General features: G+C 37.9%; 2 protein-coding genes and 1 pseudogene across 19 annotated transcripts; 1 reads left to right on the top strand and 2 right to left on the bottom strand.

Moving 5' to 3' along the window:
• Positions 1-12,234: 12,234 nt before the first annotated feature.
• On the top strand, positions 12,235-12,830 carry LOC118906645 (annotated as a pseudogene).
• Positions 12,831-15,926: 3,096 nt separating this feature from the next.
• Positions 15,927-21,016, bottom strand: SNRPE (small nuclear ribonucleoprotein polypeptide E). Its single transcript, XM_036833161.1, has 5 exons — positions 20,891-21,016; positions 20,366-20,392; positions 19,350-19,412; positions 18,326-18,404; positions 15,927-16,136 (listed from the first exon to the last, which is right to left on the bottom strand). The coding sequence occupies exons 1-5, from the start codon at positions 20,942-20,944 to the stop codon at positions 16,081-16,083; spliced, it is 279 nt and encodes a 92-aa protein (XP_036689056.1). The 5' UTR covers positions 20,945-21,016; the 3' UTR covers positions 15,927-16,080.
• An 8,811-nt stretch (positions 21,017-29,827) lies between these two features.
• ZC3H11A (zinc finger CCCH-type containing 11A) lies at positions 29,828-70,867 on the bottom strand. Of its 18 annotated transcripts, none has more exons than XM_036842037.1 (19): positions 70,432-70,663; positions 64,549-64,602; positions 63,144-63,203; positions 58,643-58,841; positions 57,288-57,407; positions 50,810-50,933; positions 48,738-48,941; positions 48,499-48,615; positions 48,160-48,240; positions 46,828-46,938; positions 45,977-46,039; positions 44,519-44,617; positions 41,754-41,822; positions 35,251-35,757; positions 34,663-34,742; positions 33,439-33,769; positions 32,668-32,840; positions 32,240-32,307; positions 29,828-31,819 (listed from the first exon to the last, which is right to left on the bottom strand). In XM_036842037.1, the coding sequence occupies exons 4-19, from the start codon at positions 58,694-58,696 to the stop codon at positions 31,561-31,563; spliced, it is 2,460 nt and encodes an 819-aa protein (XP_036697932.1). In that variant the 5' UTR covers positions 58,697-58,841; positions 63,144-63,203; positions 64,549-64,602; positions 70,432-70,663; the 3' UTR covers positions 29,828-31,560. The 18 variants fall into 18 exon arrangements, 14 of the variants coding, with proteins under 14 accessions (XP_036697932.1, XP_036697935.1, XP_036697925.1 ...); XM_036842040.1 differs by having other exon boundaries at positions 70,451-70,663; XM_036842030.1 differs by lacking the exon at positions 70,432-70,663 and adding an exon at positions 69,733-70,422.
• Between the last annotated feature and the right edge of the window lie 1,222 nt (positions 70,868-72,089).

Raw genomic sequence — 72,089 nt, 5'->3', positions numbered from 1 at the left:
CACACACACACACAAAGGAATACAGTTCAGCCATAAAAAATAATAAAATTTTGCCATAGGCAACATGGATGGACTTGGAGAGAATTATGCTAAGTGAAATAAGTCAGACACAGAAAGATAAATACTGTATATTACTTACATGTAGAATCTAAAATGTAAAGCCGACTAGTGAATATAACAAAAAAGAAACAGACTCACAGATACAGAGAACAAACTAGTTACCAGTGGTGAGAGGGAAGAGGGGAGGGACAGGATAGAGGTAGGGGATTAAGAGGTACAAGCTATTATGTATCAAATAAATAAGTTACAATATATATTGTACAGCACAAGGAATACGGCCAATATTTTTTAATAACTATAAATGGAGTATAACCTTTAAAAATTGTGAATCACTGTGCTGTGCACCTGAAACTTATATAATATTGTAAGCCAATATACCTCAATTTAAAAAAATGTGAAAGCCTTTCCTCTAAGATCAGGTATAAGGCAAGGATGTCAACCTTCCTCACTTTTATTCAACTTAGTACTGGTAGTTCTAACTAGAGCAATTAGACAAGAAAGAGAAATAAAAGGCATCTAATATGGAAAAGAAGAAGTAAAATTATCATCGTTTACAGATACGATCTTTGATAGAGAAAACCCTAGTCTACAAAAAATTGTGACACTAAAATGTTAATTCAGCAAAGTAACAGAATATAAAGTCAACATACAAAAATCAGTTATATTTCTATCACTAATAATCACCACTAATAAACAATCTGAAAAGGAAATTACAAAAACAATTCCATTTACAATAACATCAAAAAGTATAAAACACTTAGGAATGAACTTATCTAAGGAGTTGAAACACTTGTACAATGAAAACTACAAATCATTGCTGAGAGAAATTAAAGAAGACATTAAAAAATGGAAATATCCCATGCTCATTTATTGGAAGACTTAGTATTGTCAGTACTACCCCACAGATGTCAAGACTACCCAAAGTGATCTATAGATTCCTAATAAATGTAATGTATTTCTTATCAAAATCCTGATTTTTTTTTCAGGAATAGAAAAAAAACCCAAAACCCATCCTAAAACCAGGGACTCTGAATAATAACCAAAACAATCTTGAAAAGGAAGAACAAAGATGAAAGACTCACTTTCTGATTTCAAAACTTACTGCAAAGCTCCAAATAGTGTGGTACTGGAATAAAGACAGATATATAGACCAATAGAATAGAGAGAGCCCAGAAATAAATCTTCACATGGTGAAATTATTTTTGATGAGGGTGCCACAACCATGCAATACAGAAAGGACAGTCTTCAAAAAGTAGTGCTGGGAAAACTGGATATTCACATGCAAAAGAAAATGAAGCTAAACCCTATCCAATACCATATACAATGAATCAAAGACTTAAATGTAGGACCTAAAACCATAAAACTCAGGAAAAAACACAGAATTAAAGCTACACAACACTGAATTTGGCAATAATTTCCTGGATATGACATGAAAGACACAGGCAACAAAAGAAAAAAATAGGCAAACTGGACTTCGTGAAAATTTAAACATTCTCTGCATTGAAAGACACCATCCAGAGTAAAAAGGCAACCCACAGAATGGGAGAAAATATTTGCCAATCATATATGTGATAAGGGATTAATATCTAGAATATATAGAGAATCCCTAAAACTCAAAAAGCAATTTGATTAAAAAATGGGCAAACACTTGAATAGATATTTCTCCAAAGATACACAAATGACAAATAAGCAAATGAAAAGATGCTAAGCATCAATAATCATTAGGGAAATGTAAATCAAAACCACAATGTCAATTAATGTAAATTATTGCAGTATTGTAAGATAGAAAATTCATATAATCATTAATGAAAGAAAGCACTCTATAAAATTTAACATACATCCAGGATAAAAAGAAGGAAAAAGTATTGTACACTTACAATTTTGTTAAAGGGTAGATATCATGTTAAATGTATTTTCCACAATAAACATTTTAAAAAGAAAAAAAATAAAACCACAATAAGATACCACCTCACACCCATTAGGATGGCTACTATCAAAAAAACAAAACAACAGATGTTGGCGAGGATGTGGAGAATCTGCAACTGTTGCATGCTGTTGGTGAGAATGTAAAATGGTAGGGTTGCTGTGAAAAACAATATGGTGGTTCCTCAAAAAATCAAAGACAGATTTACCATATGCCCCAGCAATTTCACTTCTGAGGATATATACTCAAAAGAATTGAAATCAGGGTCTCCAAGAGATATATGTACACCCATGTTCAGAACTTTATTTACAATAGCTAAAACACGGAAGCAACCCAAGTGTCTGTTGATGGCTGAATGGATAAGCAAAATGTGAGATATATATATACACAATGGAATGTTCTTTAGCCTTTAAGGAAAGAAATTTTAACATATACTACAACATGGATAAACCTTGAGGACATTATGCTAAGTGAAATAGCCAGTTATAAAAAGACAAATACTGTATGATTCCACTTAAATGAGGTACTTAAATCATAGAGACAAAAAGTAGAATTGTGATTGCCAGGGGTTGGTGGCAGGGTGGGGGAGATGAGAGGATTGTGGGAATTATGAGCATAGGGTTTTAGTTTAACAAGATGAAAAGAAGAGCTATGAAGATGGATGGTGATATTAAATACTGACCTGTACACTTAAAAAATGGTTAATATAGAAAATTTATATGTATTTTACACAATAAAAAATTTTTTTAAAACCAATCAAGAGGTATTGAAACCTCAAATACTAACCTCTGGAAAAAGAACAGTAGAGATCCACAGCCAAATTTTTGAAAATTTCCTTGCAATAGCCTGTCTTCAACAAGTCTATACAATTTCTTCACCTTCTTTTCTCTAGGGAAAGTTATAAGATCCCCAAACCCCAGGGTATGTATTTTCCAGGTTTCTTCCTCTTTCTGACCTACTTTTGTAATATATAATAAATATATATATAAATATATTTATATAGGTAAATATATATATTTACCTATATAAATGCTGGTAGTTTTCAAATACACAAACCCACTCATGGAAATATACCTCATGAAGTGCAAAAGAGGTGCAAAAGGATGTTCACTGTGGCATAATTTATAGTAATGAAAAAGCTGAAACTACATAAAAAAATGTTTCATAGATTATGATTTGTCAACTCAGTGGAATGTTATGCACAAAGCCTGAAGGACAGCAGGAAACAGTTATTACAAGGAACCATGATTATGGGTAATAATTTAAAAATCCTTGAATGCCGTATCAAACTGTTTTTAACAATGTAATCTATAGAAAAAGGAACCCTCTAGAGTTGAAACAAGGTATAAAGACTGTAGCAGAAAGTACCTTTTCTTTTCTTTAGCTGTCTGAAGGAAATTAAGAAAAGGAGAAAAGGAAATGCCCTTATTGACCTTCCCTCCAGCCTTTCCTGCTGCTAACTCCTTGACACTCAACACTAGCCAACACTTTAAAAGGGAGCCTATACAGAAATGGATTCAGCACTCAGGTTTCCTCTAAGAGGAGGTGGGAAGGTTACGTATGAAAAGATCTCAAGCTGAAGCCAGGAAAAGATCCACCTGGTAAAAAAAAAAAAAACAAACCCTCACGTCTCTTAAAAAAAAAAATGACCTGAAAAATTATTTCCAATCCAAAAGTTAAAAACTGATAAGACAGAAAAGATGGGACTTCCCAACCAGATATTCAGGTAGGTATTTGTGAATCTTGTTACTGACTATCAAAAGCAAAGATAGCAACAACGTACTGAGGAATTTATAACACGTCTAAAAGTATGACAAGGGCTTCCCTGGTGGCACAGTGGTTGACACTCTGCCTGCTAATGCAGGGGACACGGGTTCGAGCCCTGGTCTGGGAAGATCCCACATGCCGCGGAGCAACTAGGCCCGTGAGCCAGAATTACTAAGCCTGCGCGTCTGGAGCCTGTGCTCCGCAACAAGAGAGGCCACGATAAGAAGAGGCCCGCGCACCGCGATGAAGAGTGGCCCCCGCTCACCGCAGCTAGAGAAAGCCCTCGCACAGAAACGAAGACCCAACACAGCCACAAATAAATAAATTAAAAAAAAAAAAAAAAAAAAAGTATGACAAAAGAGTATGAACAATGTGAGGAATAAGGTTCCTCACCATACATGAAGCAGTAAAATACTATTGAAGGTAAACTATAATAAGTCAAATATGTATATTGTAATCCCTAGGGGAATCATGTAAAAAACTTTTTAAATGAGGTATAGCTAACAAGCCAATAGACAAATAAAATGGAATCATAATAAAAACAATCCAAAAGACAGAAAAATAGATAAAAAGAAGAAATGGGACTAATAAAAAACAAGAAGATGGATTCAAGAACTGTGAAGTATCTGAAATTTTACCCTACTTGCAAGCTAACAGGTTGGCCTGTCACAGTTTCATGGATGCTGGCAGAAGACATGAGACATTTGAGTTACAGAAGGGCAGCTTATTATTCCTAACAATGGAAATACCCAGAGTATCAGTTTTTGTTTTTTCTACCAGTTCCCCAAATCTCAATTAGCACAGAGCAATGCAACTAGGGCCACATGACACTGACATATAGTGCTTTGTTGTAGCAGAAAAACCCTGAACTTGGAGAACTAAATTTTTTATGTGGGCAGTAAGCATGCCTGCTCCTTGCTCTAGAAAGATACTATCTTCCAAGGCTGTTTGCTAAATAAACATCCTTGAAAAAGACAGTCAGAAACAAAGGGCAGGCAGTACCTTGCTTGCAAGACACACAGAAATGCAAAAGACTTATGAAGCTCTGTCTCCCACTAGATGGCAGATTTATTTTTAAGTTTTTTGGGGTTTTTTTTATTTTTAAATTTTTTATTTTATTCTTTTTGGCCGTGCCATGAGGCATGCAGGATCTTAGTTCCCCGACCAGGGATTGAACCCATGCCCTCTGCATTGGGAGTGTGGAGTCTTAACCACTGGACCACCAGGGAAGTCCCTAGAACACACATATTTTATAAGTGCATGTGGAATAGTCACCAAGACAGATCATGTGGGCTATCAAACAAACTTAACAAACTTAAAATAACTAAAATCATATAAAGTATATTATCTGTACACACAGAATTACACTAGAAATCAATAACAGAAAAATAACTGGAAAATCCCCAAATATTTGGAAAGTGAACAACACACTTCTAAATAACTCATGTATCAAAGAGGAATTTAAAAAGGAAACTGAAAAGATTTTGAGCTTAATAAAAATAAAAATGCAATATATCAAAATTTCTGAGACGATGAAATGCTTATATTAAAAATGTAACCAATATTTTTATATCAATAACCTAAACTTCCACCTTAAAAAACTAGAAAATATCAAATTAAACCCAAAAGCAAGCAGACAAAAGAAAATAATTAAAAGCAGAAATTGATGAAATTGAAAATAGTAAAACATTACAGAAAAATTAATGAAATGAAAACCTGTTTCTTTAAGAAGTTCAATAAAAATGATAAATTTCTGACCAAGGAAAAAACTTCGACACAAATTACCAATATTAGGAATTAAAGAAAAGGTATCTCTACTGATCATACCAATATTAGGAATTAAAGAAAAGGTATCTCTACTGATCATACAGGCATTAAAATAAGAAATATTATGAACAACTTTATGCCAGTTTGATAGTTTACATAAAATGGACAAATTCCTTTATAAAAAGTTTCCTCTCAAAACTCACTCAATAAATGTAGATAACCTGAATAGTCCTAGATCTATTAAAGTAATTGAATTAGTAGTAAAAACCTTCTATCATAAAAACAAGCTGTAGAGATAGGTGAACTTAGGGGACAATAAGTTATTGGTTTTGAATACAGAGGAGTCCTAGGAGTCCTGGGGGATAAGGCTGAAGTCCTGAGAGATAGATAGACTGTAGAAAGCATTGAAAGTCAGGCTAAGGACTTCAACTTCCATTATACAGATGATGTCTTTCTTTTTCATGGTGTGCCCCAGACCACCCTCTGCATTTATGCCAGTTAATCTTTTTTTTTTTCTTTTTTTTATTGGAGTACAGTTGATTTACAATGCTGTGTTAGTTTCTGCTGTACAGCAAAGTATGTCAGTTATACATATATCAGTACATATATCCACTCTTTTTTAGATTCTATTCCCATATAGGTCGTTACAGAGTATTGAATAGAGTTCCCTACGCTATACAGTAGGTTCTTATTAGTTATCTATTTTATACATAGTAGTGTGTATATGTCAATCCCAATCTCCAAATTTATCCCTCCCTCCCCTTTCCCCCTTGGTAACCATAAGTTTGTTTTCTACATCTGTGACTCAGTTTGTTTTGTAAATAGGTTCATTTGCAGAATTTTTTTAGATGCCACATATAAGCAGTATCATATGATATAGGATATCACTGTCATGCTGTCATTGTCATATTGTCTTTGTCTGACTTACTTCACTCAATATGACAATCTCTAGGTCCATCCATGTCACTGCAAATGGCATTATTTTGTTCTTTTTTATTATGCCAGTTGACCTTTAGTATTTATATAGTGCCTTGTACTATTTTCTCTGTTGATTATATGTGTAACAGTGCCCTAAGCAAGTTTGTAAATTCCTTAGGAAAGGTCACATGATAAAGATTTCCAAATTGGGGGCAAAGCTACAGAAACCTTCCAGGTCAGGTGGCTTCATAGGTAAAAATATACCAAACATTTAAGGACGTAATGATATGAATCCCATACAACTCTTCCAGAAAATAAAAGATGAGGAAACACTTCCCAACTTTTTGAAACTATTACCCTGATGCTAAAACCAGATAAAAACACCACAAAAAACTACAGGTCAACATCCCTTGTAAGCATAGATACAAAAAACCTTAAACACATAAGCAAATTGAATTTAACAATATATTAAATAGATAATACACCATGACTAAGTGGTGTTTATCTCGGAAATGCAAGGTTAGTTCAACATTGAAAACCAGTTAATGCAGGAACCTCCCTGGTGGTCCAGTGGTTAAGAATTCGCTTTCCAGTGCAGGGGACTCAGGTTCAATCCCTGGTCGGGGAACTAAGATCCCACATGCAGCGGGGCAACTAAGCCCACACGCTGCAACTACTGAGCCTGGGCATCACAACTAGAGAGAAGCCTGTGCACCGCAACAAAGAGCCTGAGCACGGCAACGAAAGATCCCGCGTGCCACAAATAAGACCTGACACAGCCGAAAATAAATAAATAAATTTTTTAATAAAAGAGAAAACCAGTTAATGCAATTTGCCTTATCAGACAATAACAGAAAAACCATGTGATCATCCCAATAGGTGCAGAGAAAAGTGGTGACAAAATTCAACACATATTCATGATAAAAAACGCTAAGCAAATTAGATTTGGAGGGAACTTAACCAACTAAAGGAACATGTACCAAAAACCTACAACTGTATCATACTTGATAGCATGTTTTTTCACTAATGGCATACTTTCTCACTAAGATCAGGAACAAGACAAAGATGTCTACTCCTACCACTCATACTAGAATGGCCCTAGCCATTGAAAAAAGGCAAGAAAAAGAAATAAAACACTTAGTCTGGAAAGGAAGGAATAAAACTTTTTCTTTGAATTTTTATTTTTTGCATTTTTATTTGCAGGCAAAATGATCATGTATATAGAAAATCTCAAGCAATCCACAAAAAAGAGACTAGTATTAATAATTGAGTTTAGCAGGGTCACAGGATACAAGATCAATTTATAAAACTCAGTTGTACTTTATAATAGCATCAGAAAACATGAAATAGGGCTTCCCTGGTGGTGCAGTGGTTAGGAATCCGCCTGCCAATGCAGGGGACACGGGTTCGTGCCCTGGTCCGGGAAGATCCCACATGCCGTGGAGCGGCTAGGCCCGTGAGCCACAACTACTGAGCCTGCGCATCTGGAGCCTGTGCTCCACAATGGGAGAGGCCACGATAGTGAGAGGCCCGCGCACCACGATGAAGAGTGGCCCCCGCTCGCCGCAACTGGAGAAAGCCCTTGCACAGAAACGAAGACCCAACACAGCCAAAAATAAATAAATAAATAAATAAATAAATTTATTTTAAAAAACCCATGAAATATTTAGGAAAGGATAAATCTAACAAAATGTGTGCAAGAATTTTATGCTGAAAACTGCAGAACACTGATGAGAGAAATAAAAGAAAACCTAAATAAATGGAGAGATATCATGTTCATCAATGGAAGATGATATTAAGATGTCAATTCTCCCCAAAACTATTTACATCATCAAGTAATCTCAACCAAAATCCCAGCAGATATTTTGTAGAAACTGACAAGCTGATTCTGAAATCTATATGGAAAAGCTAAGGCCCTGGAACAAACTACTTTAAAAGAACAAAGCTGGCTGATTCCCACCACCTGATTTCAAAGCTTATTATAAAGGTATAATAGTGAAGTCAATGTGGTATTGGTTAAAATACAGACCTACAGAGCAATGGAACAAGAGCCCCGAAAAAGTGACCCACACATACGGTCAACTGATTTTCAACAAAGGCGCTAAAGTAAATCAATGGAAAATGACAGTCTTTTGAACAAATGGTCCTGGAATATTGGTCATCCATCTGCCAAAAAATGAACTCAATCTATACCTCACACTGTATTATAAAATTAACACAAAATGCATCATAGATCTAAAGGTGCACCTAAGATCTCTAGAAAAAAGCATCAGAAAAATCTTTGTCACCATTGGTTTGGCAGAGAATCCTTATGACACAAAAAGCATAAACCATAAAAAAATTGTTTTGATAAATGAAAACCTTGAAAATTGAAAAAATGAAAAATTTGTGCTCTTTAAGACATTGCAGAGAAATGAAAAGATAGCCACAGACTGGGAAGAAATATTTGTAAAACCCCTCTCTGATAAGGAATTTTTTGTGCAGAATATGTAAAGAACTCTCCAACACTAAAAGAGGAAAACAGCCCAATTTTTAAAACAGCAAAAGCTTTGAAGAGACACTTCATCACAGATACAGATGGCAAATAAGCACATGAAAAGACAGTAGGCCCTCCTCTGCATCTGAGGGTTCCATATCTGCAGAACAAATTTTCAGAAAAATAAAATTACGTTAAGTTCCAAAATGCAAAACTTGAATTTGCTCCCACACCAGAAACTATTTGCATAGCACTTACATTGTATTTACAACTATTTACATTGTATTAGGTATTATAAGTAATCTAGAGATGACAAAGTATATGGGGAGGATGTGCATAGGTTATATGCAAATACTACGCCACTTTATATGAGGGACTTAAGCATCTGCAGATTTTGGTATCCTGTGGGAGGAGATGGGGGGCAGCCACCCAGAAACCAATCCCCCAAGGATACCAAAGAATGACTGTAGTACTCAAAATTATTCAATATTAGGAAAATGCAAATTAAAACAATGAGATACCATTATACACCTATTAGAATGGAGAAAATAAAATCTGACAATACCAATTGCCAGGGAGGATGCAGAGCAACTGGAACTCACATACATTGTTAATGGGAATGCAAAATGGTATAGCCACTTTCAAAAGTCTGACAGTCTCTTGTTAAACATACACTTATCATTTGACTGTCACACCACTCCCTTGCCAAAAACTGGAAACAACCCAAATGTCCATTAACTAGGTAATGGATGAACAAATTGTGGTATATCCACACAATGGAATACTTAGCAATAAAAAGGGAAAAACCACTGATAATGAAACATGTATGAATCTCAAAAGCATTATATGAAGGAAGCCAGACACAAAAGGCTATACATTGTATGATTCCATTTATATGACATTCTGGAAAAGGCAAAACTGTAAAGTCAGAAATCAGATCAGTAGTTGCCAAGGAGCTAGGGTGAGTGAAGTGGATTGACTGTGAAGAGCCTGAGGCAACCACTGTGGTTCATGGAAATATCAGTTATTATGTTTTGACTGTGGCACAGGTTACATGACTATACATTTGTCAAATGTCATCAAAGTGCACATGTGTGAAGTATGACTTTCAGTATCTGTAAATTATGCCTCAGTAAACTGAACCATGAAGAACAAAACAGATTCCCGAAGTTGTGATCTATCTCATTCTATGTGGAACAAGTTTACCTTTTCCCCACACATTCCTAAATAAATCTTTTAAACGACAGATCTATCCTCATTTGTAATGAGACAAATACTTTTTGAGCATTCCCGAGGCCTGATAGGTACTTTATATGTATTTTCTCATGAAATTATTCCACCAGCCCTATGAAACTGAGGTTAAGAGGTTTGGATAATTCTAAAGTTGCCGTTTAAACCCGAGTATGCGGACTACCAAGGTCATCTTTCCCTCTGTACCTCGCTGCTTTCCCAATTCCCCAAAGACAAGGACTAAACTTTTTTTTTTTTTTTTTAGTAAATTTATTTATTTATTTAGTTATGGCTGAGTTGGGTCTTCGTTGTTGCAAGCAGGGGCTACTCTTCATTGCAGTGCGCAGGCTTCTCACTGTGGTGGCTTCTCTCGTTATGGAGCACGGGCTCTAGGCGCGCGGGCTTCAGTAGTTGTGGCTCATGGGCTCTAGAGCACAGGCTCAGTAGTTGTGGCGCACAAGCTTAGTTGCTCTGTGGCATGTGGGATCTTCCTGGACCAGGGCTGGAACCCATGTCGCCTGCATTGGCAGGCGGATTCCTAACCACTGTGCCACCAGGAAAGCCCAGGGACTAAATTTTATATTCTTCACTATGTCTAACATCTTACATCCAAATAAAAACTGACACTGGTGAAAAACAAGAAACAACTTCCCAAACTGAGTACTTTATCAAATGTAGGATCTAAAGAAAGATGCTTTTCTGGGGAAAATCCTCCCTTTCCCACTCTACTCCTACCATCTCTGGTTTAGTAACAGCCCATCAAAAGGAGGCACTCATTTGTTTATTCTCCCTAGTTCCTCTCTGCAATTTCCCAGCCCTGCAAAACATCGCAAACTCAGATGGCCCTGGGGATGAGGCTAATCTGTTAATACTCCAGAGACAGCAATTTCTATGGACATAGAATGATGATCCAAGATCATCTTTCTCAGGAATTATTTTCTTAACTAAGGAAGTTAACTGTTTTATTGAATAAAATCAGTCACATCACTTCATTTGTATTCCCTCATACAGTCCAAGATTATCACTTCAATTGCCAACTTTCTTAACTATGGCATTTAACAAATCTTCCCTAAACAACTAATCCCATCCCAAGCTTAAGAGGTACTGAAGACAAGTGGCCCCATTCTGACACTGTTCTCAGTTACAATGCTTTAGTTGTAAGTAACAGAAAATCCAATCAGGAATCTTCTTCTCTCACATAAAAAGTTAGGTGGTAGGGAAGTTCCAGAGTTAATTCAGTGGTTCAAAAGTCATCAAAGGCCAAATTTTTTCCATTTTTGTATTCTGGCATCCTTAGGATGTTGGCAATTATTATTTCATAGTATCCTCACAATAAGCCTGTGATTTTCATTAAAGCTGCTGCCTAACGGTTGCCTAGTATGAGGAAGACAGTTTTCTCACATGTACTTTGGAAGGCAATTTAGAAGTACCTATAGAATTTTTTTTTAATGTGTATATCCTTTGATCTAGCAATTCCACTTCTAAGAATTCATCTCAGAAAATGTTAAGTGGACAAAAACAGGCATGAAGACGTTCATTAATGGTAAAAAATGAGAAACAGCCTAAAATACCCATCAATAGGGTGTGATTACTTAAATTGAGAGACTCATATAATGGAATACATCATCGCTGTTTAACATGGAACTACGTGCAAGTTTTGTTGATAACAGCGGAACTGCAAAGAGTATGTGTGCATAAATAAATAAAAATACCTATGACACTAAAAAAGCAGCTGGGGATTCCTGGCGGTCCAGTGGTTAGGACTCTGCACTTCCACTGCCAAGGGCCTGGGTTCCATCCCTGGTCGGGGAACTAAGATCTCACAAGTTGCGGCAAGGCCAAAAAAAAAAAAAAGGCAACAAAAGCAAACACAGATAAACTGGATTACATCAAAATTTAAAAATTCTGTGTATCAAAAGACAATGAACAGAATGAAAAGGCAACCCACAGAATGGGAGAAAATATTTGCAAATCATTTATTTAAGCCAGAATATGTAAAGAACTCCTTCAAATTAACAAAAAAATAAACTGTTTAAAAATAGGCAGAGGACTTGAATAGACATTTCTCCAAAGAAGACAAGCTAATGACCAATAAACGTATGAAAAGATGCTCAACATCACTAATCATTATGGAAATACAAATCAAAACTACAACCTCACAACCATTAGGATGACTGCTATCAAAAACAGAAGTTTTACCTCTCTGAAGAATTGACAAGATGGCAGAAATGGAGCAGAAGCAGCAGACCTTTTGCAATTTCACCTACAGCAGCGTGGACCTTGTAGGACATGTCCTACAAGCAGCTGGTACAGCTGTACAGCACCCAGCTACTGCTGAACCAGGACTGCCAAGGAAGCAGCACACCCTGCTAAAGCGCCAGTGCAAGGCCAAGAAGGAGGCACTGCCCAAGGAGACGCCTGAGGTGGTAAAGATGCACCTGCAGGACATCATCATCCTGCCTGAGATGGTGGCCAGCATGGTGGGCGTCTACAAGGTCAAGACCTTCAACCAGGTGGAATCAAGCCTGAGTTCTCAATCACCTACACAGCCAGGCTGGCATCGGGGTCACTCCTCTGGCTTCAACCCCTTCAAGTAGCCTGCTCGGCCAATAAAGTCACAGACTTCTCTTAAAAAAAAAAAAAAGTTGTTTTGCCAAGGATGTGAAGAAACTGCAACCTTTGTGCACTGTTGATGAGAAAGTAAAATGGTAAAGCCGCTGTGGAAAACAGTATGATGGTTACTCAAAAATCTACAGAGAATATACTCAAAAGAACTGAAAGCAGGGTCTCGAAGATTCACAGCAGCATTATTTACAGAAGTCAAAAAGTGGAAGCAACCCAAATGTCTATCGACAGTTAAATGTATAAACAAAATGTGGTATATATACATGCAATATTATTCAGCCTTAGAAAGGAAGGAAATCCTGACACATTCTACTACATGGATGAAACTTGAGGACATTATGCTAAGTGAAATAAGTCAGTCACAAAAAGACAAATATTGTATGATTCCACTTATATGAGGTACCTAATCAAACTCAGAAACAAAAAATCAAATCCAGGGGCTGAGGGGAGGGATGGTTAAGTTGTTGCTTAATAGGTACAGTTTGTTTTTTGCAAGATAAAAAAGTTCTAAAGATTGGTTGCATAACCATGTGAATATACTTAACACTACTGAGCTGTACACTTTAAAATGGTGAAGATAGGGACTTCCCTGGCGGTCCAGTGTTTAGGACTCCACGCTTCCATTTCAGGGGGCAGAGGTTCCCTCGTTGGGGAACTGAGATCCCGCAAGCCGCGAAGCACGGCCAAAAAAATAAAATAAATAAATAAGATGGTTAAGATAGTAAATATTATGTGTATTTTACCAAAATTAAAAATTTTACCTAAAAGAAATTTTAAATACCAAAATGAGAATCAAACCAAGCTATACATACCTGTAAAGAGTTCAGAAAGCACCTGTTAACAGTGGTTATTTATGGAGAACACTGATGGGAAAAGGAGGGACTTTTGTTTTCTGCTCTGTATATTTCTGTATAGTTTACATTTGATCATAAACGTGTATTAAGCTAATGCTTTTTAATATTTAAAAATTCCACTGGATATAATTTTTAAATTAAAATTAAATTCTAAGTAGTAACAGACTTAAGTTCTCATGCCACCTTAAGTTTTACCAAGCATCCCCTCAAAAAAGCATGCCACAAGTATGTGGTTATGATCAGTTCTAATAGGAATAATTAATTAGGGAAAAGATCCTGTGTCATCCAGTTAACATGAGATGGTGCTATTAGGTTTTCCCCAGGAAATGCCCGTGACACTTCCTGGCTAATAATGCCTTAACCCAAATTAGACAGAGATCCACTCTCTAATCTTGAAATTGACAAATGTGATACAATAATATTTGGTGCCTGCATATACAAAATTCTAGCATTTTCAAACTATTCTTATCCTTCTTTCTCCCTACTACTAACAGAACACCAGGCCCGAATCAGCACTTACTTTTCGGAGCCTGATTCTCCTCCCACCCCTCACTTCAAGAATGTTACAAGAGAGTTCATGGGTGGTTAGCAAGACCCCTTCAGAAACCAACAGCCATTCCAGAAAAATAACCCCTCACATACCAAGGGCTGCCAACAAGAGCAGCTTCCCAGCAGCATGTTTTAATAACCTTAATGAAGCAGACAGCAACTCCTTCTGTAATACAAATTCTGGTTGGAAGAAAAGATCTCCAGATTGTGGAAAAGTACAACTCAAAAAGTAAACACCACAGGCTTCCAGTACAGCAGGAAAGCAAGCAGAGATTTCTAAATACAGAGCTCAATTTTAAGAGTTCACTGTACCTTATTTCTCACTATCACCACTTGTTCTGTCAAAAATAGATCTTTCCATGTCTTGATCCATTCAGGATAAGCCACAGCAGGCACAGCTTTGCTTACATAGGGCAGCCAGGTCAGAAAGGCCATACAGGGAAATGGAAAAAGCAGCCAGCAGGTTTTCTTAGGGATTATACTGCTCCAGTTTTTATCCTGCTTCCCAGCTATTTTGGTGCCATGAAAGCTGCAGGGAGGTCTTTGCTCTGCTCTCAAAAAGCTTTTCACCAGAAAGGCTGAAGCAGTCTCAGGACTGCAACTCCCTCTGCTGCCCAATGTTTTCTTTGCATGCTGTAGCAGGTTCAATTGAATTTCAAACTCAAATATGTTAAAAGAGCTAAAGCAGCCCTTTATTTCAAAATATGACCAAAAAGGCACAAGTTCAAATGGAGTGGAACAGCTAGAATGCCAAGTTCTAAGCTGGACTGATTTCTACACTCACCAACAAATCTCCTCTGTCTCATGAAGTGATTGTTTTACTCAGTTTAAAGAAAAGTTCTGTATCTCCCTCATAGGCACTTGGAAAAGCAGGAACTGGACATTTTGCTTCTTCCTTACTTACCCTTAATAATACTGCCCATTACCAGAATTTAAGGTAGGCCTTATTCATCTTTCAAGATTCAACTTAAATAACACTTAGCACGTGGTATTGAAGCTATGTTTGTCAGTCTGTTTCACTGTATATATTCAACTAATAGCAGATGCTCTGTAACCATTTAACAGAATTCTAACTAGAACAACACTGAGATATTGGGGCAAGAGAGAACTGACCACATAATTCAATTAGGAAATAAGCAATTACTGGAGGAAGAACCAAAATTCTTGGAGATAAGAATAGAAGAGGTGTTTCCCCAACTAACATACTATTGTTCTGCCTAACAACAACTTACCAGTGTTGCCTGTGGGTCTTTTTCAGGTTACCAATCTCACAAAGTCTCCCTCCAGTTAACTCTTAACAGAGCTCCTTTTTAACAAACTTTCATTCTTTGCCTATATCCAAATACTTCTCACATTCTGACCTTAGTGATAAAAGAATTCACAAAGGCCTTACACAATAACTCTAAGAGAGTGCTAAGCAAATACTGAGCTACTATAATGTCCCCAACCTATTGTAGTTAGAAACCCTTGTGTCCCAGCATTCAGAATTAGAACTGATGATGAAGACATATATTGGCACCATGATCTTTACTTTTGTGAACACTCCCCTTCTCCACCACCCAGTATCAGAAGATTACATGTCAGGTAGAATTCCTACTCTTTGCCTTAAGAATCTACAGATCCCAGTTCTGTGAAAAGCAAATGCCCAGGACAAGTGCCATCTTCAGAAAACCTTAAAATAAATACTAACAGCTAATGGTGCCATTGTGTAAAAACTCTCTACACCTGGATAAAAGAAAACAATGTAAAAATTTTAATAAAAACAATCCCACAGCATTTATTGTCATCTGGTAATAACATAAAGGTGAGCAAAACAATATGAATAAATGCTTTAGAACTACACTTCTAACAAAGCACACCTAAAAAAACTGTATTGCCTTCTCAACAATTTCTCACTTCACTGATCATTTCTAGTTGGAGACACTTTGGAGCAGAGTAATGTTATCTCCTTTTAGCATGATCCGACCTGCAACACAAAATTAAAAAAAAAAAAAAAGCTATTAATAGCCACTCAGACAACTTTGTAACCAGCTTTCAGATCATTCTTGAGTGATTTTGAAAATGCTTTCTCTCTTGTGAAGGTATGTGACATTTTCCAATATTCATATATTGAAAGGTTGTGCATATTAGACCATATGCACTTTTCCAACAATAACCTAATGAAGGTTGAGAAATGTTATTTTACGAAAAGTAGTTTCTGTAGACTAAGTCAACTACCCCAACATTTCCTAATGCTCTGAGTTTGTAGAAGTTGAGAAATTAGTTTTTTTAGGAAATGCAGCATATTTACTATAACCCCTTTCTTACAGTTCTTAATACAATAGATTTCATCCTGAGATACACAAACTTGTTTAAGTTTTACCTAACATTTTCTAAACTTATTTGAGCAGAGAAAACTTTTTTCCTGAGAAATATCTATAAATATCTTCAGGAACACTGGTGTTCAGTAAAATGGTTTGAGAAATGCTAATCAACACCAATAGCAATTAAATTGTTTCACTTTCCCAGGCTTCTACAACAGGTAATATTAATCTGTTCTACAGGGTGGATATTACCATGGGAAATCAACACTTTGCAAATAATTTATAAATAACATCAGTAAGGTTAGCTTGGCCTTCCTGGCAAGACATGTTTAAATTTGAAAAATCCAGGCTTTCACAAAAATAGCCTAAGCAGGAAAAAGCAAAGCAAAACATTATACCACTCCTTAGAATCTACTTTCCACATAGCTAGTATAGGCTCAAGAGAATCCTCAAGGACTGGAAGAAAGAGGCACCTGAAACCCACCACTGATAAAAATACCAGTGAGCTCTGAAGTGGGGCATTAAACAATTAAAGACAAAATGCCTAAATAAACCTCAAGTTAATAGAGTTTTAACAGAAATGATTCAGTAGGTCTTGATGAAGCCATGAATCCTAACGAACGTGGGTTAAGAAATTGCCTTCACTGTTCAAATATTTTAAAATTTCTACTATGTGGCATGCACTGAGTTAGGCACTGAGCATATTAGGGAACAAAAAAGACAGGACTCAAGCACTAATGCAGCATGTGGTCCAGTGGCAGAGACATTAATAATCCCAGTAATGAATATTTTACTACAAACTCAGCACAGCACACCCTTCATCAATCCCCACCCCAAGCAAAACAAAACCAAACCCTGGCAGGAAGTGACATTTGATCTGAGTCCCAAGAAACAGGTGACAGCATATACAAAGATTTATGATGGGACAAATGTGCAGATTCCAAGAATTGAAAGAAGTGTGGGTGAAGCTCAGAAAATGAAGTGCAAAGTGATACAAAATGAGCAGAGGGAGATAAGGCCAGATCATGAAGGACCTTGAAGGATACATTAAAGATGTCCTTATCCTATGAGCAATAAGAAGCCATTGAAGGATTTCTAGCAAAGAGATGACAAGTTCAGATTAGTGTTTTAAATAAAAGATGACAGGAGCCTGCAGAGCAAGCTGGAGGGGGCTGAGGTAGTTGCAGAGAAATTTATTAGCAAACTGAATAGAACTGGTGCCATTCAGTATGGCAGAGAACACTAAAATAGCTCTAAATAGTGTGTGAGGGGTTGGAACTGAGTTTGATTTCTGATATGCTAACTTTGAGGAGCCTTTGAGACATCCAGGTAGAAACGTTGAGTAGGCTCAGAGAAGTCTAGAACTACAAATGCAAATTTGGAAGTCAACATATAAATGCAATTTAAGGTGCAGTCTTGAGTGCCTAGGAAAATAATACTGAATGACAGGAGGACCTAGAACCAAGACTTGAGCAACTCCAACAGTTAATGGCTGGGTCCTAAAGAATGAATATATAAAAGTCTGAAAAAGGAACAACTAGTAATGAAAAGCGAAAACCTGACTATAGTATCACAGAGCCAAATGCTGCTTAGAGCTCAATAAAATGAGGACCATTAGATTTAACACCATTAGTCTTTGGTAACCTTTGTGAGAGCTCTCTGAGTGGAGAGACAAAAGCAAAAATGGAGTGGGGTAAAGAATAAGTGGCAAAGGATGATTTCAAGAGTATATTTCTCTCCCAAATAATAACTTCTCAAATGCAAACTAAATTTAAACATGAAATGAGTTGCAATTCAATTCTACAAGTGAATAAAAATTTCTACAATTCTTTAAGGCCATCTATAGTCTTACCCAGTTGTTTTCTTGACTTTGTTTTAGAATGAATCTCTTCTGCATCATCTAATACGAGGTTCATATACTCATCAAAACCCTAGAAAAATAAGCCAATTGACTGTCATCTTCACGTAAGATCATATCCAAACCATTCTAAATGAAAATGGCTATATGTAGAGATGCTAACTTCAGAAACTCACCTCTCCATTGATCTTTTAGCTGAAACACCACCTCCCCGTCCTAAGCCTTTTTTTTTTTGGCCACGCCGCACGGCTTGTAGGATCTCAATTCCCCGACCAGGGATTGAACCCGGGCCACGGCAGTGAAAGCCCGGAACCCTACCCACTAGGCCACCAGGAAACTCCCTAAGCCTCTTTTTAAATAAAGGAAGATGGAATGTACTTCAAATTACTTTTGGAACCTTTGGGACTTAAGATTTCATTAACTATGCCAAACAGCCATTTCCCTTATCTTTTATAACGTGCTCAATATAGTGCATGTACATATATGAATTAACTCTTCCCATGTTCCCCACAAGGCACTATCACCACCAACCACCGTGCTTGTTTTTCAACTAGTAAACAGGGAAGGGGAGATTATTGATGGAATCTACACTGTCTAAAAGAAATACCAGAGTTGTAGCATAACACTTCCATCCATATCTTCCTTTTTAACAACACTATTTAGGCTATTCTGCCATCGTGGACATCTTATTTAACTAACCCCACCCAGTTCTATTCAGGTATCACCTAACCCAGAACTAATACTCCATTAATCCCATCTCCCCCCCCCCATTTTATTTCTTTTGACCCCTCCTTTAAAGACTAATACTGTTGTTTAAATAATTTTCTAGTAATTTTCCCTCTCTTTTATGAATTACCTAATCCCTATCAAGCAGAACAATGAGACAAGGATAGTGGGTCCTGAAGAACTTTCCGTGGGTTGGGTCTTTGACTTTTTGTATATCACTCTGCTGGCTATCTTTTGGTAAATCTTTTTCTATGAACAAACTGCTCTGAGATAAAATATCTTGGGTACTCACAATGATACAGCCCTCTATCCGCATATTCACTTGCTCATAAAGCCACACCTGAATCCGAGATCTCTGAAATAATCAACAAAAATAGAAATGTTAAGAAATAAGTAAATAAAATCCAACCACTTTGGTCAAACAACAGACAAACATGGCTCCTAAAAATACTTTAACAAATAAAAGCCAAGACTAATTACTTATCAAGAAACATTCTCAATAAATGTTATATTGGAACTAAGTTAATAATTTTCCTGTGAACTTAGGACTCAATCATATTTCCACTGCTTCTAGTCTCTATACATTTAGAGTGAAAATTTGTGACAGGATAGCATTTAAAAGGGCTTCTTTCTTATCTGCTATAGCAAAATCCAGCTCCAAGACAGCTTTCTCTAGGTACTCGTTCTCTATGTCTCACACCTAATAATCAGGAGGGGGACCCTCAATTCCTGTGATTAAAAATTACAAAAGCTTGAAATTAATCTGTTTTTCAATTGTGTTGTCACACACTAAAGTTTGTCAGAACAACAGGAGCCACATTTTCTTTCAGAGATAAATACTCCGCCTTGTCAAGTCAAATTCTGAGTTGCTAAAAATCCCCTCAAAGGAAAGAAGGCTGCCACTAAATCCTCTGAACCTATCCTTCCTGTCTTCCTTTTTTGTGTCTTTCCTATATATATAAGTGTGTCCCCCACCCCGCAAAGTGCTAAACGCATGACTTTATGACCTAGTTTAAAGCCGACTTTATTTTTCTTCCAGTGTCTCATCCTAAAGGGAAGGGGGAAAGGTTCCAATGTTCTGGCCATACCCACTGCAACAGAAGTACCCAATTACCACTGTCATGTCATCCAATAATTACTTTTTGAAATTAGTAATTTTGGTCTTGTAAAGTAATTAACCCTCGCAATCTCCAGTTTCATCTACTTTTAACTCTAGAACAATGATCAGACAGGATGAAACAAACAGCCAAATAAATTCACCTTTAACTTAAAAAGTAATTATGAAACAGTTAACAACAAACAACTTACATTTTGCAAGTATCTGAAGATGAGATTCTGCAGCAGTAGTTAAGGAAAAAATACACGTATAGCATAGACTCTGCTTCCTGGAACTGGTCAATCCTACCCCCATCTCACTTTTCTGAACGCGACGTCTGTGCCTATGCAAAGTGCCCAACTAGGCACCCATTTGGGGGTCCCTAAACACTGTAAATGAATCCCCTCCCACTCTCATTCTCCTTGAGTTTCTTCGGCGCCGACATCGTCCTCGGGCACGAGACCAATAACTCCCGCTTTCACTGAGTACTTAACTAAGGTTGTCTTCCAACGGCTCACCCCCGCCATTCCTGCATTTCCCACCGCAGGGGTCCGCCAAGCCCACCTCCCACCCATAACTGCTTCTTCAACTACCCGCGCTTTCTCCCAGTCTCGGCCGCCCCAGGGGCTCATGGGATGAGGGGCCGGACTCCGCTCCCTCTGGCCTGCTCCGTCTGCTCCTTCGCCCCCCCATTTCCTGGCCCGAACCTCCTCCTTCTCACATCCCGAGCAGGATACGATTGGCTGTACCATCACCTTCTGCACCTTCTGGCCCTGGCCCCGGTACGCCATGGTGGAAGCTCACAAAGACCACACTATCCCGCACACTACCTCAAAAAGCAACTTCCGGAATAAAGAGCCGGAAGCGGAAGTGCATGGTGCTCGCGGGGCGACCTGGGAGGCTCCTGGGAAATACCTCTCTAGCCACGGGCTCCGCTTGTCTCGGTGCTTTGTAGCAACTGCGGCGACTGCATTTTGGAACGTGGGTTGGTCCTACAGCGCCACCTAAAGGGAGGCTGGAGGAGGCGCGTAGCGGCTTCGGTTGTGCGGCGGCTGGCGGGAGGAGGTGCACAGCGCTTGGCCATCGCGACTTCATTTTCTGAGTCGGCTTTAAGAGCCAGATCGTCCCATTGCGTACCTCTGTCTGTGAAATAGGTTGGTTTAGTGCTTTTTCTAAGGCCTATTTCCCTGGAATTTAGGCTTGATAGCAGCGTTGTGTTGGACAGGGTAGGGCCGCAAGAAGCCCAAACTCAGGGCTCCCACAGCTGACACTTTCGGCCACAGACAATCCGAATTCAAAAGCCAGATGCTCTGGTTTGCTCCAGTAACCGATTCAACTCTCATCAACTTTGTGAGGAGTTATTGTAAGGTGGCAACAGAAGATCTATGTAGCGTGAAAAGCCTGAAGTCTGATTTCTGGCCTCAAATCTGGCACTGTTATAGTGTGTGACCAAGAATAAGTTATTCAGCCTTGGACTTCACTGGTGGCGTAGTGTTTGAGAATCCTCCTGCCAATGCAGGGGACACGGGTACGAGCCCTGGCCCGGGAAGATCCCACGTGCCGCGGAGCAACTAAGCCCGTGCGCCACAACTACTGAGCCTGCGCTCTAGAGCCTGTGAGCCACAACTACTGAGTCTGCGTGCTGCAACTACTGAAGCCCGCGAGCCTAGAGCCCTGGCTCTGCAACAAGAAGCCCGTGCACCGCAATGGAGAGCAGCCCCCGCTCCCTGCAACCAGAGAAAGCCAGCATACCGCAATGAAGACCCAACACAGCCAAAATTAAAATAAATACAAAAATTTATTTAAAAAAAAAGTTATTCAGCCTTGCCATGTCTTGGCTTAGTTGTTACCAAAGTGGAGATAAAAATGTTCCTTCGGGGACTTCCCTGGTGGTGCAGGGGTTTAAGACTCCAGGCTCCCAATGCAGGGGTTGCGGCTTTGATCCCTGGTCAGGGAACTAGATCCCACATGCATGCCGCAACTAAGAGTTCACATGCCGCAACTAAGGAGCCTGCCGGCCGCAGCTAAGACCTGGCGCAACCAAAAAAGAAAGTTCCTTCCTCATGGGGTTAAAGATTCAATGAAGTAGTAGTATACATGTGTACACATTAAGGTCTCAGTGTTTGACCTTATCTTTTCCTGGGTAACACAGCTGGAAGGGGAGGAGTTGGAATTTGTTAGGTTATGTTGTGGGCTGGCAGAAATTTCATTTAATTGGAATACCCATTTTATAGACAAGGAAACTGAAGCTCAGAGTTGAAGGGGCCCGTCAAAGGGGACACCACTTAGGGCAAGTAGCAAAATCCTAACTTGTTTAACTGAGGTTGTTACCAAACCAAACTTAGGTCCACTCACTGGAGGAGCAGTAAAGCCAAGCTGTTGACGCTGGTTTGTGATGAAGGAAAGTACAGCGTTTATTGTGAGGCCAAGCGAGGGGAACAGGCAGCTCATGCTCAAAAGACCCAAACTCCCCAGTGGCTTTTAGGAAAGGATTTTTAAAGACAATGTAAGGGAGAGGCTTGCAGGTACACGATCAGCTCATGCACAATTCTCTGGGTGTTGAGGTAACCACATGAGGTCACAGGGGTTAGCATTATCAATCCTCAGGCTCCAGGTGGTCTGGAGGCTAGGTGTTCATGGTCAAGATGCAGTTAGCTTCTTAGTTGTTTTGGTAACTGAAAAACAACAGAAGGATATGGCTCAGGATATTATCTATAGCCCTTGACTTTGTTTTATGGCTAAACTATCATTATTTTGTCTTGCTTGACTGTTTTCCTTTGTTTCTGCATTTTCTCACTTCTCTGATTAAATTTACTCTTAGAAACTCAGGGAAGTCCTAGGAGGTTAAAGCTTTTCTATAAACAAGAGGCAGGAGATACAAGGGGGTCTGTCCCCTGGAAGGCCTCACAGGGTCCTGCTCAGTTTCAAGGCCTTCTGTTTAATGAGGATAATATTAATGGCAACCTCATAAAAATGTGAGATCAAAGGATATGAAAGTGATTTTTTAAAAACAGCTAGATGGGACTTCCCTTGTGGCACAGTGGATAAGACTCCATGCTCCCAATGCAGGGGGCCCGGGTCCAAACCCTGGTCAGGGAACTAGATCCCACATGCATGCTGCAACTAAGAGTTCACATGCTGCAAATAAGGAACTGGAGAGCCACAACTCAGGAGCCTGCCTGCCACAACTAAGACCCAGTGCAACCAAATAAATAAAAATAAAAAAAGAGAGAGCTAGGAAACACACGGAATAATTATTTCTTTTTAACCACCCCCCAAACCAAATAGAGGGTCATGATGTGCGTGGAGTAAAGTTGAGATTTGCTGAATTTGAAGACAGTGTGACTAGAACATACCAGTATACCTATCCCATCTCAGATGTAGAGATGCTTAGCTACTTGTTTTTGCATTTTCCTGTTTCTGAAGTCATGATTTCTAAACTTTTAAGGATTGATCTCTATAACCAATCATTTGACTGATTATACAACTCATGAGAAGAGATTTACTATTTTTTTCTTAATGATTTTGTCCTTTTCCATTTAAATCTTTGATCCATCTAGAATTTATCCCAGTATATCCTAGAACTGATATAACTTAAAAAATTTCTAGGTGGCTACCCAGTTGTCCATCACTATTACAAAAAAATAATCCTTTGTTCCTCATTCAATTTTAAATGCCACTTTTATGATATACCAAGTGTATGTGTGTGTGTAGGTATGTGTTTTTTTTGTTTGTTTAATGTATTTATTTATTTATTTATTTTAAATTTATTTTTGGCTGTATTGGATCTTCATTGCTGCACGCGGGCTTTCTCTAGTTGCGGCGAGCGGGAGCTACTCTTTGTTGCAGTGCGCGGGCTTCTCACTGCAGTGGCTTCTCTTGTTGCAGAGCACAGGCTCTAGGTGCGTGGGCCTCAGTAGTTGTGGCTCGAGGGCTCTAGAGTGCAGGCTCGGTAGTTGTGGCGCACAGGCTTAGTTGCTCAGCCGCATGTAGGATCTTCCCGGACCAGGGCTCGAACCCGTGTCCCCTGCATTGGCAGGCGGATGCTTAACCACTGCGCCACCAGGGAAGTCCCCTAGGTATGTGTTTTTATGTATAGCGTTTATATTTTGTTCAGTTGATTTTAGTGTCTATTTATAGACTAGTATCACTGTTATAAGTATTGTAGCTTTATAATATTTTCTTATTTGGTAGGACTAGAAGTACATAGAATTTTCCTAGTTATTCTGGTTTTCCTTTAAAACTTTAGAATAAGCTTATCTAATTTTAAAAAATCCTTTTGGTATTTTTACTGTGATTACATTAAATCTAGAACAACTTAGAATTAATTTTTAAAAATCTAAGTACATGATGGCTTTCTATTTGTTCAAACTTTCCTTTGAGTCTTTGAGAAGTTTTAAATTTTCTGTGGTTTTTAGTTTCTTCTTTCTAGTTCATCCAGTTTAATCATAGATATTTCATCTCTCTCGGTCTGAAAAATTGTCTTTTATTCAATTGTATGCTCTAGCTGGTTTTTAAAAGAAAAGTAATACATTCAATTATATAAAAATTATAAAGTTTTGCATCACTAAAAAGCCACCATAATAAGCAAAATGAGAAGATCTTGGAAAAGTATGTTTGCACCACATCAGAAAAGTGGATAATTTTACTAATACATAAAGAACTCGAAAAAAAAAATGCTGTGTAAGAAATATTCCAAAACTTAATGGCTTAAAACAGCAAACTTTTTTCTTTTTTTTTTTTTAATTTGTGACCTTTGTGGGTCGAGAGTTTGGGCAGGGATCAGCTGGGTGATTTTTCTGCTTCAGATGTGTCCAAGGCCTTGGCATGTGTATTTAGAAGGCTAGCCCCACCTGAGTCAGTCTCCATGTCTATATAGCCTCAGGGCCTCACCACATGGTCTCTCTGGCAGAGGAATATGCTTTATTATATGGGGGCCCAAGGCTCTAAGAAGCCAAAGCTGAAGCTAACAGTACCCTTTAAGGCCAGGCCTGGAACTAGTATAATGTTCACACCCCAGGCCAGATTCAAGGGCTGGAAAAATAGAGCCCACCTCTTTATTGGAGGTGTATTAAAGAATTTGCAGCCATTTCTAATCTGACACAAAGACCCAAAATAGAAATTGGCAATGGATATGAACAATCAGTTTTATAGCAAAGGAAATACAAATGGTCTTCAAAGGTATGAAAAGAGGTCAGACTTCACTCATTATAAAAGAAATGCAAACTAAACTACACTGAGAAATCATTTACCCTCACTAGGTTGGCAAAGATCAAAAACTGGTGGTAATATACCTTATTAAGCTCCAATTCTAGACACTTAATCATACAAACTTACATGTGTGAAATAATATAATCATTGCAGCATTGTTTAAAATACCAAGATGGGAAACAACCTAAATGTCAATCAATAGGAACTAGCTCAGTTATTGCATGTTCATATAGTGTAACACTATGCAACTATAATAAAAATTGCAGTTCTTTGTGTCCTGTTATGAAAAGATATCCAATATACAGTAAGAGAAAAAGTAAGCTATGAATACATTTGAGATTAACTTCACAATAATTTAGTGGAGCCGGCAGAGCTGGATCTCAGATGGGGCAAGCCTAAGGAGTAAAATTTAAGGAGTCACACTTGCATGTACAAGTACAACCCTGAGAGTGAGCACTTCCTTAAATTATGCCCAGGTACCTTGCTTGCCTCACCCTAGCCCCAGTCCTGGGGGCCAGAATAGGGGATGGATAGCTGGTATGGGTATAGGTGAAACAGGATTTGTCATGAATTTGTAATTCATAATTTAAAACTGTTCATAATAAATATAATAAAAGCAAGGTGCAGGATATCATGTTTTATATATAATATTATATAGAAGTATATTTGCTTATATGTGCCTAAAATATCTGTAGAATACCTGAGAAACTGAGAACATTGGTTTTGGAGGAGAAGTGGGTAGCTGGGGCAGGAGTAGGAGGGAGGATTTTTACTGTATGCCCTTATACACATTTTGAATTTTGAAACTTGTGAATGAATATCACCAATTCAATGAATTTATTAGATAGTGGAAAGTACTATGACATTTGTTTCCCTTTTTTTGTTCTAACTAATCATAATGTTCTTGTAAAATTTGAGATTTTCATGACATTCCCAAGGTATCTGCAAATCACTGGTACAGAGACATACCCTGAGAATCACTGGTCCAAAGGGACATATCCTGAGAAGAGTCACCTCCAGGCCTTCTGAATATTGAAGAACATCCTTCCTCTCAGCTTAAAGTTTCTTGCGTATCAACCAGGAGCCTCAAAACTTGCTGAATGAAGCATGACAAAGAATGGGGTTGGGAAGAGACAGGGGCAGCCTAACAAAGATCAACAGCCCTTGAAATGGGCAGCAAGTATTTATTGAATGCTTTGTTATTTTCCGAAGTGTGCCCCCCAAAATTCACGTGTTGAAGCTCTAAACCCCCAGTACCTCTAGAATGTGACTATTTGGAAATAGGCCCTTAAAGAGGAAATTAAGGTTGAATGAGGTCATATGGGTGGGCCCTAATCCAAGGTGACTAGTGTCCTTCTACCAAGAGATTAAAATGCAGACATGTACATGCAGAGGGAAGGCCATGCGTCATGTGAGGACACAGTGAGAAGGGGAACATCTGCAAACCAAAGAGAAAGGCCTCAGAAGAACCCAAACTAGCCAACACCATGATCTTGGAATTCTAGCACCCACAACTGTGAGAAAATACATTTATGTTGTTTAAGCCACCCAGGCTGTGGTATGTTGTTTCTGCCCTAACAAATATACCTTCTACGTGCCAGACTTGTACTAGGTGCTGAGAATATATAGGTTAGTAAGAATCTCTATCTCAAGGAGTTTATACTCTGCTGATGGAGAGGTAAACAATTTCAAAACAATGAGGGTAAACAAAGAGTATATGTCTAGTAGACAGGCACCAGAGCCCAGTCTGGGGAGAGGGAGAACAGGGTAGTGGGAGAGGTAACCTGGAAGTCATGGAGTGTGTAGGAATTAGCCAATGAAAAGAGGAGAAAAGAGACTTTTAAATAGAGGACAGCATTAACAAAGGCAAACAGCTAGAGACAGATTGGTGTATAAGGGAAGTTGACTGTCAGTAATTTTGCTAGTGTAGAGCATGAAGGGTGAGTGATGGAAGAGGCTGGTACAACAGGGCCTTACATGCTATGCTAAGGGACTTGAATTTAATTTTGGAGGGAAGGGGAAGGCACAGGAGGATTTCATGAAACAGAGTGACTCAGATTCACATTTAAAATTGATCCTTCTTTCTTTGTAAAAGACCAGTTTATTCCTTAGCCAAGAACAGCTGACAGCAAACTGAGCAAGAATGAGACAAGACAGACTCTGAGAATGCCAACGGGATTGTCAGAGGTCACTAAAAACAAACCTTACCTGCTCAATTTGGCTTTGTTTGCAGCTCAAATCATCTCCTTTGCTAAGCTACACAAAACTCCAGATCTAACACCTCAAGGAAAACTTCCCTGACCAGTCTTGAACTCACTGATTTCTCACTCATCCCCTCTATAGACAGCATCATCCATTTATTACTTGTACCCATTTCACTCCTGTTACTTTTTCCTTAAAAGTATTTCAAAGGCAGGGGTTTACCTTATACTTAATCTATCCCTAGTGGCCAGCAGTGTTTAATGATGGTTAGAATTCATAATGTTCTAATTTGAGCCTCTTCAAGGGAAGGCAGTCCAAAACACTTTGCGGCAGTTATGCCAACGTATTTCACATTTCCTCACAGCTTTTCTAAACTTGACTACCTTCCTTGACCTCTCAGCCTAAATAAGTGACCTCACTAATCAAGTACACCTAACCAGGGAAGGGTTCCTTCTTATTTAGCTTCTCCTTCCCCTTGAAATTTCCCCTCCTCCTTTGAGTGTTCTTGATCCATCCAATGTCCTATTTCAGTCATTTGTCTATTCAACAAACAGTCGTCTTTTTTTTTTCTTTTGGCCGCGCCATGCAGGATCTTAGTTCCCCAGCCAGGGATCGAACCTACGCCCCATACAGTGGAAGTGCGGAATCTTAACCACTGAATCGCCAGGGAAGTCCCACAGTAGTCTTTTACTTAATCATTTTTCCTCCTCTGCATTCTTCAGTCTGAATATTGGGTGTTTACACCCTTAACTCAGTAGGCTATTGCTTTACTCCTATCTGAACACAAATCAGTCACAGAATCCTAAAGACCAAAAAACCCAGGAACAGGCATTACCAAGTTATAATCCACTGTTGCTCGTCACGATTGACTCAGACTCTGCAACACTTACCCAATTAAATCCAACCACACTTTACTAATAGGCCCACTCAGTAAATTTTATGACTCCTATTTTTTAAAATATAAAATTTTAATTGCTATTCTTATTTACGGCCATTGTTTATACTGTCAATTTTATTGTACAATGTTAAGAAAATGGTCAAGTATATTGTGTTGATGCCTCTAACATTTTGCAATTCATATAGAGTTTGGAGAATGAATTATTAATGCAGTTAGATGTGTAGGTTGTGGAAACTTCCACAGACTTACTGAGCAGCTTTCAAAGACCAAATTTAAGAAAAAAAGAGTTCTTGAAAGGTTCAACGAATCAAACCCAACTGCACATAAAAATATACTTTCTTACTGTTACATCTGAACACACTGATTGTGACACTACAGTGGAGATAAAAAGCAGTAATCTTCCAAGGCAGTGTAGGATTTAGTGTCAAAACGGGTATGTGAATTAAGAGGCACATAATAAGTACTCAATATATGTTAGCTACTTTAAAGTGGTGCTACATAGCAACTGGAGACTACACAGTTCCTGTTGGTTCCTGATAAATTCAAAGCAAATATTTTAAAAAACTGCAGAAATATTCTGGCAAAATGAAGCCACAATTTTAGAAAAGGATCATAGAACTTTGATCAATATAGAGAACAAGCTTTATTTCTGAAACTGTAATAATTAAACATCGACCAAAGATTGGTTGAGATGAAAACAAACTATGTTCTGGTCGTATGTGAGAGGATCCACTGGAACTTGAGGTTAAGGCCAGAACTTTAAGGATCATTTATTGAGACAAATACATGAGCTGCAAATTATCTTGAAAGTTCTGGCTATGCTATGACCAAATTCTACAACATTTGGGCCCTTTTCCTGTTAAAATTGAAAACCATCATCACTCAAAACTGAATACACAATCTGTTCTGCTTTCTGTGAAAAGTTGACTCAACTTTTTGGGGACTACTTTTAGACTATTTGGGAAAATCTATATTCTCTGGTAAGTTAAAAATTTATATGTATTCCCATAACAAAAAACTGGACTTTCCTGAAGTAAAAATTTTATATGCCTTCATGCTCGAAAATTCTAAATTGTTGGAACCATCTCAGATCACTTCTAAACCCTCTCTCCTTTAAAAAACTTACTGACATTACTTGAGTTACAACGCTAATGGCTAAGTATCAGTGTCAGAAAAAAATCCTCACATATAATAGTATTTATTCTTACCTAAAGCAAATGCAACTAAAACTGAGCATACTTGTGAGAAGTCTGGCAGTATGTCTTTGTAAAAGGTTTCTAAAGACAAACAGTATCTGTGAAACTGGCCCTCTATTGAGGCAGATCCCAGGCTGAAGTGATGTACGACTACTTAACTCATAACATCAAGACTTTCCTACACCAGTTTTATTTAAAACACAAATAAAGTATTTCTCTTTCTGTAATGGCAAATGGTTCAAATAATGCTGAACATGAATCATTGACTAATACAGGGCTTTAAATATGAAACAAAATTATTTTTATAAAAGCAAAAGAATAAAGGTTATATACAAAAGGGACCTGGAATCTACAAGCCGATTCCAAAAATGAAATGAGTAGAAAATCTGTGGTGAAACCAGAACATTCCACCCTTGCTTTGGAGAAGGGCTATTAGATAACATTCAGTCAGCTGAAGATGGATTGGTAGAGAAGTGTCTATACATAAATTTCAAGTCAGTTTTGCTTGTGTAGAATCATCCAGATATTCCCAAGACTGAATGGGCAGTCCTGTGGCTTTCTTCCTTTTCCATATTCCCAAAAACGCTACATGAACTTCAACTCTTGATGAGCCGCTTACAACAGCAGTTCCTTAGGAGCCAACATGACAGGTGGGTCAGATTTCCCTATGAGAAACAAAACTGGCCACCTATAGCAAAATATCAAAATGGGCAGGTCCTTTCCTCTTCCTTCTGATTATGTACAGTATGTCTCCTTTCAGGACTATTATCCCCATCATACTTGTTCCTTCACAGTCTAAACCTTGAGGTGATATGAAGGAGACCAACATCAAGAAAAGAAAATTCAATTCGGAAATGAAGAAAACTGGAAGGTATACAATACACCCCCAGAGCATCTCGATAATCCCTGCTACAGTACAGTTCAGCATACTGCTACAGTCCATAGATAAATAATGGCAGCTTGAATGAGTTCATTTCCGCCCCCCTCAGGTGTTTAAAGGGCACCAAATAAATACTGGGCAAGAGGAGTTTGTTAGGAGAATTAGAAATTAAAAGTTAACCAATTTTTATCCCTGTGATAATTCAATGCTAGTAAGGTGGCAAGTACTGAAGAAGAGAAGGGACAACTTTCTTACTAAAAAATAAATTCCTGTAATCATTATGTCACCATCTCTTATTAAGAGTCCAAGGAATCCCAGAAATAGAAAATTAGTTTCAGAGGACCACTGAGGCACTTTAAAGCCTTAAAAATTACAGTAATAATAAATCAGCTATTGCTCTTCAGAGGCTTACAGAGCAGTAGAAGCATGAAAATCACATCCAAAAAGTTATGTCCAGATTACAGGTTTCCTGAGCTGCTCAGCTGTCTCTAAAAGCTTAGTTGAATTCTCCAAATACCTTTAAAAAGATGTACAATTTAACACAGACTGAGTGGATTTTTTTGTTTAGTGGTGGCATGAAATTTGGTCCTTAATGGTAGCAGCTGTCTTCATCCTTTTCAAATGCAGGTAACAATAGGTACATTAGGACAATACATAAAAGAAATAATACAACAAAGGGGAAAAAAGCCAAAACTGACAAACACCTCAAGGAGTCACTAAGTTTTCTTGTACCCTTTCACTTAGGTCTTCCACTCAGTCTTTTTGTGGAGAGAGGGGTAAGACAGAACTTTTTTCTCAAAGATGCTAAACAATGGCATCAAATGGACAAAATGACTATCAAGGGACTTTAAAATCTGACTCCAAGGAATCCAGAACACACATGGATAATTCAGAGGTATACTTCTTATTTGGGGAAAATTCTAGACTAAAGAAATCATCATTTTGGATAAATGTTATAATAGATTAAACTAAGTCCAGTTTTTGGTGAGTCTTTTTGTTTTAAATGTTCTACTACCACCTTCAGCTATCAATCATTTCTGATAGCTCAAGCAGAAGGTCATCTTCATCCTTCCCAGGATCTAGGTCAATCTCAGCTTCTAATTTGCCTCCTGAAATCTCCCATATTAATTTCTCAAAATCATCCTCCATAGAGAGTAGGGGCTTTCCTGTTGAGGCAGAGCTGAGTCGGCGAGTTTTTGCAGCCACCTGGGATGAGGAAGGGCCAGATACTTCTGGTGGGGAAGGATCTGAAGAGGACTGGGTTGGAGGCAGCACAAAACTGTAAGAAAAAAAACCCAAAAGGATTATTAGATAATTGCCCTTCATCAATGGTTGGCTGGACCACCCAGTCTCAGGTACACAAAGAATTTTATTTAGCAAAGAGTTGTTTCTGAAGACACACATAAACAAAGAATTGTTTTACTGATTTGGGATAAAGCATTTTCATCCTTTAAAGGAGAATCCAGACAGGTGTTTAAAAACTGTTTTCAATAATACAGGCAAAATATAAACAACAGCACCAAAAAAGAACAGCAACCCTGAATATCATGTTTTCCTGCAATTAATTTGAAGTTTAGCAGATTTATTTAGATGTGGCTAAACTGTAAATTTTTCAAATTATTTAGCAGTGTTATTCTCTAGAGAGCATAAACAATAATAGCGGCCTAAATTTTGGTTAAAAAGAATTGCAAGGTATTACCTGTCTCTAGGTTTTTCTGTCTCAGGCACAGTGACTGATTTGTCTTCAGAGAGAAGTGGGACAACAGCCTACAAAAGTGAGAGTAAGGTAATTCAGTGGGAGAGTCAGGCTTTTAAATTTGAGCAGATTCATTTTCTTTGCTGCCTTCTTAGAACCATTCTTTAAGCCTGGGAATCCAAGAATAAATCCAAAGATTGAGGGTATAACTAAGCAAAATATCTTAATTAGGTTAAAAAAAAACCCTCACCCTGCCACTGCAAATGTTTAAGCTGTAAACATAATATGCAGTAACAACCTAAACAACTAAAATGCTTAGGAATTGACAGAAACAATTACACATAATACAGAGAGAGCTAACAGAGAATTTAATCTTGCCCACTTTCCTACCACACAGACTAAAGCACCACTGAGTTGGATTTACTTCTTACCACAGCTGCTTTTTTCGCTGGGCTTTTCTGCAGGACACTGCTGGAGGTGAGTGGTTTCACAGCTGCAATGACAGCAGAGTGGACCTCCACTGCCTTGCGTTTTGGGGCCCGTCTGGGTGATGAGACAGCTTTAACCACAGATGGTTTCACATTCACTTTAGGTTTAGGTTTAGCTACAAGACAGAAAATATCTGATTAAAAGCTAGAATAATCCCCTTTTTACATGGAGAATAATTCAGAATATCAAAATTCCTTCTCAGCAATAGAAACAGCACAAATAAGTAAAAAACGAACCAACCAACTAACCAAAAAAGAAAACCAGACTGAAAATGATCCACCAGCAATCTGCACTACACTTGGCCGTAATATATACACACACACGTGTATATATACACACATGTATCTACATGTGTGTGTGTGTATATATATGTATACACACACACACACTCTCTCTCTCAAACAATTCCTTTCAGTGCCTCTTGAATTTGCTACTGCTCTTTGCTTCCCTGGTGTTTTTCTCCTTCAAAACGAGAGGGAAAAGGCACCATGGAAAGTTTTAGACAAAGCTTTATAAACAGCAATTTTAAGTTGCGAAAAAGGAACTCATCTAGTCTTTCTGTCTTCTTAAATAGAATTTTCAGAAATATTACTACCCACCTGTGTGAACAGTATACAAAGGCAAATGAAATTCAACCCAATTATTGCCAGGCAGTCACTGAAACTTGGTAATTTTGAAATTCTAAAGCAAAATGCACTAGAAAAAACATTCACCTTTACCCCTTTTTTCCAAGGTCTGTGTTGCACCTTTCACATTCAGTTTCAAGTCCCCAATCCCTGAGGTTTCTACCTCTGTCTTCTGGGGTAATTTTGAAGGAGGCCGTTTAGTCAGGAGCCGTGTGATGTCTGGCACGGTAGTGAGCACTGGTTTCTCTGCTAACTGGCTATTACAAGTGTCTAAATCTCCCCGAAGGAGTGTCAAAACTGATTTTTCCTTCTGTGAGCTTCCCTTATCCGACAGTTTCTGCACATGCTTTTCTCTCACTGTCTCACATCTCTTGACTTGAATTTTAGTGATGTCAACTGCTGTGGTCTCATCTGAAGTCTATGGATAAATTTAAACGACAGAATTAAAATCTAGTACCTCCAACAACCTGTCTGATAATTATTGTTTATAAGTTACCAAACTAACATCTAAGTCAAGCAAAGTTTCACATGATCTAGAACACAAGAGCTTTTGCCTTTTATATGATATTAAATAGAAGGATCAAGATAAAAAGATTAAAGATGTGTGGAACAATAAAAACCCAAATTCTATAAGCTAGACTATCATGACCGTAAGTCTAACACAAATGGTTCCTAATCAGACACTTGCACAAAGATGTATGTACAAAGACGTTCATTATCTTAACTGGGTAAAACAAAATCCAGTCCAGAAACAGACTATATTTGTGTAATAGAACACTACGTGGCCAGTAAAAGCAATCGTCTTAAAGAATTATTAATATGGTAAAGTTAAAGCAGGCTCCAAAATGATACACTGTAGAGTTCTCGCCTATGTTCTAAATATGAGTTAAACATTAAACAAGTTCACATACATACATATACAAAGAAAAGGCCTGAAAGAAATGCATGAAAAAAACTAAGGCTGGTTACATCTGGACTGTGGAATTATAGGGTTCCTCATTCTTTTTAAAAAATAAAAATTCCTGAGTTTTATAAATGAGTAGCATTACTCTCAAAGGCAAGGGAAGAACTTAGTTTAAAAAATATGAATGGCCAATTAAAAACACCTTTAAAAGGGCAGAAAACACCGATATACACAGAAGTACAGAAAACTCTTATAGAAAATTATAAGCATAGTGAAAGACTGTTTACCTGGATGTATCAGTGAAGTGTTAAATAGAAAACTTATAAACTAAAACTAAAAAGCACATATACCATTCATCTAGCCTTTGCTTGCCATGGACAAAATTATAAAATGATAAATAAACTCACCTCTTTAGCCTCTGTTCTAGTAACACTGCTCTGAGAAGCAACAACACTTTCTTCTTTAAGTTTCCTCTCTTCTTTTATACCTAGATTCACATTAAACACATCGTTAGTAATTTTATTCATGCTGCAACCTCATAACAGATGAAGTTAAACAAAACTTTTCTTAATAAAAGTAATGATAAGATAGCACAAATAAAAATTGTGGACAAAATCTATTTAGTCCTCAAACAGATTCAAAATGCACATTAAAATATCAAGGTCTATATACAGTTGCTGTAAAGAAAGAGCTTAACCACTTTTTTGGGGGGTGGGGTGGAGGTGGGTGTTGGCACGCCTCACAGCTTGTGGGATCTTAGTTCCCCAACCAGGGATCGAACCCATACCCCCTGCAGTGGAAGCACAGAGTCCTAACCACTGGATTGCCAGCTTAACTTCTTTCAGTGCCCAGCTTAACTTCTTTTAATCCAGTGGTTTTCAAAGTTATCTGAGTAAAGAAAAGTTCTCACAGAATTCCTATGAATATCCTGTGGAATACTGCCCTTTGAAATATTATCTGGGGAAGTGGTACTACAGACCAAGTTCTTTTGTTACCTGTTTTTTTAGTGATCTGGAGAAGCTGTCTTGCCCCTGGGGTGGCCTCAGGCTGAGGCTGGGAGCTGGTGCTGCTCTCAGAACTCTGCTGCATTCTCAGAGCCTTCTCCAGTTTAATTTCCTCCAGCGTCTTGATATGCACTTCCTGCATAGACTTCGCTCCACCTGCAGGTTCCTCTGATTGTCCTCTGCTGGCTACTACAGGTGGCAAAACCACTGTTTTTTTAATTTCATTATCAGTCTTTAGCTTGATGCAGGTTACGTCCTTTCTGCTTTTTTGTCTCTCTGCTTCCTGCTGCCGGTGTTTCTTTTCGGCCAAGACCTCAGAGAACGTTTTGATTCGGATAGTGGAGGAGGTTCTTGTTCCTGTTGTAGAATCATCAACTTTTGAAGGTCCTTCTGTCTTGAGTTTAGTTTGCAATTCTCCACGTTTTTGACTGGCTCTCTCGAGAAGAATTTCTTCTAATGTCTTCACGTGGATCTCACCAACTTTAGTAACTCTCTCTGCTTTCATGGGGGAAAAACAAATCACTGTACTTGGGTTTCATCTCTTAATGACTTATGATCTCTCTATTCTTCTTGGATCAGGATAGAGTCCAATAGAGTGGTATCACTTACGCAAGCAATTAAAATGGTCAAAAGCACATTAGTTTCAACCTCAATTTTAGATAGTGGCCCTCAAGGAAAACTCTTAGGAGGCAAAAATTAGTGATTTGGATTGCTATTCAGAAGCTTATTCTTGAGGATCCTGAAAGCCATTTACTAGTTAGAGAAACTTGTCATTATAAATCTTACCAATAAAAATAAATTCTTCCATTCGTGCACAGATATATACACATGCTAGACACTATGCTAGAAATATAATGGCAAGCAAAATGCAAACTCTGCCCACATGTATTGATAGTTCGCAGTCTAACGGACCAATAATTAAACAACGACAAAGTATGGTAATGATAACAGCTTTCATAAAGGAGGTAAAGTTGACCCTTAAACAATACAGGGTTTGGGATGGGGTATTGGGGCACCAACCCCTATGCAGTTGAAAACCTGCATATGTAACTTTACAGTACCCATGGTTCTGCATCTGCAGATTCAACCAACCAACCATGGAACGTGTAGTACTGTAGTACATACTTATTGAAAACAAATCCACGTATAAGTGGACCCACGCAGCTCAAACCCATGTTGTTCAAGGGTCAATTGTATAATGCTATGTAGGAGCATACAGCAAGAACACCAACCTTTTTCTACAGATTGGTTAAGGGAAGCTTTTCAGAGTAATATTTAAGTGACACTGAAAGGAGGAAAAGGAAGTAAAACACGTGACAAGACAGAAGAAAAATGAGAAAGGCCCAGACACTGGCATGCCACTGAAGAGCTACTTTTAATGATACATTAATCATTCTATATTTGTTTAAACTAAAGAGAAAACTTCACACTTGGCACATATGCCTGTCCTCATTACTGAAGGGCCTAAAGAAAGAAACAATGAAGCGATGTGAGAAAAATAAGAACAATTTGGAGATTATACACACACATATTTAATCACCAACACCTTTTAAAGAAAGATCAAAACAAAAAATATCCTTTTACAACCTTAAACGTACCACTTCTGTCTCACCTTCTGAATCTTTGACTATGCTGTCCCTTCTATATGGAATATTCCCTACTGGTCTCATTTCTCCTGCTGCTTAGTTAGTTTAAAGTGAGTTCAGGTTAGAACCTGACGCCCTCCAGTCTAGTTTGTTTCTCTGATCACAGCACTGATCACACAGTATGGTAACTCCTTGTAATTCCAACCATACTAGATACTTCATGAGAACAGTGACTATGTTTAATTATTTTAGTACAGTACCTGTTACAGAGGAAGCACTCACTGATTTTCTTAGGTTTTTTAAATAAAAATTCTTCCATTTCAAGATGGTAGTCTGATCTCAAAACCACCACTTTAAGAAAGTATGTGAATGGTCAGTGGTTAAGAATCCGCCTGCCAATGCAGGAGACACGAGTTCAATCCCTAGTCCAGGAAGATCCCACATGCCACGGAGCAACTAAGCCGGTGCACCACAACTACTGAGCCCTCGTGCCACAACTACTGAAGCCGGCGTGCCTAGAGCCCATGCTCCACAACAAGAGAAGCCACCACAACGAAGAGTAGCTCCCACTCGTCGCAAAGTAGAGAAAGCCTGCGTGCAGCAACAGAGACCCAACGCAGCCAAAAATAAATAAATAATACATGTATTAAAAAAAAAAAAAAAAAAAGAATGTGAATGGTGACACAGAGACCCTGTTTCCCTACACTACAAAATTTCATCAAAACAATAGAGAAGACATTAAAAGAATAAATCCACAATAGCAATGGAAAACAAGGATGCTACTGGCAGAACATAAATTTGAGGAATTTGAGACAGAAAGATGTCTGAAATTAGAGAAACAGAAAAAGAATAGATAAAACCATAGGAGTGAGATCTGTTCTTCAAAAAACAGGCAAAGAAAACTGCCAAACTAGTATGAAAATTAACAGTGGTAGAAATTAAGGATGGTTTACAACAGAACAGCTGGATCAATCAAGACCTTCTCCTGAGAACTGCTCCCTAAAAAGAGGAGAATCTGTCAGGGAAGGGAGCACATTATGAGGATGTTGGGGCTGAAAAGAAGTAGAGCATGAAAATTTCAGGCTTTCACAAATGCCAAGAAGAAAAAGGAGAGGTGAGGGAGAAAAGTAAAAAGCAAAGCTAGAAAATGAAACTAGTTGCACTCTGAAAGTAAAGAAAGGCTTTCTTACTGTAGTAATCATATGAGCCCTCAGCCTTGCAGCCTACAACCGACACAAGCTACCATTTAGTGCACCCTCTCTACTTAGGCAAACAGATCTCCCAGCCAGGAGAGAGGACCACTTGGGAAAAAGACCTTTAGGATCACAGGCCCAGTGATTCTAGGTTGTAAGAAACCTAGGCCCAGTACTTACAACTATGAAAAAGCAACATTAAAAATGAACCAAGGGTTTCCCTGGTGGCGCAGTGGTTGAGAGTCTGCCTGCCAATGCACGGGACACGGGTTCGAGCCCTGGTCTGGGAAGATCCCACATGCCGCGGAGCAACTGGGCTCGTGAGCCACAATTACTGAGCCTGCGCGTCTGGAGCCTGTGCTCCGCAACAAGAGAGGCCACGATAGTGAGAGGCCTGCGCACCGCGATGAAGAGTGGCCCCCACTCACCGCAACTAGAGAAAGCCCTCGCACAGAAACGAAGACCCAACACAGCCAAAAATAAAATAAATTAATTAATAAAATAAAAAAAATTCTTTAAAAGAAAAAAAAATGAACCAAAATGAAGAGAAGCAATGAGGAAGACAAAATAACATACAAACCCATTAAAAAAAAAAAGATTCAAATTAGAAACCCCAATCAATGAAACAGAATAGAGAGCCCAGAAATAAACCCACATGCCTACGGTCAATTAATCTCAGACAAAGGAAGCAAGAATATACAATGGAGAAAACACAGTCTCTTCAGCAAGTGGTGTTGGAAAAGCTGGACAGCAGCATGTAAAATCAATGAAGTTAGAACACACCGTCACACCACCATGTACAAAAATAAACTCAAAATGGCTTAAAGACTTAAATATAAGACATGACACCATAAAACGTAGAAGAGAACATAGGCAAAACATTCTGACATAAATCGTACCAATGTTTTCTTAAGTCAGTCTCCCAAGGCAATAGAAATTAAAGCAAACGAAAACAAAAACAAAACAACCAAATGGGACCTAATCAAACTTACAAGCTTTCATACAGCAAAGGAAACCATAAACAAAAAGAAAAGACAACCTACAGACAGGGAGAAAAATATCTGCCAATGATGCGCCCAACAAGGGCTTAATTTCCAAAATACAGAGACAGCTCATACAACTCAACAATTAAAAAAAAAAAAAACGCAATCAAAAAATGGGCAGAAAACCTACATAGACATTTTCCCAAAGACATACAGATGGCCAACAGGCACATGAAAAGATGCTCAACATCACTAGTTATTAGAGAAATGCAAATCAAAACTACAATGAGGCACACTGGTCAGAATGGCCATCATCAAAAAGCCTACAAACAACAAATGCTGGAGAGGGTGTGGAGGAAAAGGGACTCTCCTACACTGCTGGTGGGAATGTAAACTGGTGTAGCACTATGGAAAACAGTATGGAGGTTCCTCAAAAAACTAAAAATAGAATTTCCATATGATCGTGCAATCCCACTCCTGGGTGTATATCCAGAGAAAAATATAATTCAAAAAGATACATGCACCCTGATATTCACAGCAGCACTACTTACAATAGCCAAGACATGGAAGCAACCTAAATGTCCACTGACAGATGAATGGATAAAGAAGATGTGGTACATATATACAATGGAATACTACTCAGCCATAAAAAATGAAACAATGCCATTTCCAGGAACATGGATAGAACTAGAGATTATCATACTAAGTGAAGTAAGCAGAAAGAGAAAGACAAATACCATATACTATCACTTACATGTGGAATCTAAAATATGACACAAATGAACTTATCTATGAAACTGAAATAGACTCACAGACATAGAGAGTAGACTTGTGGTTGCCAAGGGCGGGTGGGGTGGAGGAGGGATGGATTAGGAGTTTGGGATTAGGAGATGCAAACTATTACATATAGGATGGATAAACAACAAAGTCCTACTTATAGCACAGGGAACTATATTCACTATCCTGTGATAAACCATAATGGAAAAAATATGAAAAAGAATGTGTATATATGTATAAATGAATCACTCTGCTATACAGTAGAAACTAATGCAACACTGTAAACCAACTATATACTTCAACAAAATACATTTTTAAAAATAAAAAATAAATTACTTTTAAAAAAAGAAAGAAGCCCCAGAACTGCCTGAAATCAGGCTGTACAAAAGGAGAAATCAGAGAACTAAAAAAAGTTCTTGGAAAACAAAAAGCCAAGTGACAAAATAAATCCAACCTAATTAAAAAAAAAAAAAAAAAGACAAGGCTAGTAGAATATCAGCCATCTAGAACAGGGTCAGCAAACTATAGTCCATGGGTCAAATCTGGCCATGGTCTAAATTTTATAAATAAAGCTTTACTGGAACACAGCCACACTCATTCATTTACATATTGCAAATGGCTGCTTTCACACTACAGTGGCAGAGTTGAGTAGTTGCAACAAGAGATTGTGAACCTCAAAGCCTAAAATATTTACCATCCGATCCTTCATAGAAAAAGTCTGTCAATTCCTAATCTAGAAAATATAACCAAGCAAAAGTCATAGAAAGTGAGGCAAAAAAAAAAGGAATGGAAAGTATGAAGGCAAGGTTAAGACACATGGAGCATATGTCCAAAAGTTCCAACATCTAATAACAATTCCATAAAGAGAAAACAAAAAGAAGGGTGGGGAGGACATACTCAAAGAAATTAGAGGAATATTTTCTACAACTAAAAAAGTTAAGTCCTTAGATTCAAACGGCCCACTAAACACTGAGCATAATGAACAAAAAGATCCATGTTTAGATCTATCATAGTGAAGTCCCAGCCTAGCAGGAAGAAATAAGAGGAAATCCTCAAAGTTTCTGAAGAGTAAATTCAGGTTGTTTACAAAAGAATGTTTGACATCAGATTCCCTTTTTATGATACTTATCCTTATCTAAAGATAAGGATAGGATGAAAAAGGAAAAGCACAGGCTAACACCGTTCATACATATAGATATAAAAATTTAAATGCATTACTGAATCCAGCAATATTTTAATAAAAAAGCTGGATGGTTGAATACACAAAATGTTCATTTTATTATTCTTTAAAATTGTACATAGGTATATACACTTAGGTAGTTATATCTCACAATTTTAAAAGTCTAAAAATTAGAGTACAGGAGGAATATGATGAAGAAAATTAAAATTACTTAAAAGTTCAACACCCAGATAAAACCAATGTTAATATTTCGGTGTATCTTTTTTTCTAGGCATATATTTTTATAAAACTGGAAATCATCTCATATGTGGACATTTTCCCTAAGGAATATGTTTCTATAATAAGAAAATAAACTTCATTCCCCACCCCCCCCAAAAAAAAGATTCGTATGTTACCCTAAGACAAAAGCACTGTGTATACTTTCATAACCTTTCTTCGTTCAATACAAGGGGTAAGTTTCCCATATCATTATTGTTCAGAACATGACTTTTCATGACAGCAATTATTTTAGTACATAACTATCTTAATTCCTTTTTGTTAGATTTTTAGATTATTTCTAATTTCTGGTTATTAATGCTATCATAAACAATCATTTTGCCACCTTTAACTACAAAAAGAGAACTCATTCCAGTGAGAAAACTATTACTTAAAAAGCAAACCCACCAAAAACAGAAAACATAAGCCCCAACATAACTCAAAAGGTAAACTGGAGAAAAAGCAAAGATTCTAACAGCAAGGAAAAAAATATCAGGAGCTGGCATTAGAGTTTACCTACCTGCTGCCTCCTCATTGTTTAGACCAGCTGACATGCCTAATCGCTCCTTCAGAGACTTGGAAACTTGAACTGTTTGAAAAAAAAAAAAAAAAAAAAAAAAAAAAGTTGGGGACTTCCCTGGTGGTGCAGTGGTTAAGTTCATTGCAGCTCTATTTACAATAGCCAGGACATGGAAGCAACCTAAGTGTCCATCATCGGATGAATGGATAAAGAAGATGTGGCACATATATACAATGGAATATTACTCAGCCATAGAAAGAAATGAAATGGAGGCATTTGTAATGAGGTGGATGGAGTTAGAGTCTGTCATACAGAGTGAAGTAAGTCAGAAAGAGAAAAACAAATACAGTATGCTAACACATATATATGGAATCTAAGGAAAAAAAAAAAAAGGTCATGAAGAACCTAGTGGCAAGACGGGAATAAAGACACAGACCTACTAGAGAATGGACTTGAGGATATGGGGAGGGGGTGGGGTGAGATGTGACAGGGTGAGAGAGTGTCATGGACATATATACACTACCAAATGTAAAATAGATAGCTAGTGGGAAGCAGCCGCATGCACAGGGAGATCAGCTCGGTACTTTGTGACCACCTAGAGGGGTGGGATAGCGAGGGTCGGAGGGAGGGAGATGCAAGAGGGAAGAGATATGGGAACATATGTATATGTATAACTGATTCACTTTGTTATAAAGCAGAAACTAACACACCATTGTAAAGCAATTCTACTTCAATAAAGATGTTTAATAAAAAAAAAAAAAAAAAAAGAATCCGCCTGCCAATGCAGGAGACACGGGTTCAAGCCCTGCTCCAGGAAGATCCCACATGCTGCAGAGCAACTAAGCCTGTGCGCCACAACTACTGAGCCTGCGCTCTAGAGCCCGTGAGCTACAACTACTGAAGCCCATGCGCCTAGAGCCCACAGCAATCAATCAATCAATAAATGAACACTGTCTTTAAAAAAAAAAGTTGAACAGAGACTTTTTATAGGTCAAAAATCTTTTTCAAAGGTCACAAATTAGGCTTATACTTGTTTTCTAATGAAAATGCTTTTCAAAAATCTATTCAGGTCTTAAAACTCTTCTTCTTCACAGTACAGATAGATCTATACAAATAATGGATTCTCTAGAGCACTTTGGAAAGCACAAAGAAAAAGTCCTCTCTTTTACATCTGAAAAGCAAAAATTACTGAATTGAAGGAAATAATTTTGTTACTGTGCAACATTCTAAAATCTTATCATTCTAAAATCTTATTGGCATCAAAAGGTTTTTTTCCCCCTAGATCCATCTGAAATATGCTCTTCAGTTATGAGAGTCTTCAATACGATTGATAGGCAAAAGGGAAGGAAATTTGACTGCAAAGAAAAAAAGTAATTTCTGTTTACCGCTTTCAGAATATAAGAAAGCCCCCAAACAAGAACGTCTACTCATCAAAGCCTCTTGGGCTAGGGGAGAAGTGGAAAGAAGTATCTTATCTTCGGCAGAAGTTAAAACTAAACACAACAAGGAAAAAACACCTTTTTTTTTAAAGTAATTAATACCACTGTTTCACTGCAAGTGAGACAAGGGGAAAAAAATCCAACCCTTTACTTCCTTCTATAAATAAAACTTCAACTATAAAATCATTCTAACTTCCAAATATCTCTCAAATTAGTCTGCATCTCTTCATACCAACTTCTAGAACACTAAATCTATGCCTCTTGCCTGGATTATTTTAACAGCCTGCTAACTCATTCCTGGACAGCACTCTTATACCCTTTCTCCATATTTTAGATGATGGTTCCAAAATGCCAATATGAGGATCTCTGATCCTTGTTTATAACCTTCCCATTGTTTGCTACTATCTTAGGATAAGCCCAAACTCTCTAATATGGCTTAAAAGGTTCTATTATCAGCGGTCCCCAAACTTTTTGGCACCAGGGACCGGTTTCATGGAAGACAATTTTTCCACGGACCCAGGGTGGGGAGGGGGTGGTTTTGGGATGATTCAAGCACATTACATTTATTGTGCATTTATTTCTATTATTATTACATTGTAACATATAATTAAATAATTATACAACTCACCATAATGCTGACAGGAGGCAGAGCTCAGGGGGTAATGCAAGCTATGGGGAGTGGCTGTAAATACAGATGAAGCTTCGCTTGCTCACCTGCTGCTCACCTCCTGCTGTGCGGCCCGGTTCCTAACAGGCCACGGACCGCTACCTGTCCGTGGCCCGGGGGCTGGGGACTCCTGCTCTATATGACCAATCCCTTCTTCCTCTCCAGTTACCATGCTCTTCATTCCAATTCTGATTCAGACACAGTGAGTCCCTTGAGCTCTGTGCCTTCTGTGTATTATACTCTCTGCCTCTGGCCCTTCAACTTTACCTGGCTAAATCATGTTTCAGGTCTAAGCTTCAATATCATTTCCTCTGGGAACCTTTCCCTGACAGATGGTGAGATTAGGTGCCCTTCCTATGTGCTCCCATAACACTGTGTACTTTCTGTCACAGAATTTATCATAATATGTGGAAGGATTCCTATCTGCCATTATACTACAAGCTCCTGAGGTCTGTGATGGTGTTTATTTTTATCCAATGGTGTCTACCTAGAATCCAGCAGAGTAAACATTCAAATGTTTGTTGAACGAATAATAAAACAGACACAAGAAGATAATAATCTTATTAACCTAAACAAAAAGAATGACAAACCATACCTGTTAACATTACAAGAGACAAGCGTCAGGATTACACACACAGAGTGTATTAGAACAAAAGTACCTTTCTTTGGTGTTCTGTCAGTGTTAGTCTCTGGAGCTTCAACTTTCTTCCCTAGCCTTTGTGCAAGGCTACGCTTTAATGGAGGATCACTGTCACCAACTACAAACAGAGACAGGGAACTCAGTTTAAGATTTCAAGTCAATCTTTAGCAAGGTCAAGAAATACAAGCAAAAACAGACAATGTAGAATAATTCTGTAAGTTTTCTGCATTTATATGATGTGTTCATTCACTAGCTTCCTTATAACTCAATGTTAGAGAAGGAATAAAAATGTCCCAGAAAAAAGAGGTAAGGAAGGAGACAAAAAAATTAGAATGCACAAATTAACATTTACCAAATAACTAAAACTATAAATGGAGGATTATAAACCCTGATTAAAGCTGAAATTCAGGATTAGGAATATGTGAAAAAAAAATCTTCATGCACAAAAAAAATCTTTAACTGGTCAACTGTTGAATTCTAGGTTGATCTGTGATTAAATACAACTGGGATGATTAGGAGGACAGCAAAAGAACCATAAAATTTAAAATTTTCCAGGGACATGAAAACTCCAAAGGCCAAAGAGCCCCTTTCTTCAATTCCAGATAAGAAATCTAAGGTTATGAAAGATGCTGTATCTTACCCAAGTCACCAATTAGTGACAGAGCCAGGACCTGAACCACGTTTCCTGACTCCTGGTTTATTGGATTACATTGGTCAATACAAGCTGTTTAAATGTCACAAGTTTTTAAAAACTATTCTTTGGATCACTTGACTGAAGGTAGAACTTTAGCAGGGTCCCATAAGAACTTTAAAGACCCTACACAGAATGTACTTTTCTCTCTCCTCTTATTTGTAATTTAAATATACAACCCCAAATCACAAAGTTTATTACACATATGCTGATATTAAAATAGATTATTTCCGTAATTTTTTACCTAAATTTCTCAGGCAGCGAGAATGGTATAAAACAAAACACAAAACAGATAAGATTTCATATTCATAAGCACATTTTAAAGGAGTATGAAGGAACCTCTGAAGTCAGATAAGATTTTCAAAATAATTATTTTGAGACAGATACACTAGGGTCAGTATACAATAATTCAGTTACATGGTAAAATACTTCCCTAAGTATAAAATAGCACTAATAAATTCAAGGACTGAATTTATATTCACTGGACACTTTGTTTTCCCTCTAAAAACTCAAATTTCAATTTATCCATAGAAACAGAGAGATTCTTTACTCTTTTTTAAACCGAGTACCTTCTAAAAAGTTGGCCATAATCTAATTAAAACACTATAAATTTGTATAACTTCGCACATGTCAAAAACATGAAGAGATTTTATACATGCTTTCAGCCAGAAATACAAGGGAGTTAATATCAATATTGACAGAGCATTTGTATAAAGAGAATTTTGGAGGAGATATGTAATGCACAAACAAGCAGAAAACAAAGGATATGCTCAAAACTTATCTCACCTCCTGAAAATTTTCGTCTCCCCAGTCTCTCGGTTAGACTCAATCTTACCAAAGGTTCTTCTCCTAAAATGGCAAAAACAGAATTTCCCTACCATTAGCCAATTTTTCCATATTCAGTAATACTAATGGGTACAAAGTATGCTCTGATATTACAGTCTCTTGGAAATCAGATCTCAGTCTTAAGGAAAACTACCCACATTAAAAGAAAAAAAAAATCAACCTATTAAATAATAATTTAAATAACCAAATGCACAGCCCAAAGGGAAGCAATAGCACAGTCCTAATTAATAGTAGCCAAGTACACAAAGACAAGCTGTGTCTAACCAATGGATTATAAAACCCAACTACACCTTTGCTTGTGCACTTCCATATGTTAAATGAAATCATACTTTACTCCTATATAACATTCCTTGATCACCCCAGCAAGAAGTGAGATCTCTTTCCTCTGATTCTTTGTTGTCTGGCACATTTTAATGTATCTGCATACTACAATTACTTGTGTCATATTCCTTACCAGATTTAAAACTATTAAGGGAAAAGACTTTTACATTTTTCTTTAACTTAAAAGGTTTATTACAGTTCTTTATTACAATGGACAGTCAATAAATTTGTTGGATAAAATAAACAGTATATGTAAAAATCAAATACAATACATAATATGAGAGCTGCATGATTAAGAATTTCATCTTTTTAAACAGTAGGGTCAAATGCACTAATTTTTCATCGTTCTATCCAATCAACATACTGAAGTCTCCCTGCAAATCCACCAGTATACCCAACCCAAGCATTTTGCTCTCCCAGTCATTTAAAAGTAGTAGGCTGACACCTCTTAAGACCTACCTATACCTCACCTTGTTTGTTGGACAGAGTTACTGTCCTCACCACAGTCCGGACATTCTCTTTTTCAGGACCTGGAATGGGCTGTGGTTGAAGTAAAAGACTGGAAACTCCCGAAGAACCTTCTAAATATAGAGAGTCAAAGAACAGTAAATAATTTATGGAAAATAAAGCTATCATAAGTCAAGAAATTATGTTTTTGAGACCAGGTAAATCCAACACAGACCACTGGACTACAAGTCAATCAGTTTTTCTGTTCCTGTTTGCCTACAGTGAAATGGAGTAGGGAAAGGGGAGATAATCTTATTTTTTATCTGCCTTTGGCACAATGTGAAAGTAAAATATAAAACTGTTTTGAGTGACTCAGGCACTCAATGTACTTTTATTTACTAGGAAGGCTAACATTATTCTAAACTTAACCTCAGAAGCACATCAGCTATTAAGTGTGTCAATTCAATATTTTCCATCTATATTCAATCATCTGCAAAACGCAACTCCAAAGTTGCTACGGAACAATCTTTAGCAAGAAGGCACTTAGAACCAACCATTTGATTCTCTCTAAATACATTTCACACTATATAATTTTTAGGGTTGGAAATACAGATCGACCAGGCTAAGGCAAGCACCAGAAGAAAATCCTAGCAGCTCTTGAGGAAGAATTCACCTACTACAAAATAAACTTTTTCCTCTTTTAAATAATAGTTTAGGGAATTCCCTGGCGGTCCAGTGGTCAGGACTCCATGCTTCCACTCCAGGGGGCACGGGTTCAATACCTGGTTGGGGAATTAAGATCCCGCAAGCCATGCAATGCGTTCAAAAAAAAAAAGCTTATACGCTATTCTTTAGAGTTATATTTCTCAAAATAAACAAGTTCTTTCAGGTTCTTCATTGTACATGCCTAACTCTGAACAGTTAGAGACTGAAACAGCTGCAATGGGTTAAAAAAGCAACTGTGATTTAAATAAGACTGTGTTTTACTTCAAAGAAGCCACAAAAATCAAAATCTATTTGCTCATTTTGGTTGGTGTCAAGTGTCCTTATTATCAGAAGTATCTTTTTTTTTTGGCTGTGTTGGGTCTTCATTGCTGCAGAAGTGTCCTTTCTATTCGTCTCTAGCAACATTCAATACTCCGTGTCAGGATTTCCCTGGTGGTCCAGTGGTTAAGACTCCATGCTCCCAACGCAGGGGGCCTGGGTTCCATCCCTGGTCAGGGAACTAGATCCCACATGCATGCCGCAACTAAGGAACCCGCCTGCTGCAACTGACACCCGGGGGAACCAAATCAATAAATTAATTTATTTATTAAAAAAAAAAATCCTCCATGTCAAAACTCCTGATAACTCACCACCTTGCTTCTTTGATTTTTCCTTCATTTTCTTTGATTTAATTTCTTCAAGAGTTTTTATCCCAAAATTCAAACATTCACCTAGGAATGCAAATAGCAACCACATGAGGAACCAGCACCATTTCACCTTTGCATTTTATTTGTACACAGCTGGCATTCAAATGTTTGTTCAATGAATAAGAGAAATTGTGTGTGTGTGTGTGTATAATGGGCGCAAGGAAGGTGGAGGTGGTGGTAATCATGAACTAAATTTCAAAGGTATTTAAAATAGTCTGGGCTCACTCAACAGTGCTGTAAGATTTATGAGCAGGAACCAGCATCAATATAGCCTCTTCTTACCTTGTTTTAAATTGACCCCAGGTTTCCGGGCAGAAGCCACTCGTAATCCATTATGAACTTCAGGAGTCGGTTGCAGGGTAGGTGTTTTGGTTTCATCACCTTCCTCAGAAAACTGATCTATATTATCAAAATTTAAGGCAAATTTCCAATTAAAAACAGGTCTAGAGCTTCAAGTCTGATTCTAATTCACTAAGTTACCCTGATCATTTTCTTGCCTTAAAGAAAGAGCTAAAGCTTACCATCATCATCTTCATCATCATCTGCAGCATTGATTACCACTGGTGGATGTGTAGGGCTAGGAACATTTTCTGAACTTTCCACTTTCATAACACTTCGCAGTTGAGGAGAGGGATTAGACTGGACAGATAATTTGTTCTGCTGAACTGTGAGCTGGCCAGCCTTCACTTCCTCTTCTGGTGACTCAGGCACAGTGGGCAACACAGCTAGACATACAAAGTTAGTCATAAATTAAAAATAGAAGATACAGTCCCAATTCATCAAAAATCTCCAACAGAACAGTATTGAGGTTCTTTAAAAAACTAAAAATGTAGCTACCATATATCCCAGCAATCCCACTACTGGGCAAATACCCTGAGAAAACCATAATTCAAAAAGAGTCATGTACCACAATGGTCATTGCAGCTCTATTTACAATAGCCAGGACATGGAAGCAATTTAAGTGTCCATCGACAGATGAATGGATAAAGAAGATGTGGTGCATATATACAATGGAATATTACTCAACCATAAAAAGGAACGAAATTGAGTTATTGGTAGTGAGGTGGATGGACCTAGAGTCTGTCATACAGAGTGAAGTAAGTCAGAAAGAGAAAAACAAATACCGTATGCTAACACATATATATAGAATCTAAAAAAAAAAATGGTTCTGATGAACCTAGGGGCAGGACAGGAATAAACACATAGACGTAAAGAATGGACTTGAGGACACGGGGAGGGGGAAGGGTAAGCTGGGACGAAGTGAGAGAGTAACACTGACATATATACACTACCAAATGTAAAACAGATAGCTAGTGGGAAGCAGCTGCATAGCACAGGGAGATCAGCTTGGTGCTTTGTGACCACCTAGAGGGGTGGGATAGGGAGGGTGGGAGGGAGACGAAAGAGGGAGGAGATATGGGTATATATGCATACGTATAGCTGATTCACTTTGTTATAAAGCAGAAACTAACACACCGTTGTAAAGCAGTTATACTCCAATAAAGATGTTTAAAAAAAAAAAAAAATCTCCAACCACCTAAGTTTGGTGATTTTCTTTGAGCATTATGTCCTTTTAATTTATGTCTTTTAATTAAAATTTTAATCTAATTTTTAATTTCCCCATTTTCCCAATTAGGTTTTAAACTCCCAGGGAGGGAAAATGTGGCTTTCAGCTAATAACTATTCACTGCACGTAAACACACTCAAAGTGGGTGCTCAAAACAGAGAATAAACAGGAAGTTAGATGCACAGTAACTATTTACAAATTCTAGACATTAAATTTTAATACTGAAATCCTAGGCTTTTTGATCAAGCAGCTTTTTAAAGAGATAGCGGGCAATACTTCTGAATTAAACCAGAAAGGAGTGAGCCTTTTTTCCCCTTAAATAGAGATAAAAATATATATCCATTAAATTTTAATCACATAGCAGATGTGGCTTTTAAATGGCTGATCACTCCACTAGGAAATCACTTTAAAAGGACTTTAGAAATAAATACTAGCTTTTGGCAGAGTGTAAGTTTCATTTTAGATTACACCCTAGAGCAGGGGCAGGGTTAGCAAATGTTTTTCTGTAAAGAGGTATATAGTAAATATTTTAGGCCTTGTAGATCTTGTCTCAACTACTCAACTCTGAAGCAGTAGCACAAAATCTGGCCACAGAAAATATATAAACAAATGGGCAGGGCTTCATTTCAATAAATCTTTATTTTACAAAACAGGTGGAAGACCAGACTTGCCAACACCCCTGGCCTGGAGAATCAAGTTTCTTTTGAAAATCTCTATAGATATGGTAAGAAAATGGGAAATGAGGTAATAAGCTATAGTAATCTAAACTATCTTGGCAAGAAACACTTGTGAAGCAGCATGGATTTTGGCAACAAAGTTTTAATTGTGACTGCTATTTTATTGGCTTATGACTGTGTACAAGTCATTTAACCTTAATAAAGTTCAGTTCCCTCACCTGTGAAGTGAAAATAATACTGCTCTCTCACAAGACTAAAAGAAGGCAATGTTTATAAAGTACTCTGTACATTGTGCATGTAGGTATTCATTATATAGTAACTATTCTTTTAAAATTGAAACGAATCTCACTTTTGCTTGGAGGTAGGAAAAGGCCATCAACAAAACGTCCTCTGTTGTGATGAAAAGCACAGTTTAGTTTCTGACATCCCACTGGCTGATTTTCCCAATAACAAGGAATCTCACTGCGTTTTTTCTGTAAGAGGAAAAACACATTGTTTTCAAATAAAAAACAGTGTGACCTGTATTAATTTGGTCATGTTTTCTGGACAAAGTTCACACAAGGTTAAAAAATCTGAGGCATGTGAAATGATTTTGAGTATGAGGAAGAAGGGTTGCTGAAAGTAACATATTCTAGCATGACAGAGAGATGAAAGGAGCAGGGAAGTAGTCTGCTATTCTTTCCTCCTTGCCCTCATCCTTGAACTCCTAAATGTCTACATTTAATTTAGAAAAGCACGGTAATATAGTAGGTAAGATTATGGAATCAAAGAGTCAGAATCTCTATTATGTTACTTATTGACCGTGTGATGTCAAATAATTTAATACCTCTTAGTCTCACTTTCCTCAGCTATAAAATGGGAGTAACAGTAGCTATTAATTAGTTTCTCATGAGAATTAAATGAAATAATGCACATGAAGCACTTAGCACACAGAAAAGACTCAATAAACTGCAGTTATTATTTGAAGCTGAGAGTTCAAGACTTGGAAAAATTCTTCCCATTCGTGACTTCTAAAGGTTCATGTAACACACTAGGATGGTATTTTTCCTTCCCAAGCTACCTCGCTCTTATAAAGGGGAACAAGAAAAACAAGAATACCGGTAAATCTAGAATGATTTGCTGGATAACAGGATATATGTCCAAGAGAAATACATACATAAGTTCTAATATACACATTAGATGTATATAAAGAATATTCAAAGAACACTATTTGTAACAGCTCCAAAATGGAAACAAACCAAATGTACAACAACACTAGAATGGATAAATACATTGTAGTATATTCATAAAATACAATGCTATCCAGTAATGAGAGGGAATAAACTTAACATCATGGGTGTAGAACGAAAGAAGCCAGACGCAAAAGAGCACATACTGTATGATTCCATTTATGTAAAGACCAAAACAGGCAAACTCCTCTATTGCAGAGTAGTCAAGACGGTGATTAGTTTTGGGGGTGTGGTGAGTGACAATGAAGAGATAAAGGGGGAAGACAGAGTGTTAGAAATGTTCTATTTCTTGATCAGGGTGCTGGTCTAGTAAGTATATTCACTTTGTGAAAATTCTTCAACTTGTAAGATTATGATATGTACACATTTCTATATATACTTTAACAAATAGTTCAATAAAGAAAAAGAAAAAAAAAGACGTGATAAGCGCTTCTGAAAAGCAACTAAATTCTGATTAATAACCTGATTACGTTGGATCCCTCATAATAAGCAGCCTAAGGATTAAATTTCCAGGAAAGAACAGAAGCACTACTTCAGAAATGTTTAAATATGGAGGAAAGAAACAGAGGAACAATGACCATTACAAAAAGATCCTTAAATGTATCAAAAAGGGTGAAGATCCCAATATCTACTATATTGGGAGATTGATAATTTGATAATACACTGTGTTGGTAGGGATATGGAAGAATCATGGAGTCCCACATACTGATAATGAAAATATAAATTAGCTCAACATCTCTGAAAGGTGACTGGGTAAAAACTATGTAAAAAATTTATGTCCTGCACTAACTGCCGCATATTTTAAAAAAGTATAGCAAATAACTTTGCCTCTGAAAAAACTGGATAGTATTTATTAGTCTCCCGTTACACTTAAAAGGTAGGTATAAGAGATACCATTGTTTTTTAGAATAACAACAATTATTCTATTACTCCTTGAGGCAGAATCTAATGCCAATCTTCCTTGCTCCTGGATTTGTGTTTGCTTAAGTTTTTACTTCTTTCCTGAAAGCAATCTTCAAATTACTGGATGACTACTGGGAGAGCATCCTCTTTATACAGGAGTCACATGACATATATTTGATCTGTTTAATACTTTTACTGAATTTTGTTTCAAAATAAAAAGTAATACATAAGCAATGAAGATGACTTGGAAAATAAAATTAATGCCTGTTAGGCCATTACCCAGTGAGAGTCACTTATTTTGGTACAGAATTCTTTTTCTTAAAAAACAAAAACAAAAACCTGTAGAATGTATTGATTCACACTTAAAAGAAAGTTGTTCCATATAATTCTGTACATTTTCACTTAGCAACACATCCTCCATAGTAACATTCTCCTATATGATTACTCCTTTAACTTTTTAATAGTAACATAGCACATGGTCCAAAGATATACAGTTAATGCTCACATTATTTAATTAGCAAATACTGAACCATTCTGCTCAAGGAAACAGAGTTGGGTTCCTGAAAGCTCCTGGTCACATTTTCATCAAGTGATCAATACATAATCTTGTTTTATGTGTGTCTGTGTTTAAAGACACCTTATTTAATAAATATCATTGGGGATTTCCCTGGTGGCGCAGTGGTTAAGAATCCGCCTGCCAATGTAGGGGACACAGGTTCAATCCCTGGTCTGGGAAGATCCCACATGCTGCGGAGCAACTAAGCCCATGTGCCACAACTACTGAAGCCCGCATGCCCTAGAGCCCGCACACCACAACTACTGAAGCCTGCGCACTCCAGGGCCTGTGTGCCGCAACTACTGAAGCCTGTGTGCCTAGAGCCAGTGCTCCACAACGAGAAGCCACCACAATGAGAAGCCCACACACTGCAATGAAGAGTAGCCCCCACTCGCTGCAACTAGAGAAAGCCTGTGCACAGCAACGAAGACCCAATGCAGCCAAAAATAAATAAAATTTTAATAAATAAATAAATATCATTGATTCATTAACACTGAACTCAAGGTCAGTAGCGCTGTAACTCACACCTGAATGAAGCTTATCGAACACTCGTGTTTTCTACACAAGGCACGTAAGAGCTTTCTTGCACTTAGGGACATTACATACAGCACTTCAGCATTACACTTGGGGACCATTTAAAACAGCAAAATCACAAACAAAAAGCACAAAAATGTAAACAAACATGGCACTAAATAGATCATGAAGAGGACATCTGTACTGATTTTGGGGTTATAAATAAATTTTAGCATATATACAAATTTGCAAATATGGAACCCATGAATAATGAAAGTCGACGCATCTAGAAAGGGGGGTATACAGTAAAACGACTCCTTACCAATCCTGTCTCCCCTCTCCTATAGTCATTGTTGTTAGGTTTCTCCTTTATACTTCCAGAGATATTTAAAATGCATATACGAGTGAAAAATAAATATAAATTCTTTTCCTTATCTTTTTTTAACACAAATGGTAGTATATTACACACTTTATTCTGTCCTTTGCTTTTTCAGTGACACTATAGCCTGATCTTTTCATATAAATAAATAAGTAGTATCCCTTTAAAATTTTCTGGTAACAGCTGCCCAGCACTCCACTGTATGAATGTAATAAAATTTATTTTAAATGAAGGTTCGGTTGCTTCATACACTTTACATATTACAAATTATGTTACAATGAGTAATTCGGCATAGATCTCATTTTGCACATGAGTACAGATGAGACAAAGGTACAGGCAGTTAGTAGTTTTGAAAGATGCAGCCAAACAAGCCTCTGTGCAAAAAAGAGTTAACAGAGTAGCCCTAAGCCTGCAGTCCTCAGATAGCCTGCTTGTAAGGCTGGCCCTTTTCTGGCATGTGGGAAATTGGCTCTTAGAATGCTCCTGGTCAGTTAACTGATCACTGTGCCTAGACTGTTCATGCAAACAATATGGTTTATGCTGAACACCTGACATCCTTCTAGGAGAATAGAGTTTTGGTATGTGTTAGGTAGAGGGTGCCTATGTGACCAGCCCCAATAAAAAAATTTGGATGCTGATCTAATGGGCTTCCCTGGGCAAAAACACCCCACACATGTTGCTGCATTTTCACCACTGGGGGAAGTGTATGTTCTTTATGACCCCTTATGGGAGGGAAAGATAATAAAAGAAACCCACACATGGATTCCTCCAGACTCTGTGTTTCTTTCTTTTATGATCAGTGTATCCTTACTATATCACTGTAATAAATCTTAGCCATGAATAAACCATATGCCAAGTCCCATGAGTTTTTTAGAAAATCTCCAAATGCAGATGTTCTTAGAGACTGATACACCTTTCCTAGGAGTTGTGCCAGTTTACACTCTGCTCACAATGTTACAACATGATTTTTCGAAAGTTCCAGAGTATTTCTTTTTCTGAATGTATTTAGTGAATTCCCTATTTGGAAGACAGCATAGCATGTAGTTGAGAGACCATAAATCTGAAACCAGAATGGAGTAGTTATTTATATAACCACAGGCATACAAATTGCATATTTAGTCTCTTTCTTCTTTCCCCACCCCCTCTCAAACAATTCAGTCCAAAGTCATTAGGTGAAGCTGAGAGAGGAAGGCATTCATGTTGGGAGAGGGAAGGGCAAGTGGCCCAGAGCAAGGTGTTGGAGGTTGACTGAGATGAGGAAGGTATCCACGTGACAAGGTGGAACCGGCATAGGGTTTCAGGGTTAGTAAGGCATTTGTGTAGGAGGATGGCCTGGCACAAGGTTGGCGCCTGAGAAGGGTGAGCAAGGCTTTTATGCAGAAGGGATCCTAATGTAGGGTGAGGAGGGTATACTCATGGAGTGTCAGCCTAGAATGGGCATCAAAGATCAAGTGGGGTGAGGAAGGCAGGCTCTTCTGAGTGGGTCCTGGTACAGTCAGAGAATGAGCAGGGTGAGGAAAACAAGCATCTCACATGGGAGGGCTGCCCAACACAGAGTATCAAAGCCCAAGGATGTGAAAAAGGCATCCATGGTGGGGAAGAGAGGTCCGGAGCAGGGTGAGGAAGGAGTCCTCACAGTGGAGCAAGGTGGGAGGCCTGCCCTGGTATAGGATGTCAGAATCGAAACAAGGTGAGAAAGACGTCCTGTGCAGGAGCAGCCTCATGTGACATCAGAGCCTGAGAGGAAGAAATAGGCTGTGATACACTGTCTAGTTTACATAACTAGGGGACTGATCAATAAGATTAAGAACAATGGAAATCAAGTTTTGGAGAAGAGAGTTACAAGTATGAATAAGAAGACTAGACAAAGCCCTGTAGTGTTGGTAAATTGGAAGCATCTATGTGAACTCATGATTTTCAATACATAAAGTAATAAACAATGATATAAATGTATGTATATACATTTATATATTCCTCTGTTCTGTCCACTGCATGCCTGGAAGCAGTGACACTCCAGGAGCAGTTACACTAGAAGGAACCAAGGCTCCTTGCAGAAATGGCTGATTCCACAACTGGAGGAGGAAAAGTACCAGATGAACCTGGATAATCTTGTTAGGCCACAAAGTGAAGACGTGTTCAAAGAATGATGGAAACATCAAAAAGACACAAAAACCAGCTTTAAAGTCTCTTACTGGCCCAAATTGAGTCAACCTGAGGATAAAAAATGAAGTAGTGACATATAACACATTGAATAAAACAGGAAACCATGAGTTCACACATAAAAAGCTAGAAAAAAAACCTTGAGAATTTGATGAGGAATGGGATAATTACAAGGTCTCCAAGTTCCTCTCCACAAAATACTTACTAAATACAAAAAGGAAAACTTTATAGTGAAGCAGTCTGGTGGATACCACCTTAATGAAGTGATCAAAGTTAACAACACCAGTAATGGGATAATTAAAATTGTATGCCACCCAATGGTAAGCAATGAGAAGAATAACACCTCTGTGATATTCCTGCCAAATATACATGATCTGAATTTAGTAATGAGAAAATATCAGATAAACCCAAATTGAGGAACACTCTACAGAATAACTGTCCTAAAACTACCAAAAATGTCAAGGCCAATGAAAGGCAAGAAAAGACTAACTGTTCTAGACAGAAGGAGACTGAAGAGTTATGGCAACTATATGCAACACTTGATTCTGGACTCACTCCTACTGCAATAAAGGACATCACTAGTACAATGGCAAAACTTGAATGGGATCTGAGGATTCAATGAAAATAATACATACATGTTAATTTTCTAATTTTGATGGTTGTATCACAGTTATGTAAGAGAGTATCTTTCTTGTTTGTAGGAAACAGTCATGAAAGTATTTGGAAGTGATAGGAAATGTCAGTAATTTACCCCTAAATGGCTTAGAAGAAAGTTTTATAATACTGTACTTGCAACTTTTCTCTAAGTTCAGATTGCTTTAAAATAAACATACAAATATTCCCCAAATATACATATGTAACTTTTACACTTTGGACAGATTACCAAACTACCTTTAAGAAATACGATACTAATTCATACCATATAACATCTAGATATTAACTGAACATTTTAATGAGAGCAATTTCACTAGGTCATTAAAAAAATTTAACCCACATGTTATATGAAATGCTGTTTTTTACCCCCATATTTTTTTATTGGCCCATCAGGACACAAGACTACTTACTATAATACAAACTGAAAACTTACATCAATCTCCATGTGCCGAAACCTGCACACCTGTCGAAAACAGCGCCCTTCCTGCCATAATGTGCAAACAGTTTCATTGCCTAATGCAGCTTCACAGTGACGGAATGGACAGCTGTCACCCTGTAAACAAAGAGAATAATACAGAAAAGAACTGTGGTACCAAACTAGACGCCAGACAAAATGTTCACTGTACATTTCTTGGTATCTAGACAAACACAAATGAGTAAGGAGAGACAGGTAAAGTAGAAAACAACTGAGATGAGATGACACGAACAATCTGAGGTCAACAAATTTTTAATTTCCTAAAACCTATTTCTTGACAGCATCCTATATCTGATCTGACAACATGAATGACACAAGCTGAGAGATGGGGCTGAAAAAGACAAGTGGGAGTATTAGGTACTCTTTAAAAATATATTTTACTGTTAATCTTCAAAACCATTTCATACATACTGACTTGTGTAACTAGCTTTTAATGGAAAATTATAAAGTAAGTTAATAGATTAGAATTTAAGTATAATTCCATACTTCACTATGTATTTCATACAATGTTAATATCTGAAACAAAATGCTACTGTTGTGCAACTTGCTATATAAAATCAAAGCTTTGCTCAAAACTGACAATTTTAAACATAGCACCAATATGATTTAAGAAAAATTTTTGAAAAAAAATATCTGAAACAAAACGCTATTGTGCAATTTGCTATATAAAATCAAAGCTTTGCTCAAAACTGACAATTTTAAACATAGCACCAATATGATTGAAGAAAAATATTTGAAAAAAATATACAAGTATAGAATTAGTCATAAAGAAACAACAGAAAATAGCAGACAGATCTAAATGGAGCTATAGAAGAATCAAGCTGAAAAACAGGAAGCTCTGACAAAGAAAAAGCAATAAAGCTGCAAAAGCTTATTTAGAAGAGTGGCTTTAGTATTCAGCAGGAAATCTGAATCAAGAAGTCAAATTCAACCCACGACAATTTCTACAAGTACAATACAACCTACCCATTCATTTAACACAAAGTAAATAAAAGCAAAGTTGGCCAGCCACAGTAAAAGTGCTCCTAATTCCAAAAGCACCCTGAACAGATTAATTACAGCTAGAAGAACACTGAATGATGTTTAAATGCTATGAACCTTTTTATTTTTGGAGAATATGGAGAACATAAAATGAAGAGAAAAAAATGATGAAGAATGAATTCCCTTAGGCATGCTACCCTTTACTAGAAAACTGACAGCAGATAATAGATAGCTAAGCAAAACATAAAGATGATTTGGTATACTGGGAAAATCTTATCCAATTTTATTAGGGAAATCATAGAAAGAAATGATTTAGAGATGCCAATTCTTACTTTAGTACATGTAGAATAGAAAAAAAAATAGCAGTCTTCTCCTTGATTAGGCATGCTGAGTAGATCCTCAGATGAAAAGTGGCTTCTTGAAAACAAGCCACTGCTTCCTCAAGGCGAGGACCAGCTCCAAGTCCTCTTGAAATGGGTTTAATCTTCCAAAAGACAACTCAATCACAGAAATTGTCTTTTAAATGTAATCCTAAAATGAGAAGACAATGAACAAAAGTATTTCAGGTAAATTCTTCCAACTTTCTCCTCCAAATCACCTTGACCAATGAGATCACACATTGTTAAAACCAACTTTTAATTGTATTAATATGTCTGTATTTCCTATAACAAAGCCTTATGAAAACTGATTCACATTTTATTCTGATGTGAATGCTGTACATTCTCATCTACAATGTAAAAGTTTTGTTAAGAATAGCCATGCTTCTTTCTTTTGCACTCTCTATGGTGCTTCAGCATAAATTAGGTAAGCACTGCACACTCAATAAATGACCTGCAGTTTAGATTATTAATAGGACTTGGATTATTTTACACAAGATAATTTGCTAAATCTACATTTCTGACAAACCAGATTTTTTTTCATCTAACAGAAGTTCCAATATTTTCACAAGCATTTTTGTTATTTCAAAAGTATATAAGTATGTGGAAAAACTCACTAGAAAAATTGGTGAAACAATTACCCCTGAAAAATCTGTAGAGCTAGCTAATAATTAAGATGGACAAAGAGCTGCACACCAATTGCAAACAAGGAGCAAAAGAAGTTCTCAGGGCTTGACCCATAAAATAGTGCTTATGCAAAATGACCAATATTCCCTCCCGCCTCAGTCCCTGCCATACCCTGGCCCCCCGCACTAAAGGGTTCAAGAAAGAAAGCTTCTAGAGAAGTAAAAATACATGACAAGAGCACAGGACAGAATTTGGAAGGGGTTTCTACAAACTCCTACATCAGAAGATCGGGTTTCAGAAACACTGATCTAGGGACTTCCCTGGTGGTCCACCGGTTAAGACTCTGTGCTTCCACTGCACGGGGCGTGCAGTCGATCCCTGGTCAGGGAAGTTCCACATGCTGAGAGATGCGGCCAGAAACAACAACAACAACAGAAACATTGATCTACAATTTGAAATCGGGTGAATCAAATTCCTTCATATTTCCCACTAACAATTCCTAATCCAAGAACAGCAGGCCATGACAAAAACCAGCCTTTAAGTCAGCAACCAAGGTTAGAAGAGTTATGTTACTAAACATACCTTCAAAATGTACATACCCTATGACTTCCGATTCCACTTCTAGAATTTATCCTGAGATTAACATTCAACAAATATGCAAAATAACAGTGCATAAGAAAGTTCATCACCATCTTCTTCTAACAATGAAAAACCACCTAGAAACCTAAATGTTCAAAAAGCGATGCATCTATAAGCCAAGGAATGACACGGACTGCCAGCAAACACCAGAAGCTAGAAGAAGCAAGGAAGGATCATTTCCCTACAGGTTTCAGAGAGAGCATGACCCTGCCAACACCTTTTCAGACTTCTGGACTCCATAACTGTGAGATAATAAATTTCTGTTGCTTTAAGACACCCAGTTTGTGGTACTTTGTTATGGAAGTCCTAGGAAACTAACACAGATTACAAATATAGCCAACTAAACTTTGACAAAGGAGCAAGGCAATTTCAGTGGAGAAAGGATAGTCTTTTCAATAAACACTCCTGGAAGAAGTGGACAAAAGATCGAAACAGACACCTCACCAAAGAAAACATACAGATGACAAACAAGCATATGAAAAGATACTCAACATCACAGGGAATTGCAAATTCCTTCAGCTAAAATCCAAAAACATACCACCAAATGCTGGTGAAGATGAGTAGCAGGAAGAAGTCTAGAAGAACATAGACCAAAATGTTAGCAGTAGTTACGGCCATTGTAATTCTTTTAAAAATTACTGAAGGAAGTAGTCTAACTTCAGAAAAAAAAAATTTAGAAAAAATAACTAAATAATAGTAGAAAAAGAACAAAACAATGAAAAGGCACTAGTTCATTGCTTTTTAAAACAACTACTTGGGGTATCTGATTTATGACATAGCTGATAAATCCTAAATAAAGCAAAGTGAACCACAGTATACAGAAAGAGTAACAAAACATGATCAAAGGGGCTTCCCTGGTGGCGCAGTGGTTAAGAATCCACCTGCCAATGCAGGGGACACAGGTTCAAGCCCTGGTCCGGGAAGATCCCACATGCCGCGGAGCAACTAAGCCCGTGTGCTACAACTACTGAGCCTGCGCTCTAGAGCCCATGAGCCACAACTACTGAAGCCCGCTCGCCTAGAGCCTATGCTCCGCAGCAAGAGAAGCCACCGCAATGAGAAGCCCGCACATGGCAACAAAGACTCAATGCAGCCAAAAATAAATAAAATAAATTAAAAAAAAAAAAGAACATGATCAAAGAAGGTTTATTCCAGGACAAAGAATGGTTTAATACTGGGAAATTCATTACATTAATAGGATAAAGGGGGGCTAAAAACAGAAACTCTATGGTATCTTAAGATTTCAAAAACAGAAAAAGTGAAAAAAAAAGATTGAAAATTATAAATTTTTTAAAGTTAAAATGGCTTAAAAAAAAGAAAGCTACAACACAACATCTACTCCCAATAAAAACTCTTTGTAAATTACAAGGAACCTCCTTAGCATGAATGTACTAATTCATCAGAAACTATCAACACACCAGACATGGTAAAACACTAGAGGTAAATCACTCAAGGCAAAAAAAAAAAGTCTCGCTGTCTGCACCATCATTCAACACTGTTCCAGAGTCCAGTACATGCAACAAGGAAAAAAAGGTATAAGGATTAGAAAGGATGAGGTAAAAAATTTAGTATCTGCACATTATATGCTTGCAAATTATAAAATCTAACAATCAACTAAAGAAATTTAAAATAAGATATTTAAAAGATCAATAGATTTCCTATGTGCCAGCAACAATCATAATACCCTAGAGTAACTGAGAAAAATAAAGAAAATCTTAAAAAGAATGAGAGGCCTTGTGCTTCCTGATATTATCATAGATGTGAAAAATAACATTTGAATGTAGTATTGGCAAATGAATGAGTACAAGATTAACAGAATCTAAGCAATTTCTGGAAAAGGTGGCATTTGAAATTAACCAAAAAAATTAGCTACCCATTTGAAAAAAACAATTACTACTTCATACAAAAAGGTTCCAAGGGAATAAATGCAAGCATGGCAAAGAGGCTTTAGCTCCCTAAAAGCACTATGTAAGAAAGATTCTAAATTCGTAACTATGCTGAACAAAAAAGCAAGCAATATTTGACAATGCTTAATGGGAGGAAGAGAGACAATGTCATATAATTACAATCCTTAGATTACATTTTTAATATAAAATATATAACCACCCAAGTACTGGAAAAAAAAATGCATGCTATTTTATTTTATAAGCTCAGGATGAAAAACACCTGCCCTTAACATGATACCAAAGTTACAAACCATAATAAAACTGATGGGTTTCACTACATAAAATGAAAAACATTCATATAGCAAAAGGTCTATCAGCAACACGACCAAAGATTAATATCTTCACTCAAAGGGATGTGTTAAGAACTTTTAAAAATCAAAAAGACTTCATTAATTCAGTAAATTGGTATAATCTCTTTAGGGAATTTTAACAATTCTACAAATTCGCATCTAAGAAGTGGTTCAAAGAAATAGTTCACATGTATGTGTGTACAGAGCTGTTTTTGGATGCAGGACTTTTCTGTTTTTAATGGCAAAAACCCAAATGTCTATCAATCAGGGATACATTATATTATGGCACATCCATCCATATAAAGGAACACTATGTAGTCATTAAAAAAAGGTGAGGCAGAGCTATGTGTATGGACACTGAACTATGCCACAATAAACTATTAACAGTTCTTTTCTCTGAGGTGGAATTACAGGAAGAGTCCACCTTGTTTATATTGTTTTTACCTTTTTTATAATGTGCATATATTATCAAAAAAAGAGAGGGTAGGGATATTTCCATCAAAAAGACTAAAAACTTATAAACAATTACAAGAAAAAAACGTGTTGACAATATCTTTTTTTTTTTTTTTTTAATAAATTTATTTTTCGCTGTGTTGGGTCTTCGTTTCTGTGCGAGGGCCTTCTCTAGTTGTGGCGAGCGGGGGCCACTCTTCATTGCGGTGCGTGGGCGTCTCACTATGGCGGCCTCTCTTGTTGCAGAGCAGGCTCCAGACGCTCAGGCTCAGTAGTTGTGGCTCACGGGCCCAGTTGCTCCGCGGCATGTGGGATCTTCCCAGACCAGGGCTTGAACCCGTGTCCCCTGCATTGGCAGGCAGATTCTCAACCACTGCGCCACCAGGGAAGCCCCGACAATATCTTTTTGATTTTCTTACTGATCCAGGAAAATTATGCCTTAAATTACAAAAATGTTCACTCCTTTAATCAGGGAAAAAAAGAACACATTTCCACACTTACATTGGCTGGTTGCTCTCAGCAGGAATGTCTGTGTCTTCACTGAGTTCCAATCTATTACGCCTGTAGGTCGAACCAACACTCAATCCATGAATTAATAATAATGAGGCAGAAAGAATTTTCCTCCTCACATTGCCAAGGAAACCTCTCAGCCACAATTCAAACACAGGGTGTGTTTTTAAAACATCTCCCAACTACTGAGAGATTTAAGTCCATTCAAATAACCTTTGTCAAACTGGAGACAGCTAGGGTTAGTTATCTCCTCAACAAAAAAACAACAAAAAAGAGTTCATATAAAGATGAACTTGAGATTCAAAGATTAAAAAAAAAAAAAAATCCATCTTCCATAGCCGAACAATTAATTTAAAAAGAAAAAAGAAAAAGAAAAAAGAAAAAGAACACCAAAATTCAATAAGATCCAATTTCTGGTCTTCAAGATTTCTTCACCTATTAAGAAAAAAACAGAAACCTTCCCCCATCTTTATTATCTGTATAATAAAAACATACTTGTATGTAAAAATATAAAGTGTTTTATGTATAATATACATATACATATATACTAACTGGCTTATACACACACACACACACACACACATACACAAATGTGTAGAAATAAAACATTTGGGTAAGTTTTCCCTTTTAAAATACACTACAAAAGGCTTTAAATTTGGGTTCATTATAAAAATAGTGAACTTCCTCTTCTACCAAAGTATCATGAAGTATATTAATATGTTACACTAAATTTTGCCCAGCCCACAAAATAAAGATGAAGGGAAATCCTTACACATATATATCGATGTGTACAATGTGGATGTATGTATATCATCACATCATCTTTTATTACCTTCAGGGAGTGTTTAACCAAAAAAGATAGAAATGTATAGTTATAGAGTAACTACAGAGTGGTGCAGCAAGCTGTAGAAGGCAGAGCAGCATTATAGTCATCCTGAACTGGCACTGTCAAAATTACAGAAAGTTTCTATCTAATAAGGGAAGATGTTTTCCTTCTGTTATAGCAACACCAGTGTCACTGGCATGACATTCAATGGTGGCCCTGCAAAGGCTTGCTTATGCAGCCTAGTTCCAAATTCTTTACTAGATGACTTCAACTAAAGACTTTATAATTATCCATTTACTCCAGTTAGTAAAAGGGTAAACTTTTGGAGTTGAAATTTCATTTCACAATGGTACATTTACCATTTAAGAATTTCAAAAAAACAAAAAACAAAAACAAAAAACAATTTTGATACATAGAAATGAGTTCTAAATTTTGAACCAGCCCAGTAACAAAGCAATTTTGATTCTCACGTAATAAATACTACATAATTTCTAGGCTAAATCTTGCCAAATACTACCCAAGACAAAACTAAAATCAAAACTTAAAAAAAAGTGGACACCTTTTACTCACACTTAATACTAGTCAATTTTCCAGGAAATTTTTGGGCAGGGAATATCCCCAAATCTAAAATGAAAAAAAGGAAAAATTGGGATCTTACATTAGTTATTCAGTCTGAAACTTTTAATAGACTTTTACTAAAAGTCATCATTTATGGCCTCCCACTCAATCACAAAAACATACTTCCAGAGTGGAAAGGGACAAGATCAATTGAGATCAATTCTCTCATTTTACCAGTGAGGCAATGATTCCTAACACATGAAAATATTGACTGCTTATTTTTAAATAAGAATTAAGGCCAAAATAATCTCAAAGTTAAGAATACACTATTATGGATCATTCAGTATAATTTTTAAAAGACATTTAAGATCACTTAAATTCAGAGAAACATTCTGTGGGAAAGGGATACTGGTTTGTCACAGTATACTCATGGGGCTTTCATTCCAATTTCCATTCAATCTTTTTCAATTCTGTAAACTTTTTATTGTCATTTACCCATAAATTATATAAAAGTAGCTAATCTTTGTTTTTACAATAAAAGTTAAAAAGGGCAATTCAAAGACTAAAAGTAATTTCTTCCTAATTGTTTTCTAATGTTTCCTTTCTATAAAGACCCAATCTTAACTATAAAGGGCAACTCTATCACACTTAGTAAGTTGAAATTACAACGCTGACCAGTATGAGGAGGCAATTAGAAATTCCCAAATATAAAACAATTTTGTGAACTTTGTTTTTGCCAAGCTGTAAGTATGAATCACGGTTTTTAAAGAAATAGAAAAATGGTGGTGATGGGGAGAGATGCCAGTTTAGTATGCTTTTTCTCTATTTCATTGGTTTCAGAGCAATCAAACTTCCCAGGTTGAGAGAAATTTTTACTTAAAACCAATTACTAGCTCAATCTGCCAGCCAGAAATAGCCTAAGGCCTTTCAATGCTGCACTATATTTTTTTAACTAAAAAAAGTCTTTTTTTCTCTCAATTGGTATAAACAAAATTTCAAGTGACAGCTACACTGAGTTACTACTATGAAATCCTTAAAGTTAATCTCCACTTTGTCAACATTATATTACCTCTGAGGAATTTTCAGCCCTTTCTGTGTTTTCAGGTTTCCCCAGATTGTGCATAAAGAATAATTAGTATAACTGTATGTAACAATTATAGCAATTAGGACACAGTAACATAGCAATAAGTTGCCCATTTTAAATGGAGAAAAGAAAAAGAAATTAAGATAATATTTCTTTTTCACTGCTTTGAATAACTTCATTCTCAGGATCCCAGCTCAGAACCAATGAAGAATAATCATAGTTAACATTTTTCAAGTTCATTTTGAGAAACATCAGCTGTTCTATATTGTCAAAGTCCAGGCTCATGATCTGCTTTGGATGAAAGTGGCTATTTGCAGTAAAGATACATTCAGATTGCCAACTACACATGGGGCAGCTCAGATACTGAATGGCAACTTGGGTCAAAGCTGGCCATACGCTCACCTTCTTCTGCCAGTAAATCAAAGGGTCATCACCTCCTGAGGTCTCTGAATACTTCTCATTTAAGTATTCATCCACTACTGCCATAGCAGAAGGAAACATGAAGCTTTTGCCTCCAATGGCAACATTATCTGCAACTGAACTATCAACAGACCCTGAACTGGAGGTGCCTTCTCTTATAGATGAGGTAAATGAATCAGCTCCTACTATGGCTGAGGAACCAGAAGCTTCTGAAGTTGCAATACGGCAGACCTCTGATGAAGATTCCATATAGTTACAAACTTCTTCTGCAAGGATCTGCTTGTAAGTTTCCAAATCAGCACCTTGAGGGAAAAAGTCTTCCAAACTCTTTTTAAAGCAAGGGTCTAACAAAGCAGCCAAGATACAGGGCTTGGATTTGAGCATGGCACTTAATAGGGTATCAGTTTCAAGTTTCAGAGATAAACTGTCTACCAGATTGAGGGCCTGAGTAATACCTCTAACTTGAAAATCTTCTCTGAGCTTCTGCAGGGAAAGGAGTAGATGATGGATTAGGGGTAGCACCTGATTCAATCCTGTAGTCTTCACACTCACTTTCTGGGTGGCCTCCTCAAATGGTTTAAGAATATCACAAACATACGTCATTAGAGTCCACTGAAGGGAGGTGAGCACAACTCCACTGGCTCTACCAAGACTATGGTGAACTGAGTAACAATGCTCCAAGAGCCATTTTAACATATAAAAGGTAGAAATCCAATGGCCAGCTTCATCCTGCTTCAAATTTTTCCATGGAAGTTGGTGATCATTTTGGAACTCTTGTAGTATCTGACGGGCCTTGACTGAATGACTAAAATGATGACAAGTTTTCCTAGCAGCCACTAACATGTTCTCAATGCTTTTGTGCTCACAGAAAAAGTCTTGAATGACTGTATTTAAACAATGCAGGAAGCATGGCACGTGGGTAAAACCACCATCTTTGATTGCATGTACTACATTAGAAGAATTGTCAGAAACGATGAAGCTAGGGATGAGGAAATTAGGAGAAAGCCACAGACCAATCTGGTCATTTAATTCTTGTAAAATGTTGGTTATCAAACAGTCTTTGGCCAAACCTGTTACACAGAGAACTGCCCACTTTCTAAAATTGGGGATCCTGCCATTACTGGAAGAAGTTGTAGTCTGCAAAGAGACCCAGTGTACAGTCACAATGAAATAGTCAGTGGATGTGTCATGGGTCCATATGTCCACAGTCAGGTGGATCTTTTGGCTTTGAACATTCTCCAAAGTTAAGAAAATTTTTTCTCTGACCCAATCATATAATTGAGGCACAGCCTTAGTGAAAAAGTAAGTTTCAGATGGTAACCTATAGTCAGGGGCCACAATCTGCATGAACCTCTGAAAGGCTGGAGTTGAGAAATAGTTGTAAGGATGCATATCTTCCACAATCATTTGAATAATTGCCTGACTTATTTGACTTGAGATTGAATTGTCACAATATGTTGTTTCTTGTTCCTGTGCATGCATTAGAGTGTCTTGCTCTGTAACAGGAATAGGACTCTCAGATCTTCTATTTTCAACCTCTAATACAGGAGGTTCATCTGAATCAGAGTCACTAAGGTCCTCAGCTGTTACATCCTGGCTGCCTGTAGACTTCTCTCCAGGCAAAGTATCACTCAAGAGATCATTTCTCTCAGTCTCAGCTTCATCTAATCCATTTCCAACTGCACCACTGTCTTTGTTGGCAACTGCCCAATGGATGGGATGTGTGGCCTGCAGGTGTCGTTGAAGTGTCGAAGTTCCTAAGTGAGAACCCGGCCTACCCCGGCTCACACTTCTTTTACATATATTACAGACAGCTCTTGAGATGTGCTGAGGATCAGTATAGAAAAAATTCCAAACTGCAGATGTCTTGGCTCTTGTTCCAGGAATTAAGGCATGCTTGACAATGTTACTTTTGATGAGAAATCTCCCTCTTTCTGCCCTTAGGGCATCAGATACTGATTTATCACGTTTCTTTCCCATTCCATTATTATCCAATGGATCAGTAGGGATATATTCAAAGCTTCCACTGCTTCCAGCGGAAGAGGGAGATAAAGGTACATCCAAAGTAAAATCCTCCTCCCCACTAGTAACTCCAAATTTGTTGGCCCTGGTCCAGTGAGGTGAATGCCTTGCCTGCAGATGTCGCTGAAGAGTAGATGTCCCGAGATGGCTACCTGGTTTACCCCTGCTAACACTTTTTTCACAGAGGTTACAAATAGCCCGCCAGGTGTACTGGGGGTCAACATGAAAGAAGTGCCACACAATGGAGGTCTTGGCTCTAGTACTAGGTAAATAGATCTGTTTTTCTATATTGCTCTCAAAAAGACTTTCTTCATCCTGCTCAGGGGCATTGGAAGCTAACAAAGCAGGGGCATCTGCAACTGGCCTCCCAGATACCAAATCCTTACTAAACTTTTTCGCAAGGATCAGTTTCTTTCGTCGCCTTTTCCCCTTAATTCGCAAACCCTTCTTTCTTTTCTTTTTCGTGGGCAATTTTGCCTCTTTATCCAGTCCTTCTGCCACCATCTTTCCCTCTACCACATCTTCTTCATCTGTATTAGACGTAATAGGAACACATCCCAGAATCCCAGCACCACTAAAAGTGCTACATCTTCTGCCAGGAGAGAGTGAGGAAACTGGTACACTTAAGGTACATACACTCATTCTTTTTATGTCTCTGAAATTCGTACCAGAATCTGTTAGTGGGTTTACTCCTCAAACAGATATACAGCTGTTCCTCTCTACTTGCATTACCTTTTCTCCAATTTCTATGGGGAGTCAAATTCCCATTGGACCAATGACTTCCAAACCAGGTTATTTTTGGAGGAAAAATGACAGCAATGGAGAACATTCCCAAACTCTTTCACAGAGGGCTTTAAGATCCCTTCCAACTTTCTGAGTTCTGAATTCAAACAGTCCAATTTACTCATGTTATAGAAAAAAGAACTGAAGCCTACTTTCCCGGAGTAATAGAGTTGATCAGTAGCAGCTAGAAACCAGGTCTTCCAAATCCCAGGTTCATGTTCTTTCTGCTTCAAGAACTATACCTGCTTGAAATGTCTTCAGTTTTTAAAATATGTATTTTTTATGCTGCCTCATGATAGCAACATCAATTTCCCTTAATTCTGAGGTTAATTATTCTCAGTAAATTTCATTTAAACAAAAACATAGTGCATCATTCAACATTCATCGTTTAGAACTGTGATTTGGCAATACAACCCAAAATGTCAATTCTGGAAAGCTAAATCAGACTCCACATACTGGTCATTAACAGCAAATGCTAGTTGAGGCCTTTCAACTCTAAGTAAAAGTAACACAATTTTTAAAAAATGTGGGTACCTAAAAAAATGCTTTGGGAGTAAAATTTTTAAATTTTACTCACAAGCTGAATTTTCAATTTACTGTTCGTATGGAGAGTTAATCCATGCTTGGTTTTCAGACATTTTTAGTCTGGAGAAGCTTTACAGCCTGTAAATGAGTAACTCCTAGGTTGGACTCTATATGAGCAGCAAAAACTGAAATATTAGCTTTAAACCACTTCCATGCCTTCTCGGTTGATCCCTCCCCTTCCCCCAATACCTACATACATTGACCCTAAAAAGCATCGCTATCACTAGTTCAGCCTCCTCAAGGTCCAGAACCAAGGCCTGGAAGATGTCAACAATATGGGCCTTCCCCATAGGAATCCGCACCGATTATGGGAGTTTAGGGGGTGTTCTTCATTACGGTTTCATCAGTCCTACAAGGAGAACGGAAGTGTCCCTGTTGCTCTTGACTCCGATGCTGAGGGCTGGGAGTGGGAAGTGTAATTAAGGTAGGGAAGGGGTGTAGGATACCGGAATAAGGTCGGTGGCTTTCTGTGTGTGGAGTTTGAGAAAATCTCCCAAGTAGTGGGACCCTGGAGAGGAATGAGAGTAGGTAAAATCAGCTCCTGGCACTCAATTTGACTTAGGCAGCGGGGGTCCGCTAAACTACGGAAACTGTTGCCCCCGAAGAAAGCAATCTAGTGTCAGTTCTCCTCTGGGAGTAGGGAAACAAGTCGGCTTCCTGGGGCTGCTCCGGGCTCCTACAGTTTCACCAACACCGGATGTGGGGGAGGGGAAGAAGGTTCGTTGGGAAAAGGAGCAGGCGCCGTGGGGGTGAGGTGGGGTGAAATGGGGTCGGGGTGGGGTGGATAAGAGCGGGAGCCTGGGGCTTCCAGCCCGCCCCGGCGACGGCAGCGGCCGGGAGGTGGGGGAGGGGGTCGTTACAGCGGTGCCGAAGGACCCGCTCTGACTTCCCGGGCTAGGCCGCGACCCAGGGGCGAGGGGAGGCCGTGGCCACTCCCCTCGCCCTCTCCCCCACCTCCCCGGCCCCAAGCCACCCGGGAAGCAAAAAACGGGTCTAGTTACCAGAAAACAGAAACTTTACCGAACCGTCGACACTATCCCCGACTCCCGCTTGCTGCCACGTCTTTCTTCTTTCTTAGCCGCTACCGCCCGCCGTCCTCTCAGCAGCAACACCAGCAGAAATCCAAAACTGCCAGAGTCAAAGATGGCGCCCGGCTACAGGCTCAGCTCTAAGACCCGGCCACTAAAAGTGCCAGCACGACGCAAAGCGCAAGGATTCTGGGAGACGTAGTTTCCTTTATGACGCGCTGCTTAAGATGGCTTCCCCGGGTGAGAGAGGGTCACGTGAGAGGGGAGGCGATAAACCGGTGGCATCCCTTCCGTTTTAAGGCACGCGTTTTAGAAAGTAACGAGTGTTTTGAAACCGTCTTTGATTTAAAAAAATTTTTTTAATCAAATTGACGTAATAAGCGAGGAAATCGCGAGAATTGTCTCTACCAGACAGTAGGCGCTCAGTTTATTCTTACCAGAGTGTTTGCTTAATGAATAAATCGTCCAAATCCTGTGTTAATTTGATTTAGAAATAAACTACTTTTTTCTTGCAATGTTGAAGGATTTGTGCATTTATTTTTATTTGAAGACGTGAAATGGGTTTGAGGGGAGTTTCTTTTATTTCTTAAAACAAATTTTCGTTTTGGAAAAACAATTCATACTCATTAAAAAGTTGACGAGGATTGAGACGTGAAAAGGAAAAAGATCACTTGCCTACCCACTTCATTATTGATATTAGCCTGTATCTTCCCATTTGAATGTCTTTCCTTTTTTCCCCCGATTATAAAGTAATGCATATGAGTTTTTTAAAGGTGATAATAGAGAAATGTAAAGGTAGAAAGTTTAAATCTGCGTTAACCTCATTCCTGAGAAATAATCTCTCATTAATTTAGCATGTATTCTTTCTAACTTTTTTGTATGCAAATATACTTAAATATATTGCACTGATACAGCAGGAGCCCAAGATCCCCCCTGGGTTATAGGCTCAACAGAACTCGCTTAGGTGGCAACATTTTACTGAACTTGGATAAAGGATACATTTCTGCTACTAAGAAAGGATACACTTGATGGTAAAGCTGATGGGATTCCAGGCACCTTTTATTTCCTCTTGGGCTTGTTTCTCCAGCTACCAGCTTAGTGAGAGAGTCCCAGCCAATCCAGGACTGGATATGAATCAGGTCAGACGGGTAAGTCTCTTCACACTTGAGCTGTTATCTCCTTTCAAAGTGAGAAGCCACAGCATTAGAATCCTAGCACCAATCCCTGCATTACATGACAATACTCTGATTGCCATGTCAACCAGCCCTACAAGCAGGTTCTTGGTAACCAGTTTCTGTCTGTGCCACAACACCTAGGGTTTTTCAGTTTAACAGAAGGCTTTCCAAACAGCTGAAATGTTTTCGAGCCTAGGACTTTCAAGCCCCATCCAAGACCTAAGAGGTAACCAAACTAGTTTCGGCCTCTCCCAGGAGTGAAATTTTAAACCAATCAGCCTGGTCAGCACTAGTGAGGCAATCTGCCTGATAAGATTCCCCCCTACCTTCCTCTAAGAAAAGGTAAATTTCCCCCAAATAATCCACTTTTAACTTCCTTGTCCCACCCACTTTCTGCCTGTAAAAACTTTCCATTTTATACAACTCCCTCCTTCTATTTGTTAGATGGGATGGATG

This window comes from Balaenoptera musculus, chromosome 1 (assembly GCF_009873245.2).
Source record: "Balaenoptera musculus isolate JJ_BM4_2016_0621 chromosome 1, mBalMus1.pri.v3, whole genome shotgun sequence".
In the NCBI taxonomy this organism is placed as follows: Eukaryota; Metazoa; Chordata; class Mammalia; order Artiodactyla; family Balaenopteridae; genus Balaenoptera; species Balaenoptera musculus.
This window is presented reverse-complemented; position numbering and strand designations above follow the sequence as displayed.

Bases quoted from the DNA above. Each gene is read 5' to 3' on its own strand.
- ZC3H11A (XM_036842037.1), bottom strand. From the start codon at position 58,696: ATGCCTAATCAAGGAGAAGACTGCTATTTTTTTTTCTATTCTACATGT. The intron at 57,408-58,642 runs GTAAGAATTGGC...CTTTGTTTACAG, and splicing joins TCTATTCTACATGTACTAAA to GGTGACAGCTGTCCATTCCG. The intron at 32,308-32,667 runs GTAAGAAGTAAA...TCACTTTTGTAG, and splicing joins CAGCGAAAAAAGCAGCTGTG to GCTGTTGTCCCACTTCTCTC.
- SNRPE (XM_036833161.1), bottom strand. From the start codon at position 20,944: ATGGCGTACCGGGGCCAGGGCCAGAAGGTGCAGAAGGTGATGGTACAG. The intron at 20,393-20,890 runs GTATCCTGCTCG...CTACTGCTGCAG, and splicing joins AGGTGATGGTACAGCCAATC to AATCTCATCTTCAGATACTT. The intron at 18,405-19,349 runs GTGAGTACCCAA...TTATTTTTCTAG, and splicing joins GGATAGAGGGCTGTATCATT to GGTTTTGATGAGTATATGAA.